The sequence below is a fragment of the Cryptomeria japonica genome, chromosome 3 (genome assembly GCF_030272615.1).
Source record: "Cryptomeria japonica chromosome 3, Sugi_1.0, whole genome shotgun sequence".
Lineage (NCBI taxonomy): Eukaryota > Viridiplantae > Streptophyta > Pinopsida > Cupressales > Cupressaceae > Cryptomeria > Cryptomeria japonica.
Window position 1 is genome coordinate 906,380,476 of NC_081407.1, and position 72,089 is coordinate 906,452,564.

Below are 72,089 nucleotides of genomic sequence, written 5' to 3' on the forward strand. Positions count from 1 at the left end.
GTGTGTGTGTGTGTGTGTGTGTGTGTGTGTGTGTGTGCATATATGTACATATACATGCATATATACATACATATACATATACATATACATATATACATATATATGTACATATGTATATATATACATACATATATATGTGTGTGTACCTATATGTATATATGTACATACATATATATGTATGTACATATATATATATGTACATACATATATATGTATGTACATATATGTGTGTGTGTGTGTGTGTGTGTGTGTGTGTGTGTGTGTGTGTGTGTGTACATATAGATATATACACATATTTTATATATGTGTGTGTGTGTGTACATATACATATATACATATATGTATGTATATGTACATATATATGTGTGTGTATACATATATGTGTGTGTATATGTATGTATATGTACATACACATATATATATGTATGTACATACATGCATGCATATATACATACACATATATATGTATATATGTATACATACATATGTACATGTATATGTATATCTGTATATGTATATATGTATGTATATGTATATGTACATATGCATATGTGTATGTATGTATAATTATATCTCTTTTTCATAAATTAATTTGGAAACTACACTGATTTCTCTTTATATTCGTAAAATTTTGTAATTTTACCTTTATATTTCAAATACATAAAGGTAAAATTATATTATATTAATACATAAAGTAACGAAACAAACAAAATAAAAATATAATATGTTTAACAGAACACAACATCTTGATAAGGCATGACTTGCCACACATAGTTAGTGGCCTCCTATAGAGACACAACATCTTTATTTAAGCCATAAAGACATTTATTTTGCTTATAGATGTTAGATAACAATTTATAAATTTCACATGGTTTTAACATAACATGAACAAAAATGCAAATAAATAATCTTCATTTATTTTATAAATTTCAATAATCATACATATTATTATTAAAGGGTGCCTTTTATTTAACTAGTAGAATGCACAATCAAATTGGTATAATTGGGAAATCTAGTTAGATATATATCTATTGAACGAACCATAATGTTGTGATAAATGTATTTTTTTTAATGTTTAGTTATGGGGGTGCTCATAAAATCTTCACGGTGGAATACTAATTTAATTATGAAATTATTAAAATATAATAAATAAGAAAAAGTCATTAAATGATAGAAATATATGAATAAAGGAATAAGATTAATATGTATTAACTGATAATGAGAAACATATTCAAAAAGGAGGAAAACTCGAGCAATCTATTCCACTAGCCAAGAAAGTGAATAAAAATTTGGTCAAATTTCGTATCGAGAAGATTGACAATGATGAAGATGCAACCCAAGCTAGGAGAGAGGAGTCGAATAAGGATAGGGGAGGCTCCAATCCTTAGAGATTTAACAAGGTTACAGGCAAGTTTACAGACAAAGGGAAAGAGAAGGTGGACGTGGACAAAAATAAAGAGGATTATGCAATGGAGGAGTGTGAGGATTTTGTGGATGAGGTTAGCTCAGAGAAGATGATTAGTGGACAGTCCAAGAACTCCCACCACTTGGTCAACACCAAGATAGTGCCTTTGGACCTAATTGAAGAGGTGCACATGAAGGTGAAGGTTTTAGACCTTGAAAAGAAGATGGTGAATCTTTTGAGGTTCAACTCGAAGGTGATGCATAGGTCTACTACCACGCTCTTCCTGATGTAGAAGAAGGTTCTCGAGAAGGATGGTGATGATGATGAAAACTACAAGGATATGTTTAAATTCCTCATTGAGGATTGGGGTGGCCTATTTGCTTAGCTACTTGTTAGATGTTTTTTGGTTTTTTGGTTGTATAGTTTCTAAAACTCTAAGAATTTATTACTATTGGTTTTATTACTCTAGACTATTTTCTGATATTGAGGACTAGACTACTATTATTGTGTTGTTAATAGATTGTTGAAGTTGCCTACATGTTGTTTTGTCTAAAGGGTCAACACCTTAGCTTTGTTGTTTTTTAATATAAAAAACATATGAAAAACCAAGGAATGGTAATTAGTATTATAAAACACACACACACACACATAATTAGAGAGTTTTGTAACAAAATATTATAGATATATAAATTGGTATGCACTTAAAGTTTATTTTCAATTGATTTTTTTATAAAATTTGATTGTTGTAGTAATAGCAAAAAATAAGATTGTTCAATTATTTTTATTTATTTATAAGTTATAAAAAAATTGACATTAATTTGTTCATCTTAGTGATATCATTCCATGTCAAATATTTTTTTCTTTAAGTTTTAATATTGTTTTAATTCAAGTTTTTAAACAATGTTGTAGCATTAATATTTTTCTAAAAAACTAGAAACTACATCAAATAAAATGTTAAGCATTTTATTGAACATTCATTATTGTTTCATTTCAAGGTTTTTTACATTTTAAACAATTCATGAAACCAAAACCACATGTAATATTTGGTATTAATAATATCCGGTGTGCATTTACTAGTCAACCTATCATGATTGAACTATTGTACATATATAACCTAAGATAGCTACAAAAGAAACATGTGTGGCTTCATCTATTTAAGTTATTAGGGAATAATAAGGCCATCTTATTATTTAACTTAAATTCAAGTGACTAGGAAATCTTCCTTAGATAAATAAACTAACAATAGTTTGTACTAAGTAGATCATTTCCATAGGATGTCAAAAAAAAGTTATACTCACTTAAGAAGATAAAGTAGCTAACAAGTTTGTGTCCAAATGTTAAAGCATTTAATAAATTAATGTTTCCTTTAGTGGGTGGCATTTGAAGAGGAACGACTTGGGAAAAAAGGGTCCTAGAAAAGGTTATGTGCCCAATCTTCATAGTTCACATCAAAACTTAATCTAAAATAGAATTACATATGTTACACCTCGATCCCTTGAATATAGGAATATAGGGATGTGAATAGTCTAGGTAAATGGAGGTTCTGGAAGTATACGGATTTTATAGATTGGGCTTGGTATTTTCTCAAAAATTGGATAGACCAATTTAAGCTAGTTTATTTAAAGGAATTTAAAATTTTAAGATAAAGTTAAGATTCAATGTATATTCAAAAGAGTTTTAGATAAAAGATTTGCATCTTCAAGGCTTTGAGCTAAATTTGCATGCAAATTGAATTTTATAAATAAATAAATAACAATTTTAATGTCTTTCTAATAAGGAAAAGTGGTCTATCAAAAAGACTTAAGATATAGATTGTTTCAATGAGTCAAAATCTCTAGCCAAAGCAAGAATACATGTTACAAATAGATAGATGAATTTATTTCCCAGATGTATTAAAGAATACTTGTCCTATATAGATAAATGAATACCTAACTCATATATATAAAAGAATGCATGTCTTTTATAGATAGAACAATTATTTGGGAAACATTGTTTGAGTATATAGATGAAAAAACATGTAAAATTTTTGGTATGAAAAGATTTGGTATAACCTATGAGGGTGTTACTTGTACTTGATCTAATCTAAAAGTTAGTTATGTGTTTAGGCATGTTAATGCAAAATTCCTTATACAATGCACCAAAAATTTCCCTCTTATACTACTTTTAATCTTTGTACTTGCAGGTATCTTTTGACTCAAAAACTCCTCTACTAAATACTAATAGCCAATTGTGGTTCTCATCCAATGTCAAATTCCAAGGAATTTTTAAATTATTGTGCACAAATCATGAGAGGATCTAGGCAATAGAACACAAAATTATTTGTTTAACTGATATGTGCATTACAGTGCGACTAAACACTTATTTTTCCCACCATTGAAACATACTTGAGTCTACACACTCTCTACTTGACTTGTGTGTCATTAGCCTCAAGCTTAGAATAATAAATAGACATGCATAATTCTAGAAAAGTTTGCACTATTTCCTTCATTCGTTCCTATCAATTCCTTGCATCAATGGAGACATGTGAGTATTTATCCTTAACACAATTGACTCTACAATATTCATGCACTCACTTATTGTCATGCAACCTATAGTTATATGCACATATTAAACATTTATTGCAACCTAAAGAAAACTATGCTCAAATAACAAAACATAGAACTTCATTGTATCAACATTGATTCATGCCATGACATTATAGATAATGGTGCAAATTTATAGTATTTGTTATTTGATACTTCATGGCACCAATACAGATGGATCAATTGATCTGTTAAAGGTAACCCCTAATGATGTCCATGATCTTGTGAGCTTAACCCCATGGACATTTTACAACTAAGAATTTGTTTGTGCTTGTTGGAGTGACCCTCAAAGGATGGCATGCTTCTATTCCCATCAACATGGGTAGAAGGATGAGTTGTTTGAACAATCTCCATGAAGAGGGAAGAAGTTGTAGACAACTCGAGGAACCATATTAAAACCCTAGGGACCAAACATGAAGATTACTAAAAAAAATGTGGTAGATATTAAGGTAAGAAGAAAGGATCAAAGTTTTTAGTATGAAATCTTAGAGGGAGGATCTATGATCATAGAGGATCAAGATGAGAAAAATGATACAATAAGGAAGGCATGAGATGTTTTGAATTTCAAATATTTATAGTAGGGTGATAATACAATAAAAGTATGGACTTGAACCATCGATACTCCTTTTCTCCTATTATTATCAATTCCTCCTATTTTCTTTTAAATAGTTACCTATCTAATTTATCATTAAAAAATTATATCAATATACATAAATATAATCATTATTAACTCCGCCATATTGTTGAATTGTACAGTAAACTTCAAAGACTCTCAACCAAATTATCTTATTCTCTTTCCAATACTTTGATTTGAATTGGTTGTAACAAGATGGTCCTTGTGCACATTGAAGTTTCTCATTAAAAAGCTTGACAAGTCTCTAGATAAGATTGTAGAGTAAAATAGTTACATATCCAATATGATTAAAAAGTATGTGAAAACAAAACAAGGTTTTGACTTCGTACACAATTAACAAAAGAAAAGGAAAAGTTGTAAAATTATTGAGATCATGCCCGTAACAAACGCTAACATGGACAAATCACTCTATTTTGAATATTGTTCAAGATAGACAAATCACAGAATTTTGAATAGAAGTTGAGTAATTCAACAGTTTACTTGGATCGTTTTGTATAAGTTTTCTAGTCCACCGAACCCCGGCATTTTCTCTGATAACCATTTACACGCAAGTTTGACTTATTATTTTATCAAATTGGTATTTTCATGATTTTGACTAGGGTTGAAGACTTGGCACAACATAGAACTTTTTCTCAGATAGATATCTTGTCATTTGCATTTCTTCAAATTGCCCTGCAGAGGATTCAAATTTGCAATTCACCAATTTCTTCCTTTCATGGAGATTGATAATATTGTTGATCTGCTTTGTTGAGTGTGAGTTTTCTAGTTTGCAGAGATCTTTTTGTTTGAATTCTGTTGCAGTGAAGAGTGAAGACCATGGATGCAAAATCCCGAGTCATGAATTCAGAAACCCATGTGGGGAGACCTGCAAATTCTGAAGAGACAAGATTGCTCAAGGAGACTATAATTTTAGTATCAACCACCTTTGTAGAAACAGATAGCTATAGCTTCAAGGAGCTTGTGCATAAACTCACAGGAGTTTCAGATGATTCAGAGGAGGAAAAACTCCCTGTCACCAGCCCTTCAAGCAATTCAAAGAAAGCCTCTGCATCTGCAGGCTGGAAGTCAAGTGGAGGCAGCCATGGATTTATGAAGAGTGGGATCAAAGTGGGTTCTCAGAAATTCAAGCACCAGAGAAGAAAAGGCCATAAAAGAGCAGAGAATCATTTGGATCTTACTGATCCTCATAATACAACAATATCATCAGCAGGTAAAGGCCATAACATAGCAGAGGTTCATTTGGGTCTTTCTGATCCTCATAGTACAACAATATCATCAGCCATGGATATATCAAATGCTCTGCCTCCTAGCCCAATCATTGCTCCTGGGCCTGCTGATCCACACACTTGTTCATCAACAAGTTATTGTTGTAATCACAGCTCCTGTAGTCATTCTACTCCTCCATCTGTAAGTCAGTCCTCATATTTGGAGGAGGAAGAACAAGAGTTTTGCTTTCAGCCTTCCCCTGTCAGTGAGAAGAGAGAACCAAAGTTGCTTGCTTTGTTTCCCCTGTATTCTATGAATGTCTAACTGGATCCATCAACACCTAACTGCTGTGTATATGGTAGTTCTATCTTAGTTTTCTTCTCCTTCCCTCCATTGTTCTAACACACAGGCCTCCAAAGTCATTTTACAGAGATGGGCATTTCTCTTTTTATCTTTAGACTGCAGGAATCAGTTAGTCTCCTCCATAAACTGCAGTGTGTTCGGTAAATTTTTTAACGTGACTGGTGAAGCTAGCTTTACACATCATCCAGTACAGAGATGGGCATTTCTCTGTTTTTTTAAGACTGCAGAAATCGGATAACCTCCTATGAACTGCAGTACATCTGATAAACATTTTAACATGACATGTGATGCTAGTGTGACACATCCTCTAGTACAGGGATGGGCATTTCTCTTTTGCCAATGTGGATACAGAGGGATTATCAGTTGGATTGTACAAGTTTTTAGATTGGACATAAATGAATAATTGGGTTTTCTGAATCAAGATTTCAAAGTCCAGAATTCAACCAGTATTGTGTTTTTTTTTCTGTTCCAGTCTGCAATGTTTTTTAACAAGATACTAAGATTTGTTTTGTTCTTGTTGAATTTTTCACAGACAATATTAAATTCTACTGTTAAAACGTGGGAAGCTTTCCAACATTTATTTAGAGATGAACAAACCCTGGTCAGTGATGGAGATGCTGGTTTTGATATTAGCAAAACATGCGTCTACAACATTGACTTTGTGTTTATGTTTTAAAATGAGTGTATTTTATCTTTGCTTTTATTTTAATTAGCAGAACAAGCTGGTCAATTCCTCCTGGTTAGTTATTCCATGATGGAATCCTGCACAAAGGATATGCCTCTCTTTTAGCTTCTAGAACAAACTATTGAAAAAAGATTTTGACAATTCATGTTCTAGATGAGTAAAGTTGTAATGAAATGTGTTGTTGACTATACCAAGTTTATAAATATATTAAAGTAATAAAATATAATTTGGTTTTTAATAAATTAGTTAGGAATTTTATTTGAATATGTTGTGTGTAAACATCACAATAAAATATAGCACATTAGAAAATAAAATAAAATAGAGTTGCTAAATATAAGGGTACACAAATTATTTAAAATAAACTAACTTTCAAATAATTAGATTATATGAAATCTATTAAGAGTATTTAAATTGACAGTATTTTTTTCTTTTCTGTTTACTAACATATACTATCTTTTATATTATGGTATTTCAATGTGTGCCTTCCATAGTGATGTTAAATCTTAGTATGACATCTTCGACCATACTTTGTAGAAGTGGATTAAACTAAAGAGAGACCCCCTACCACAAAAAGTAAAGGTTTTAGATAAAAGAAGCTTCTATCTAGAGAGGACTTGGATGAATGATTAAATCCATACCTAACTTAGATTTAAATCAATAATTAAACTTCTATTTTTTTGGCTTTTTTCTTTGAAGAGGCTGTTGCACCTATAGTGGTAGGCTTGACAAACCTTTATGAATCCTCGACAAGATATGTTTGGTAGGCTCGACAAACATTTGAAAAAACTCGGATGACAATCTATAAAAAACTTTAAAACTAAATAACTTGTACCTCAAACCAAATGAACAAATATTAAGGCATATATCTAGTTTTAGATGAATCTCTCTATTTTATCACAAACGCTTTAAAACAGAATTTATTTCTACATAAGAAACATTAGCTCTTTGCAAACATACAATCATAAAAAGACATAACATAAGAAAATGTCTAAAAGATCACCATATAGGGTCAAGATAAAGAGCATATCAGAGAATAATTTCACACTTCCACCTAAATACAAGTGCTCCGATTAATATAAAACAGAAGCAGTTAATTGATAGTGAGGAAAATGGGATCTTAGTTTGAACGCTTAATATGATCAATATCCATTTTAGTTTCCATATCAACCTCTAGTATGCCTTTATTGATAGACATCTCTTAATGTATAGATATCTCTTCATTGATAAGTTTCTAATGATTAGTTTCACCAAATAACTCTTTCTTAAGAGAAATATTAGAAATTCAGGATTCACTTATTTGCTCTTCCTATCTCATTAATTTCTTACACAATTTTTTTACTCCTTTATTAGGTTTAGCTAACTCGTGTGGAAACTCCAAGTTAATTTTTCATATTATTGAAGAAATAATTGAAGTAATGTCTTCATTTACCTCTTCATCAACGTGTCCATGCGAGTGAGTAACTTGCTATAGTTTCTCTAGTTCTTGTTGTGTTTCCAATAAGCTACCCTCATCAACATTGTGTTCAATGTCTTCCCCTGGTTGCTTTTGAGTATGTTTTCAGTTGGTTGTTCTCTTAATATGTTGGATGCTTCTCTTTAGCCAACTCTATATTTTCCATTTCCTCAATAATTCTTACTATATTTGACAAGAAAGGAGGGGATATGAAGATGATTTTGATAGGAGAGATAGAAGGTGTTACTACTTCAACTTACTTGCCTTTAAATTTTGGCTCATGTCCTTCTACTTAGATGGTGGCCTTTTGAACTGCATAGGTTATATTTTTTTTATTTTTCTTGTCCTAGAGGAGGAATAGTGGACTAAATACCTTGTGCTTCTTGTATAGCCATAGGTATGTCACTCGCTACTTCATTGGCTATTATTGGTGCTTCACGTGTTACTACAATGATTAATTCAAGCATTAATGGGACTTCTATTAGGGTCAAGTAGACTAGAGCAATAAGCAATATAAATTATAATGTAGAATAAAAGACAATAATAATTCACAACACATGTATTTAACATGGCTCACTCAATGTGGGCTACATCCATAGAGAAACGGTCTTTAACTTTTGTCTATTATCTAGCAAAGAAGCAAATTTCAATCTCATGATTTTTTCTATTTCACAACCACTTATCAAACCTATGTTGTGGTTTACAAAGGTCGGTTTATAGTCATTTCCCCCCTACACTCCCATGTTATTTAATTTTGGTGGGAAAACGTGGCTGTCAAAGTCACAAAAAATTAATCCTAGTAGCATGATTAGTCACCACGTACCAACAACTTCAACTAAACTAGTTCATTCTCTTGGTTGAGCTACCTTGGCCTCATGGATTTTCCTCTTTTTCATGAGGAAATTATAGAAATCCAAGTCATTTATTTCTTTTGTTTTCTTGGCCTTGTCTACGGGGTATGTAAAATCAACCCCTTTTCCTTTAAGGGCTTGTATGTATGCTTAAAAAACTAGTTAATGCATCAAGCATATGTTGTGTCATCTCTTTTAGTGAAGATACGTCCTTTTATGACAAGTTAAGGTCTTGTATGGGTTAATAAATATCTTTTCAATCTCATAACTAGTATGTAGGACATTCCCATCTTCTTTCACTTATAGATGCGCATTTAGGGTTCTAATAGTCCTCATCTATGACACTATCAATCTATAGTAGGATCTCTTTCTAATTTTAGTTTTTTCAAGGAAATCAACCTACAAGACCTCAATGTGAGGTTAATGATTCGTATTGGAAGCAACATGCTTTTTCAACCTACAATTAGGATCATAATTCTTCCTTTCTTCATCTAATAATTAAAAAATTAAATTGTAATCATTTGTCTTATATTCTAGTGTATCTCAAGCTATTAAAAACATACCATCCAATGCGTATGGGAAATTTGACCCGTCTATGTACTTTTCCTATTGTAATGTATGTGACACAATTGTTTATCTTGACAATTCAAGAAAGATCATTTTTTTTGTGAGATATCTTTGGAGTTTGAAGAGTTTGCTAGATGATCCTTCCATTGTAATATATGAGAAATTGGGGAATTATATGAACAAGCTTCCTCTCCTATTACTTGAAGCTTGTGCTTCTATAGATAGTCTTTTTTCTTTACCACCTTCCATGGTTCTCACAAGTCACATCGAGAATGTTATATTGTGCATTCTGATTCTGGCTAATCCCAACATGGCATCAAAGTAGTGATTGCACGTTGCTTCTTGCATCTAAGTGATTCCACACATAACTCTACCATCAAAGTGTTATGGAGTCAAATAGTTATCGCCATTGAATCTAAAAGATTTGAGAAATGAAGAAATACTCTTTGTTTGGCAGAAAAGGGTAACTTCATTTTTTTCCTAATTTCAAGTGATGCTCATCCCATTTTGCAGAGTTCATTTTTTGTTTTGGGTTAAATCTATGGTGGTATTTTTGTAGGCTCTAGAGATATCCCACTAGCATCATCGTTGTTACAGCAGCTGATAGAAGAAGGCTCTTGACCCCCTTCATTGGATCGTTTCCTATTCAGGCCCTTTCAAGGTTATCGACCAAGCCTCTCCATTGCGTTGAACCAGCATTTCCAATAACCTATACAATCCTTTCAGATCTCCTCAGATGTGACTATGAGTATGCATAGAATTTCATTTGTAAAGGTGACAAAGACCTGTGAAGATCATGTGAAGAAAATGGTATCCTCCTAAGATCATGTGAAGAAAATGGTATCCTCCGAAGTATCGATCAAGCCTCTCCATCACCTTGGACCAGCATTTCCAACAACCTACACAACCCTTGGAGATTACTCAGATGTGACGTATGAAGATTATATGCAGGTGATGATATCCAAATCAATGAGATCATCACACTCCTTTGATATTGCTTGATCTACACCAAGAGTCTCATCTTCCAGGCGTCAGCACCTCCATCAGCAAGCCACCTAGCATTGACAATAGATCGAGGGTTTCATTCATATCCTCACGCCTCATCATATCGATTGCACACATTTTTCTTGTGTAGGAAGGCAGAATATGAGTGTTTTAAGGACTGCTAATACACACATTTAACCTAGGGAAATCTAGTCTAGCATATATATGAGCCATTGCAGACCCATTATATTTGGTGCTAACATCCCTTTTGCATGTGGCAGGGTTTCATTCTAATGAGACTCGGCCTCCTTTATTGCACTTACCAGCACTGTGATTAAGGGCACACTCAATGGCAAAGAAGAAGTGGTCATTTAACATAAGCATGTTGCAATATTCTTAGGGTAAGGTCTTATGGGGTTTCGGGATCTATTTTTATGGAGTGGGAGGTCTCATGAAACAAAAAAAAAATTATGTTACTGGATTATTTGGAATCTTTTTCTCGAAAATAGCAGCCCTTACTTTGTAGGACCACATATTTAAGCGGGTGAAATTAGGGTGGGGCTGGAAATTGCCCCACCAGTTAGCTAATATTTTAGATTCTACCAGAAAAGAAATAGAAGGAAAATGATACTTTTAAGCTGAACTGCACTACTAATTTCATGGAACCACTAGCTTTCAAGTATTTCTAAAAAATCTGAGCAGTACCCACTGAACCTTTTTAGGAAGCCCCCCTCCATGGGACCTTACCCTAAGACTCCTTTATATTGAATGTTTTTTTGTTGTTGAGGGGAACGTGTTGTAGGTGGTTCCACTACATTTATGTCGTTGAATCCACATCCTCCAAAAGATGCTACAAACTTGGTCAAATTTGCCACACACTACCCATGAAGTAGCAATAGTGGTCAATATCCCTTGGATTCTTCTAATAATCAACAAGGAAAACAAACACATGGTTTTTTTCAGTATAATACCATTGGACTTGATCACTCCAATTAATTGAAGTTGTAAAATTTAAATTAGTGTTATGCTTGTAAAGAGGGGGGATTTTTCCTTATTTGCATAACTTGCAAATGAGGAGTCGGTTTTTTAATTGTAAATAGTTGTTGGATAGCTCATTCCATCCTAATTCCAATAAGTGGTTAGAAGGCTAGATCTGATCTCTCCCTAGAATTTTTTTTGCGTGCAAATATATTAAATTAGGCTATTTTATGAAAAGTTGTTTATGTAATAATTTTTCATCAGTAGCTTGAAATTGATCAACATTTTTTTGCAATTATTTTTTTTTGACATGTCCTATGTATTGGACCTTGTGACATTATAAAACATACTAAGTTATTAAGTACCAAAATCGGGTGGTCACCTAATATTAAATTAGGTTGGGTGGATATATTCGTGCCTATGAGCACTTATGTGAGTTGTTTCATGAACAATTCCATGTTTCTATTACTAGCACTCATTTTAGGAAGGTTGTCTTGAGTCATTCCTTTGAGCACATTTGCGAGTTGTATCTTTGAACACTTCAACACCTTCTTGAGCATAACATCATTTGGAGATTATCATTGTAGCTGAAAGATGCAATGAGGTCTCCTCAAACATCACAATCATTTAGAGATGACAAATATAGTCTAATGACATGCATTAAGATCTCCTCGTTTATTTCTTACTCTAAATCCAGGGTTAGTTCCTTGAGAGCATCCAAATATTTGATTCAACAAGATGTCACTTTTTTTGTGCTATTTGACATCACTTGTTGCATTATAATTCAAAGGCGCTTCATACAGTGCATCCAAAGTCTCTTTCTAAGGCATCATATGGAGCATTTGAGCATCATCTTATAGGGGGTTGCATGGTATCTTCTTTCTCTCTTATGGGAGGACAACATTCATTGTACTTTGTGATTATACATAGTCCTTGGGGGTCATCACATGTCCTTCCTTCTATGACCTATCTTCTTTACTTGTACATTCATTTTGTATCATTTCTCTTTTGGATAGAAGTTTTGTTTCTATTGGATTTTTTCTTTTACTCTACATTATAAGAATTTTGTACATGGGTATCTAATGTGGCTAGTAGTTGGGACCTACCACCACCACCACCACCACCACCACCACCACCACCACCACCACCACCACCACCACCACCACCACCACCACCACCACTAGCATCATCATCATCATCATCATCATCATCATCATCATCATCATCATCATCATCATCATCATCATCATCATCCTCATCATCGTCATCATCGTCATCATCATCATCATCATCATCATCATCATCATCATCATCATCATCATCATCATTGTATACATTACTTCATAAGTTGCACTTAAGGTGGGGTATCAAACTAGTTAGCTATTAGCTTACCTAGAGAGGGTCCTATTCACATTATTTAAGTATCCACTTAGGGACTTATTATTTTTTCTCACATCATATGGTTGTGACATGCATTCTTACTTTGAGAGACACCTATTGTATACACACTTTCCACTTTCTCAAACATGTGCCAAGTGATTTAACAAGTGTTCCATATTTGGAGGGGTAGTTAGTCATTCACTCCTACCTTCCTACCTCATCTACCTTTCCTATATGTGCAAGGAATATTTTTTAAACTCTCATTGTATATGACAAATATTTCTATTTATGCTAATTTGGTTTTACTTGTAGAAGATTGTATTATGCATTCTAATTATGGCTAATCCCAACATATGGATTCTTAGAGTGCGTTGGAGTTTCAAGAATTTTCTATAATGAAAATAAGGACTTTATTCACTTTTTAAATTTTATAAATACTTAGGAAACTACAACTTCATTCAATGTGTAAGAGGGGTAACTACACCATTAATGTTCCTCGGTGGGAAGGGTTCATGCAAATATTTAAATTAGAACTATTTTTTTATTTAGACTTCAACAATTGTCATGTCCAATCAGGTAGAGATTTCCCACATGGTCTTACTTTTACCTTTTGATGCTTATATATGAGAATTATGAAATGAACTAGTCATTTTATTCCTATTTGAATTTGGGTTTAGATGAACACTAGTTTTTGGCAAATGCTAAAATATTACTTATAATAGTCATGCAAAAAAACTTTAAGTGAATCAAGGTTCTTTTATAGCCTAAGTTCTAGTTTAAATGAATAATTATATTGTTGACATCATCAAGAGAAATGATGATGTCATCATAATTCAATTGCATTTTGGGTTGAAAGTAGAATGGATGGAACCGTGATGACTTGATGAAGATATCATCATGGTATGCATTGTAGAACTTTTGAAGTGATTTGATAGTTTAAATTTCTTGATACCAGTCTAGTTTAGATGGGAAAGGATTCCCTACAAGGGATGAATGATATCATGATGATATGATTAATGTGTGAAATGTGAACTAGTCAAAAGTATAAAGTTGATCAATCATGTTGAAATGGGGTACAAAATTTAATACAATTTTTTTTTTATTCATAAAAGATTGGTTATGAACAATCCTTACTAATCTAAAACCTAAACACTTGAAGGTCTCATTTGAATAGAGTTTGGATTTTTGCTAAGAATTAAAATTTATTACATAATTTCTCAAATGTAGATAAATTAAAGTGAACCATTTTTTTTACTGATAATAGGTTCAATCCACTTGCAAATAGGTTTTCCATTAAAAATCTATATGTCATAAATTCTAATTGAATCAGTCATGTGGAAAAATCTCATGATGTTGGTTTTGAGCTAGTTGAGAGGCAAAAATTACAAGAGAATGTTTTTTTTAACAATTTTGTACAAAACTTTAAAATATCAAGGGACTTATTATTTATTCTCTTTCATTTTATTATGGAATTTTAACTATTAGAATGACCCATACATGAGATTTTGAAATCTTTTTAAGTACTTCACTTAGAATAGAGGAAACTAAGAAAAAGAGGGGGTCCTCATCTTCATAATAGAAAAATGGGGTGTGTTGTGAGGAAAAACAACATCTAGCAACTAAAGAAAACCAACAAAAATTTAGAGAACCCTAAAAATAAAGGATAATTTGAACACAGGATTTCCAATTTTCACAAATTCAATTTTTTTTTATCATCAAGCCAACCATAGAACAATATATCCAATGAGAAACATGACTTAAGAAATAGAGTAGGGAAATGATTCATTTCTTTCCTTATAAAAGATTTAAAAAAATAGTAATTGCATGTATTAAGCTACATGAATTGGTTATCTTTTAAGTTTACCTAGATATTACCTTGCTACCAATGAAGCATTCATAGATTGATGAGGTTATCTATATAATTCCCTCAAACATAGCTCTATTGTCAACTAGACATTAGATAGATGTATTTAAATCAACTGATGAATTGATTTTATATAATTTTCAATATTTTATTTTCAACATACTTTTCCTTTTCAACTTGCAAGAAATAAAGCTTGCTATTAGATTGGGAATTATAGTTGTAGTCACATAAATCTGTCCACTTAATTAAATGAATATTTACTATTTATTTGATTATTTAACCATCAATAAACAATTAACTAAATTAATATTTAATTAATTCATCCTAACCCTATTCTCCTATTAATTAAATAAATTATTCAATATATTTGATTTAATTCACTTAACTAAATTCAGACCATTAATTAAATAAATAAATCATATTTGTTTAATTAAGTCTTCTTTCACATTTAAATCCCCCAAAATCTCATCTCTCACATTTAAATAAATTAACATTTATTTAAATCACCTTTATCCTCCACCCACTTGCATTTTCCTACAAATGCAAGTTGCACAACTATTTTAAATAAATAAATTATTTATTTAAAATCTTATTTATTCTCACCCACTTGAAACCTTTAATGGTTTCCCTTAAAGTCTTCCAACTTAATGGCTTCCTTCTAGAGTCTTCTCAAGCCTTTAATGGTTTCCCTTAAAGTCTTCAAACTCAATGGCTTCCTTCTAGAGTCTTCTTAAGCCTTTAATGGTTTCCTTCAAAGTCTTCAAGCATTTAATGCTTTATCTTCAATTCACATTTAAATAAATTAATATTTATTTAAATATCTATCCAAATACAAATTACACCATTTAATTGAAATAAATGATTTTATTTTAATTGAAAATCCTAAAATTCCTCCCACTTGCATTCTCCTACAAAATCCACTTGCATGCCTAAATCCCTTCTAGATTCTTCTAACTCCTTCTAATTAGCCTAATCCTATCTTAATCATTGTCACATTCCTAAATAAAAAGAAGTCACTTCTCAAAAACCTCCAAAGTCTTCAATAACCATTAAAGATGTTATGTCTTCAAATGGTTAACCTCTAAAGTCTTCCAAACCATTAAAGGCTCTTACATAACCATTTATGGTTAACTCACCTTTTACCTTTGGTTAGAGACTTTCCTCTAACTTAACCATCCTTTTGACTCATGGTTCTCTTCAAAACATTTATTTCTTTGACTAAGGTAACCATTTAACCCTTGCACATTCATTTATCCCTTGGATAAAAGGAATATCCATTAACCTAACCCTAACCCAACCCACTAGGGTAACCATCATGTCCCCTCAAGAATTTAATGCTCCTTATCTCTCCTCTCAAGCTTCCTCGTGGTGACACTTGTCAACATGGGATTGGATTGAAAGTCTCACATGGATTGAATATCTTTCAATCCTAACCCTTGTTGAGATTGCTCAATCTTAACCTTTCATTTCCCCATTTCTTCTATAAATAGAACCCTTATCCTCAAGCAAAGGAGGAAGCATTAGAGTACTATTACTATACTGGTATTAGCATAGAGCTTTCTCATAGCATCACTATCTACACTTACATAGCATTTGTTTATCATATCCAACCATCTTGAATCTCCATATGACATCCATGGCTAGTGCTAAAAGTTGAGAGCTACACTCATTTGGGACTTGGAGAGGGGAGAAACAAGGAAGAAGCATCAAAAGGGATCATGGAAGCATCTTAGGGAGGCTCTTCTCCTTTCTTTTGTTTTGTTAAACTTCTTTCATGCTTTTTGAAATCTCTTTTGATATGTTTGGAATGGCTTTTAGTTCTTTGTTTTGGTTTTATGGTTGAAACTAACTTATTAACATTGAACTTTGTTGTTGCCTTGTCCCCATTTCCACAAAATCAATAGTGATATCAAAGTAACCCTTTAAATTTTTCACTTAATGTAAATACCAACAACCCCCAACAAATTCAAATCATTTTAAGAATTCTAATAAACATGCTTCTTGGAAACCTTTCATGTTATTTCTTATTAGATCATACTTTCATGGGGCATATCAAACTAACTTGACTTATAGAAAATCACAATCCTATATAGCTTTTATTTTTAGAAACTTGGGAATTTTGTTGTTTTTCCTACTTAGACATTTCAAGAAAATAAGAATTTTAGGATAAAATAGAGGGTTGAGACTCTATTGAGGATTTTATAGGTGGATGACCTAGGATGTGACTAATGATTAGGATAATTAATCACATTTAATTTGTACAAATGATTAATCAAGATAATAAATTAGGAATAAGAAAGTATACAAAATAATAATTTAAATAATTGTGATTATTTACTTAATTTTTTAGATGAATGTGTAAAGCCGACTCAAATAAATATATTATTTATTTATTTATTATGTTGGTAATTTATTTTTGAATATTTTTTATATTTCTAATTGTTTACAAATATTATGCTCATACTAGCATCGCCAGGAGATCAATACAAACTCTTACAAGCACAATCATGACACTAACATCAATTCCTTTTGAGAAAAGGCACTAGAAACTACCTATGGAAGATCGAGAGTCATGATGCAAACAAATCTGAAATGTATCTTGATTGAAACTTTCACTTGTACATTCACATAAAAAAAACCTTCAAGAAAAATTACACACATTGAAAATCTCAATAAGAAATAAAATTCAATATTTTTACAATGTTTCTCGGCACTTCATGCCTACAAGTCTTCAAATCCTCATCTCTTCACACCTTAATGGATTCACTCATCTTTTGTAATTTGATTTTTTAATTTATGTTAAAGCTCTCACAACTACCTTGAACACTTGCAACACACTTGAAAACACTTTTTCTCTTCTTCTTTTCCTCTCATCTTCGCAAGTTGATTTCCTACACTCTTCCTTATGAAATTCTCTCAAGCAACCTAAAAGTTATTTCACCAATAGTGCTGCTATTTATTACTACCTCTTAATATTATTTAAAGCTTAATTTTTTAGAGATTAGAACCCTTGTGAGGCATAAAAAATAGGCACCTATATATGCTCTTTAAATTTCCTCCAATCGTCTTTTGAAATTCCTTTGTATATGCTTGAAATTCCTCATTAAATGCTTCCAAAAGGTTGCTCTGCCATATACAACACAATTTTGTTGTATATTACTTTGAAAATGAATTAAAAAAATAACCAAGTCGTGCTCCTTTGGAATTTAAAGAGTCGTTAATTATTTTCAAAAATCTCTAGCTTTTACCTCCATTTTAAGAAGCCAAATGCAAAGAATAAGACAAGAATGGAACGCCAAAGATAATTTTCCTTATAAAAAATTATCTTGGCATCAAAATTGAGAAACTAATTAATTTTAAATTCCTCAATATCACAATGGATCCCTTCAACCCTTGACACTTTGAATTTATGCAATGTAATACTCTTAAAACCATATTAATTACCTTGTTTGTCTTTGATTTTTTAAATGGAAACCAAGTCTTGATGAAAAAAATATTTTGTCTTTAAAAACTCCAAAATATGTCCTTGAAGCTCCAATGTACACCAAAAATGAAAAAATTAACCAATAGAAAGAAAATATGTTTTTGTGATGCAAGATTGCTCAGGAGCATGGATGCTCCTACATCAAACACACTAGGTAAGAAGTTTGTGAGCATATCTCACAAATGGTGTTGGATAGTAGAACTATCCTTTCAAGTTGTGAACAACCTACTGTATGCACATAAAATTGGCTATGAGCAATTAAATAAATATTTTATATTTATTTAATAATTATTCTTCTATTAAATAGTTAATTTGAAAAGATTAATTTATTTAATTCATTTCATATTCTTCTATTAATTAATTTAATTGAAACATTTTATTAATTAATTCATTATATCCTTTTCTTCTAACCCAATTAATTAAATATCTAATATTTAATTAACTTCTATTCACTATCCTATAGTCTCATCAATTAAATAATTTCTTAATTATTTAATCTTCCTTTTCCAACTCACCCTCATCTCCACATCACTTCTTTTTCTTTGCCAACTCATCAATTATCTCCAACTTCCAAATCATAAATCAAATAATGTGTACGTACACACATTTCTCAACTTCCATATATTCTCTCCAACCTTCCTACATCTTTGGAGGGAGTTGAGCCCACTTGTCTTCTTATCCCTAAATCTTCTCCAACTATCCTATATTCTCTCAAGTCTTCTCCTCAGTCAAGGTGAGCTTTTTGACACTTGGCTTTTCCTTCCACCTTTTCCTCCATCCTATAGGTGTAGGAGGAACATCTTCCATCTTTATCTCTCACATCTGAACCTCTTGCTCATAGCCATCCAAATTGCAAGATTTATTCATGACCATCGATCTCTGCCGCCTAAGCTTATGCACTCAAAAATATATAAATAGAGGTTTCCTAAGCCATTTTTGAAACTAATAGCTAATCTTATAATCAATCAGGAGTCTTTATCTTTGAATCCGTGAGTTCATTTGTTTAGCATTTTTAGAGTTTTTGAGGAATTTAGCATAAATCATAATCATAGCATTAGTTTTTGCATATCATATTATCTATCAGTCCATTCCACACTTGCCATCTTGGAAGCTATCAGTGCTTGTCTGAGAGCAAAATCATCTGCAAACAAGAACAATGGGGTTAGGACACAATGAGACATAAATCATGAAGGTATAATCTTTTATTTGTTTTTTATTTAATGTTGTTTCATTAGTTGAAGCTTGAGTTGTATAATGCATGATGGACTAATGAGTTTGCAGGTAATTTCTTTGAGGTGAAACTTAAATTGATACATTTTTGGCTCTTACCGTGGGGCTCAGGCCTTGCACATCATTTTTTTCTAAAATCCTGACTAATTCTCGCTAGAACAGAATGAATTAATGATTTTGTAAACCTGTTTCATGCCTGTGTGAAATGAGGTAGCACTTTTATTGCCTAGATTAGCGCTTCTACAACACAGTTTAGTGCTTTTGCTTTATATGTTAGTGTTTTTATCATTTAGGTTAGCGTTTTTGCTGCACAAGTTAGAGTTTTTACTTCTCAGGTTAGCGCTTTTGTTTGAGAAATCACGCATGCATTACACAGTTTAGCGCTTTTATTGCACAAGTCAACACTTTTGTTTTGCAAGTTAGCGCTTTTGCTTTCTAAGATAACGCTTTTGTCATTTTCGCGTTTTCAAACCTTCTGTCTGCAAAAAAATTGAAATTTTACAATCTGACATCTAATATATCTTTGCAGGTTCGACCGTCCAAGAATGATTTTTGTAAACTACTGACTTGTGTGTGCATGCAGGTTTTATTTTCAGCAAATTTAATGCATTTTCTCACTTAGTTTAACTAGGAGTCTTTTTGGAAAGTAAAAACTCATACATGTTTCACCTAGTTTAACTAAGGGGCTAATGAACAACATACAACTTGCATCATGTGTTTTCAATAAGGTAGTTGCACATAGATAATCTAAAGGGTAAAAGAACCATTGTCTATCGTGCTTGTTTGAAAGTAGTAGGTGAGTATGCTCTCACCCTGATATGGTGATCAGAAAGTTAGACCTACTTTTATTTCATTTTTTACCTATAGAGGGCATACCTTCCTGGGTTGCCTTGAGGGCGCTAGTGAGAGGGGAATGACCCAAGTTGAAACAAGCTAATACCAAGTCCTTTCGATCCACTCCAAATAAATGGTGTCTATGACGAAAGTCATGGACACCATGTGTTGATTAGTTCATACCAACACTTGTTGGCATTGCATGAAGATTGCATTGATGAAGTATAGTGTTGGCATTGATGTCAATATCAACCGGTAATGAAGATGTATTGTAACCGGTAGTGATGTAGTAAACCAACTGGTAGAGAAGTAGTGTTGGAAACTGGTATTACTTTTGAAGTAGAGAGATCAACTGGTAACCCTAACCTATTGATAAGAAGAACCCTAACCGATGGAGCTTGGAGAATCAGTAGTAATGTTCTTTGATCAAATGATGAGCAGAGATGATTATGTCATGTATGCATGATGCACCTGATGAGTTTCAAAGTGGGTTTGGCATGTAGAGATGACTGTTTTATCTTGGGAATGAATAAATGCATGTTGGCCATTTGGTAGAATTGATTATGTATTGCATTGATGTTTTGTCATTGATGTCAACACTAGTTGTTTGGATGCTTTACCGACACCCTTCTAATCTTGGTAGGTTGAGTAGTTTTTGGTTAACTTGGCTCCGGCATGATCTGGTTGACCCCGATATAATTTGATGATGGAATTGACTTGTTCATGATGCTTATACTCATATTTGGTCAATTGGTTTTGGTTTGGTGATTGGATGCTATTCTGCTTACTCGGAAGATTGGTTTCTGGTTCTAGCAAGGGTTTCACCAACATAGCTTTTGGTGGAGATCTTTGATGCATTGCATAATTGGTGTTGGTGCATCTTCTAATGGAGTTTTAGGATGTTGTTGGTGATCATGTTTGAGACTTGGCATTTGGAGATCATTGTTATAGCGTGTGGACCTATACTTGGTCTCGGTTGATCTAGGTTATGGACCAACATTGATGTAATGTGTGGATATGACCTATTGTTGTATTTATGGGATGTCTTATGTGTTGGATATTATTTGTTTTGGTATAAGGCCGACATGGTTTGTAATTATGTAATTTGTTTATTGCTTGGTGGCCGAACTGATTGTTTATGGTCGAGGGTTTGTATAAATAAGATGTAAGATTTCATTGTAGATCATTATGGTTATTGGAAGAGGTCATGGTCAAGGAATATAATGTGTGAATAATGTAATATCATTCAGGTAGAGGAGTTGGTCGATCATTGGAGATCAACTTGGATCTGTAAGAGGATTTAGTCCTATGGTATTGAGCTTAACCAGAACTGTACTCAGGCATAGAAGATTATATCTTTTGGAGTTCAACACTTCTCCGGATTGTAGTCTGGATTTGTATGTAGTCAATGAGGCTCCTTTTGTGATGAGCAATGTGCTCTAGGCTATTGGCCTTCCTGCAAGTGCAAGCCCCTTCATTGTAAATTCACATACTTACTGCAGAAGTATTATCTGACTGTGGGTAGGCTTCCCACCGTGGTTTTTTCCTTTACCGGGTTTTCCACGTACAAATATTGGTGTTGTGTGGATGGCTTTTATTCTGTGATTATTATTTATGCTTAACTGGATTAACTGTTATTATGGTATTATTACTTTGGGTTCAGGTAATGTTGTTTTAAATTGCTAAAGCTTCTGGTAATTTGTGACAATTGATTCACCCCCCCCCCCTCTCAATTATCTTCTAGTTATCAAAACTATCTAACAATTGGTATTAGAGCTTTGGTCCTCTCTGCAGAAAGATTAACCGCTTGAGGAAGATCCTATGGTGACTAACAGTTCAAGTTCATCTAGTTCTTCTGGATCTATCTTTCGAAGGGATATACTGAGGCTTGAAGGAACAAATTATACAGTATAGAAGATTCAGATGGAGACTCATCTGATATGTCTTGGCAAGGAGATTTGGGAGATCACACAGAATGGTGTCAGACCCTTTAATCCTGGATTTGGCAATCCTTCTCCGACAAACCTGGACAAGGAGCTTGAGAATGATTGTAGAGAAAGAGAATCCCTCTTGTGTGCACTTTCTGATCAGAAAATTATGGTATTAATAGACAAATCATCTGGAAAGGCTATATGGGATAAATTGCAGACTCTTATGAAGGTGACCCTACAGTAAATATTGCTAAACTTGATGGTTACTAGGTGAGATATGAAAACTTGAAGATGGAAGAAGATGAAAGGATTACTGCATTCATGAAAAGGGTAAATGAGATTGTTATGGGAATTCAATGTTGTGGTGGAACTCTGAGCGGAGATGAAATTGTTTCTAAAGTCTTGGGAGCCCTACCACTGGCTTACAAAATGAAGGCTACTACTATTAATGAGTTGAGAACAATGGCTAATACATTTGTCAACATATATACTTTGGTTGGGAAACTATCTGCTTTTGAGCTTGAGGAATTTGGACCTTCTGGAGCTGTGAAGACTGAACCTTCTTTTCATGCATCTACATCTACAACCGGTAAACAAGACTGGAGAGCTTTATATGCAAAAGAATTAGAAGATATGAAGAGAGAAGATGATGAGTTTGAGCAACTTGAAGCACTATTTTCTAGAAGAGTACCAAAAGGACTGATATGAATTAAGTATGAAGGAAAAGCACCTTTTAAATGTTTTTCATGTAATAAGATTGGTCATTTTGCATCTAGATGTCTTGAAAGGAATTCAAGATTTGAAGAAAGAGTTAAAAGATCATTTAAACCTAACCCCGGATATCAGAACAAGTAAAGATTCAAGAAAAACAAAGACAAATCATGCTACATAGCGGATGAGGAAGACATTACTGATTCAGATGATGAACCAACAAAAGATTCTGCTAGTGGATTCGGCAATGGGAAAGAATGGGTATTCTTGGCTATCAAGGAAGATGATCCAACGCTGGAAGAGAATGTACCTGAGGAGAAGGCATTTGCTACTAACATTGAGGATAAGGATGCATGGGTAATTGACAGTGGTTGTTCACATCATATGACTGGAGATAAAGGGAAGTTTCTATCTTTAAAAGAATTTGATGGTGGACTAGTTAGATTTGATGATGACAAGGCATGCATGATCAAAGGAAAAGGAACTATATCATTAGATGGTAAGAGCAATACTGACAATGTTTATTATGTTGAAGGTTTGAAACATAATATTTTGAGTGTAGGATAATTGGTAGATAAGGGATTCGAATTATAGTTCAAGGATGGAAAATGCAAAATCATTAACACATCTGGCTTGGAGATTGCAACCGGTACATAGACAAAAGGTAACATATTTCATTTGAACTCCAGTGAGAAGACATGTTTAATTACACAAATTCATGAGAGTTGGCTATGGTATAAAAGGCTGTGTCATGTGAATTTTGATTGCATTGTGAAGATAAGCTCAACTAAGGTTGTTAGAGATATACCTAAGATTATGAAGCCCTATAATCTGGTATGTAAAGAATGTCAAAGGGTAAACAGGTCAGAACCTCTTTTAGAAGTATACAAGATAAATCAAATGATATTCTTGATCTTATTTATACCGATTTTTGTGGCCCTACTAGAGTTAAAAGTTTTCATGGTGATAGATATTTCATGCTAATCATTGATGATTATTCTAGAATGATGTGGGTTACTTTTTTTGAGAGAAAAATCTGAAGCATTTGAAAAGTTTAAAATCTTTAAGGCTAAAGTGGAAACTGAGACATGATTGAAAATTAAATGTTTGAGATCAGATCATGGTGGAGAATTTACATCTGGTGAGTTTAATAAGTTTTATGACAAGCATGGTATAAGAAGACAATTTTTTGCTCCCCGGACACCTCAGTAGAATGGAGTTGTGGAAAGGAAAAACATAACTATTTTGGATGCTACTAGAACAATGATGATGGAAGTTAATCTGCCTCATATCTACTGGAGAGAAGTAGTTAGTACAATGGTTTATACATTCAACAAAGTCCATATGAAAGGAGAAACCGGTAAGACACCTTATGAATTATGGTTTGGCAATACACCTACAGTTAAGTATTTCAGAATTTTCAGTAGTAAATGTTATATCAGGAGAGATGATACTATTGGGAAATTTGATCCTAGAAGTGATGAAGGCATATTTCTTGGTTATTCTAATGAAATCAAAGCATATAGATGTTATAACAAGAGATTGCAGAGAATTGTGGAGAGTGCTAATGTCAAAGTAGATGAGCTGAGAAAAAGTCAAATAAGAATTTATGAGAAGGAACTGACAGTGCAAATGATTATATCTGAACTGGTAGCACCTTTACCAGAATAGAGAGTTGAACCAAGAATTTATGAGAAGGAACTGACAGTGCAAATGATTATATCTGAACTGGTAGCACCTTTACCAGAATAGAGAGTTGAACCAATTACTCCGGTAACATAAAAAAATTCTACAATAATTGAAGAACAAGGAAGAGGAACAAGGAGTCAGAAGACTCCTAGGTATGTGAGATTCAATCATTCTGAAGATCAAATCAGTGGGGATAAAAACAATGGAGTGATTGCAAGAAGAAGACTGACAACTAATGAGGTATGTTTAATTTAACAAGTTGAACCGATATCAGTAATTGAGGCATGTAAAGATAAATTTTGGTTAAAAGCTATGAAACAAAAATTAGATTAGATTGAGAAAAATAACACATGGACTTTGGTTCCCCGACCTAAAAATAAATTTTTTATTGGAACTAAATGAGTTTTTAGGAATAAATTAAATGAGGATGGTAGATTTACAAGGAATAAGGCTAGATTGGTTTGTAAAGGATATTCTCAGAAGGAAGGAATTGATTATGGAGAAACTTTTGCACCGGTAGCTAGGATTGAAGCTGTACGATTATTTCTTGCCTATGTTGCTTATAACAACTACAAGGTTTATCAGATGGATGTTAAATGTGCATTCTTGAATGGGGATCTTGATGAGGAAGTTTATATTGAGAAACCTGATGGTTTTTCACTATCAGATGATACTGATATGGTTTGTAGGTTAAGGAAAGCTTTATATGGATTGAAACAAGCGCTTAGAGCTTGGCATGCAAGGTTGGTTTTACTAAGGGCAGTGTTGACAGTAATTTAAATTATGAAATCATTGATGATGATATACTAATTGTTGAAGTATTTTTTGATGACATTATTTTTGGAGGTGAAGATAAATTATGCATAGAAATTTTTAAGAACATGGAGAAAGAATTTGAGATGTCTATGATTGGTGAGATGAAATTTTTCTTAGGTTTGTAGATTTCTCAGACTGACAAAGGTATTTTTATCTATCAAACTAAATATGCTAAGGAATTGTTGAAGAAATTTGGTATGGGAGATTCTAAACCGGTAAGTACACCTATGGTTACAAGTGAGAAATTGACAAGGAAAGATGTTTCTGCACCGATAAATCCTACAAGATACAAATCTATGATTGGAGGTCTACTTTATTTGACTCAGACTAGGCCTGACATTATGAATGTTGTTGTATTGTTTCAAGATTTTAGAGTGATCCTAGAGAAAATCATGAGATGGTAGTGAAAATTATTTTTAGATACTTGCAAGGTACATCAGAATATGGTTTATGGTATCCTAAGGATGATAACTTTACTTTATGTGCATATATAGATGCTGATTGGCCTGGAGATGTTGATGACCTGAAAAGTACTTCCGGTGGAGCCTTCTTTCTTGGAAAGAAGTTGGTTTCATGGATTAGCAAGAAACAGTCATGTACTTCTTTATCTACTGTTGAAGCTGAGTATGTTGTTGCTGCTACTAATTATACACAAGTTTTATGGATGAAGTAAATGTTGAAGGATATAAAGGTGGATTGTGATGCACCGGTAGTTATTCATTGTGATAACTCTGTTGCTATTGATATATCAAAGAATATGATATTTCATTCTAAGACAAAGCACATATCTATCAAGTATAAATTTTTGAAGGAGAAGGTGGAAGCAAATGAAGTTAAACTGGTTTATGTGAACACTAAATAACAGATTGCAGATATTTTCACTAAGCCTCTATCCAAGGAATTATTTGAGTACCTAAGAGACAGATTGGGGGTTTCTTCCCCTTTGACAAAGACTTGATTGATGCAGTTTGACATCAATCCAGCATGCATTATCAGAGATACTATTCTTTCCAGCACTGATGTGGGATGCTACTGCTCAAGGGGAGTAGTCAGCTTTGAGATTCAGAGGCTTATGTTTTTGCTTTGACATTTCTGTCAGATTTCTGGCATTGATGTCAAAGGGGGAGAGATAATGATGTGAAAAAGAAATTCAGAACTTTACAAAGATATTATTTAGAGGGGGAGAGACATTGATATTCATAGCTATATGCAAGAGATTGTTGGCTGTCTTCCATAGGGGGAGACTTGTTTGGCATTTCTTGGTACTTAGATGTTTTTCACATCTAGTTTTGCCATCAATGCCAAAGGGGAAGATTGTTGGCCATTTGGTGGAATTGATTATGGGTTGCATTGATGTTTTGTCATTGATGGCAACACTAGCTATTTGGATGTTTTACCGACACCCTTCTAGTCCCGGTAGGTTGAGTAGTTTTTGGTTAACTTGGATCTGGCATGATCCGGTTGACTCCGATATAATCTGGTGATGGAATTGACTTGTTCATAATGCTTATACTCATATTTGGTCAGTTAGTTTTGTTCTGGTGATTGGATGCTATTCTTCTTACTCAGAAGATTGGTTTCTGGTTCTGGCGAGGGTTTCACCAGTAGAGATTTTGGTGGAGATCTTTGATGCATTGCATAATTGGTGTTCATGCAGCTTATGATGGAGTTTCAGGATGTTGTTCATGATCATGTTCGAGACTTGGCATTTGGAGATCATTGTTGTAGCGTGTGGACCTATACTTGGTATCGGTTGATCTAGGTTATGGACTGACATTGATGTAACATGTGGATAAGACCTATTTTTGTATTTCCGGGATGTCTTATGTGTTGGATATTATTTGTTTTGGTCCAAGATTGACATGGTTTGTAATTATGTAATTGGTTTATTATTTGGTGGCTGACCCGATTGTTTATGATTGAGGGTTTGTATAAATAAAATGTAAGATCTCATTGTAGATCATCATGGTTATTCGAAGAGGTCATTGTCAAGGAATGTAATGTGCGAATAATGTAATATCATCCAGATAGAGGAGTTGGTTGATCATTGGAGATCGAATTGGGTCTATAAGAGGATTTAGTCCTTCGGTATTGAGCTTAACTGGAATTGTACCTAGGCATAGGAGATGCTATCTTTTTCAGTTCAACACTTCTTCAAATTGTAGTCTGGATTTGTATGTAGTCAGTGAGGCTCCTTTTGTGATGAGCAGTGCTCTCTAGGTTGTTGGCCTTCGTGCAAGTGAATGCCCCTTCATTTTAAATGCACATACTTACTGCAAAAGTATTAATTGATTATGGGTAGGCTTCCCACCGTGGTTTTTCCCTTTACCGGGTTTTCCACGTACAAATCTTGTTGTTGTGTGGATGGATTTTATTCTATGATTATTGTTTATGCTTAATTGGATTAACTGCTATTCCGGTATTATTGCTTTGGGTTGTGACAACTGATTCACCCCCCCCTCTCAGTTGTCTTCCGGTTATCTGAACTAACTAACAATGCATAGCATGAAGTGAATAATGCATGATGAGTTACAGGATACAATATGTGGTGATCAACTGAGAGGGGGGGGGGTGATTCAGTTATTAACAGATTATATCAATTAATCCACTTAATAACCTTTAACCAGATCACATAAACATTAAGTACCGGAATAGCAGAAACAGATACCGGTAAGCAATACAACTTAAGAATGAAATAGACAATCAACACAATATAACCATACCACATAACACCATGATTTGTACGTGGAAAACCTAGAAAGGGAAAAACCACGGTGGGAATCCTACCCATAGTCAGATGATACTTCTACAAAAAGTATGTAATACAATGAGGGGCCTACACATGCAGGAAGGCACACTTCCTAGAGTGTACTGTTCATTACAAAAGAGTCTCATTGACTACATAGAGGTTATAACCACCTCAAAATAAATGGACAACAATCCAGAATAATGAACTGCTATAGATAGCATGTACCATGCTTGATTACAGTCTCAGTTAAGCTCAATACCGGAGGCCTTTGACCTCTTCCTTAATCCCAATTCGATCACCTATGATCGACCAAATCTCCTTCGCATATGATATTACATTCCACGACCACGAATATATGATCTACAATGAGATCTTACATCAATTTATACCAACTCTAAGGCCTAAACCAATTAGGTCGGCCACCTAAAAGATATTACAATAAGATCATTACATATATCCATATTACAATGATATGCCATGTCAGCTTAAGATCAAAACAATAATAACCAATCCATAAAACATCTTGGTAACGTGTAGAGAACATGTTAACATGATACCGGTCCATAACCTAGATAGGTACCGGACCTAATCTGGGTCCACCATGCCAAAGCAATGTCCTCAATCAGTTGAGGTACGATCAAAGAACATCTTCAACATCCTAAAATCCATCTAGAAGCCATACCAACACCACTTATGCATTCTGCCAAGATTTCTCAATAAAAGCTTTGTCGGTTAAACCTTAAACCCATGTCGGTAAGGGTTTACAAGAGTGTGTGATAGCATCCGATTACCAAGTCAATACTAAGTGACCAAAACATGCTCCAAAAGCATGCAACACATAAAATCAAACATACTTTGTAGATCCAAGCATGTCAGAAGTGTCCAATAGATAGTCTCTTCTGTCGGTAACACTAGATCTTCTACCGATAACCAAAACCTGTCTACCGGTAACCAAAACCTGTCTGCCGGTAACCAAAACCTGTCTGTTGGTAACCAACCATAACAGCTAGTGTTGACATCAATGACAAAACATCAATGCAACACATAATCAATTCTTCCATAATGCTAACAATCTCCCCCTTTGGCATTGATGGCAACACTAGATGTGAAAAACATCTAAGTACCAAGAAATGCCAAACAAGTCTCCTCCTGTGGAAGACAACCAACAATCTCCTAAATATCAACAACTCTCCCCTGTGAATGATATCTATGTAAGGTTTTGAATTTTTTTTTCACATCACTATCTCTCCCACTTTGACATCAATGCCATTAATCTAACAAAAATATCAAAGCAAGAATGTAAACCTCTGAACCTCAAAGCTGACTACTCCTCCTGAGTAGTAGCACCACTCATTAGTTCCTGAATGAATAGTATCTCTGATAATGCATGCCAGATTGATGACAAACTGCATCAATCAAGTCTCTGTCGGAGGGGCAGAAACCCCTAACCTATCTCTCAAATACTCAAATTATTCCTTAGACAATGGTTTAGTGAATATATCTACAATCTGCTCTTTAGTGTTCACATAAACCAATTTGACTTCCTTTCCTTCTACCTTGTCCTTCAAAAAGTTATACTCTATTGATATATGCTTAGTCTTAGAGTGAAATACCGAATTCTTAGATATGTCAATAGTTGCAGGGTTATGACAGTAGATAACTACCGGTTCACTACAATTTACCTTGATATCCTTCAACATTTGCTTCATCCACAAGACTTGAGTGCAATTAGTTGCTATTGCAACATACTTAGCTTTTGCAGTAGATAAATAAATGCATGACTTTTTTTTGTTGATCCATGAAACCAATTTCTTTCCAAGAAAGAAAGCTCCACCAAAAGTGCTCTTCCTGTCATCAGTATCTCCTACCCAATCTAAATCAGTATATACACATAAAGTGAAATCATCATCTCTAGAATACCATAAGTCATATTCTGTTGTTCCTTGCAAATACCGGAATATCCTTTTTAATGCACATTCATGATTTTCTTTAGGATTACTTTGATATCTTAAAACAATACTTATTGCATTCAGAATATCTGGTCTAGTATGAGTTAGATATAACAAGCCACCAATCATAGACTTATACCTTGTCAGATTTACTGGTGTAGATGTATTTTTGATAGATAATTTCTCACTTGTCACCATAGGAGTACTTACCAGTTTGGAATTATCCATACCAAACTTCTTCAACAATTCCCTCAGATACTTAGTTTGACAAATAAAAATGCCTTTGTCAGTTTGAGTAATCTACAAACCTAAGAAAAATATCATCTCAACAATCATGGACATTTCAAATTCATTTTTCATATTATTAGAAAATTCCATCCACAATTTATCTTCTCCTCCAAAAGTGATATCATCAACAAATACTTCAATAATCAGAATATCATCATCAGTGATCTTATAATATAAATTACTATCAGCACTGTCTTTAGTAAAATCAAGCTTCAAAAGATATTTATCCAATCTTGCATACTAAGCTCTAGGAGCTTGTTTCAATCCATATAAAGTTTTCCTCAATCTGCAAACCATATCTTTATCATCTGTCAGTGAAAATCCATCAAGTTGTTCAATGTATACTTCTTTCTCAAGTTCACCATTCAAAAATGCACATTTAACATCCATTTGATAAACCTTATAGTTCTTATAAGCTTCATAGGCAAGAAATAGTCTAACAGCTTCAATTCTAGCTACAGGTGCAAATGTCTCACCATAATCAATTCCTTCCATTTGAGAATATCCTTTACAAACCAGTCTAGCCTTGTTTCTTACAACTTGACCATCCTCATTTAGTTTATATTTACAAGCTTCAATAACAGATGCCACTTCAATTTGAGAAATAAGACATACCTCTTCATTTGCTATTCTTCTTCTTGTCATGACTCCCTTGTTCCTATCTCCAATGATTTGATCTTCGGAATGATTTAATCTTACATACCTTGGTGTCTTTTGAACTTCAATTTCACTACACTGATCATCAGTCACAGTTGAATTTTCTGATTGTACTGGTGTAACTGTCTCAGTTTCCTGTACCGGTTGAAGCATTGTTGGTTCAATTATGATCATTTCCATTGTCGGTTCCCTATCATATGATATAGATTGATTTCTGTATTGCTCATCCACTTTCACATTAGCACTCTCCACAATTTTCTGCAATCTTTTGTTATAACATCTATATGCTTTGCTTTGAATTGAATAACCAAGAAATATCCCTTCATCACATCTAGGATCAAACTTCCCAATTGAATCATCCCTTTTGATATAGTATTTACTTCCAAAAATTCTAAAATATTTAATAGTAGGTGTATTTCCAAACCATAATTCATAAGGGGTCTTATCGGTTTCACCTTTGATGTGAACTTTGTTGAATGTGTAGACTGTTGTACTCACTACTTCTCTCTAGTAGATGTGAGGAAATTTGGCTTCCATCATCATAGATCTTTCTACATCCAAAATGGTTCTATTCTTCCTTTCCACTACTCCATTTTGCTGAGGAGTCCTAGGTGCAGACAACTGTCTCCTAATTCCATTTGTCTCATAATAACTTTTAAATTCATGAGAAGTGAACTCACCACCTTGATCTGATCTTAGACATTTGATTTTCAATCTAGTTTCTATTTCAACCTTTGCTTTAAATATCTTGAATTTCTCAAAGGCTTTAGACTTCTCCCTAAGAAAAGTCACCGACATCATCCTAGAATAATCATCAATTATCAGCATACCTATCACCTTGAAATCTTCTAGTCCTTGCTGGACTACATAAATCAGTGTGAATCAAATCAAGTACATCATAAGATTTATCATGTATGCTCTTAAAAGAAGTTCTAACTTTCTTCCCCTAATGACATTCCTTACATACCGGATTATGAGGCTTCATAATCTTAGGTATATCTCTAACTACCTTAGTTTAACTAATCTTAACAATACAATCAAAATTAACATGACACAACCTCTTATGCCATAACCAAATCTCATCAATATGAGCAATCAAACATGTCTTATTACCAGTGTTCAAGTGAAAGATATTACCTCTAGTCTGAATATCGGTTGCAATCTCCAAACCAACCTTGTTAATGATTTTTCATTTTCTATCTTTAAACTAAAGTTGGAAACCCTTGTCCACCAATTGACCAACACACAAAAGATTATGCTTTAAACCTTCTACATAATAGACATTATCAGTATTATGCTTGCCATCTAGAGAAATAACACCTCTACCTTTGATCATACATGCCTTGTCATCTCCAAATTTGACTTGACCGCCATTGTATTCTTGCAGGGACATAAATTTTCTTTTATCTCCAGTCATATGATGCAAGCGTCCACTACCAATTACCCATTCATCCTCATCTTCAACTTTTGCTTCCATGGCCTTTTATTCATTCATGATAACCGGTTCCGGTTCATCTTCCTTTAAAGCATAGAACACCCATTCTTTTCCATTGCCAGATCCACTAGTAGAGTCTGCTGCCGGTTCATCCTCAGAATCATCACTTACTCCTTCCTCATCCGCTATGTAGCATTGTTTACTTTTCTTGAATCTATATCTATTCTAATTAGGCTTAAATGTTTTCTTAACTCTTTCTTCAAATCTTGCATTCCTTTCAGGACATCTAGATGCAAAATGACCAATCTTATTACATGCAAAACATTTAAAAGGTGCTTTTCCTTCATACTTACTTCCTATCAGTCCTTTAGGTACTCTTCTAGAAAATAAGGCTTCAAGTTGCTCAAATTATTCATCTTCTTTCCTCATATCTTCCAATTCTTTTGCATATAAGGCTTTCCAATCAATTTTGTTTGTAGATGATGATGCATGAAAAGAAGATTCAGACTTTACAGCTCCAGAAGATCCAAATTCTTTAAGCTCAAAAGAAGATAATTTCCCAATCAGAATATCTCTGTTAACTGAAGTGTTTGCCATTGTTCTCAGCTCATTAATTGCAGTTGCCTTCATCTTGTAACCCAGTGGAAGGGCTCTCAAGAATTTGGAAACTATTTCATCTTCACTCAGAGATCGTCCACAACATGGAATTCCCATAACAATCTCATTTACTCTTTCCATAAACACAACAATTCTTTCATTATCTTCCATCTTCAAGTTTTCATATCTTACCTGGTAACCATCAAGTTTAGCAATTTTGCTAGTAGGATCACCTTCATTTAGAGTTTGCAATTTATCCCATATAACCTTTGTCGATAATTTATCAGTCAATCCCATTATTTACTGATTAGTAAGTGCACACAAGAGGGCTTCTCTAGCTCTGCAATCATTTTCAATATTCTTGTCCAGGTCTATAGGAGCAAGATTGTTAGATGTCAGATCATAAGGTGTGTATCCTTTCTCAGTGATCTCCCAAATATCCTTGCCAAGAAATCTAAAATGAGTCTCCATTCGGATTTTCCATATCCCATAATTTTTTCCATCAAGCTTAAGGATTTCTCTTCTGAAAATAGTTGTTGGTGGATTTTAAGTGTTAGCTACCATAGGATCTACCTCAAGTAGTTAAGCTTCTGCAAAAGAGGAACAAAGCTCTGATACCAATTGTTAAGATAACTGGTGAACAACTGAGAGGGGAGGGGGATGAATCAGTTGTTAACAGATTATACCAATTAATCCACTTAAAAACCTTTAACCGGATCACATAAACATTAAGTACCGGAATAGCATAAACAGATACCGAAAAGCAATACAACTTAAAAATGAAACAGATAATCAACACAATGTAACCATACCACATAACACCATGATTTGTATGTGGAAAACCCAGAAAGGGAAAAACCATGATGGGAAGCCTACCCACAGTCAGATGATACTTCTACAGAAAGTATGTGATACAATAAGGGGCCTGCACATGCAAGAAGGCACACTGCCTAGAGCATACTGCTCATTACAAAAGAGTCTCACTGACTACAGAGAGACTATAAACACCTCAAAATAAATGGACAACAATCCAAAATAATAAACTATCAGAGATAGCATCTACCATGCCTGATTACAGTCTCGGTTAAGCTCAATACCGAAGGCCATTGACCTCTTCCTTAATCCCAATTTGATCACCTATGATCGATCAAATCTCCTTTGCATATGATATTACATTCCACAACCATGAATATATGATCTACAATGAGATCTTACATCAATTTATACCAACCCTAAGGCCTAAACCAATTAGGTCGGCCACCTAAAAGATATTACAATAAGATCATTACATACATCCATATTACAATGATATCATGTCATCTTAAGATCAAAACAATAATAACTAGTCCATAAAAGATCTCGGTAATGTGTAGAGAACACGTTAACATGATACCGGTTCATAACCTAGATAGGTACCAGACCTAATCTGGGTCCACCACACCAAAGAATTATCTTCAATCAGTTGAGGCATGATCAAAGAACATCTTCAGCATCTTGAAATCCATCTAGAAGCCGCACCAACACCACTTATGCATTCTGCCAAGATTTCTCAGTAAGAGCTTTGAGGGTTAAACCTTAAACCCATGTCGAGAAGGGTTTACAAGAGTGTGTGATAGCATCCGATTACCAAGTCAATACCAAGTGACCAAAACATACTCCATATATCCAAACATGGTGGAAGTGTCCAATAGATAGTCTCTTCTGCCGGTAACACTAGATCTTCTATTGATAACCAAAACATGTCTGCCAAAAACTAACCATAACAGCTAGTGTTTACATCAATGACAAAACATCAATGTAACACATAATCAATTCATTCATAATGCCAACAGTTTTTCATGTACAAATCTTGGTGTTGTGTGGATGGCTTTTATTTAGTGATTATTGTTTATGCTTAATTGGATTAACTACTATTCTAGTATTATTTCTTTGGGTTGTGACAATTGATTCACCCCCCCTCTCAGTTGTCTTCCGATTATCTAAACTATCTAACAATGTATAGCATGAAGTGAATAACGTGTGATGAGTTACAGGATCCAATGTGCGGTGATCCAAGAGCGGTCGAAGTTATCTTGAACAATGTGCAACTGATTGCTATGCAATCCAATGGTCATGTTTGAACCGATATGTTTGTAATCTCTATGAGATCTTAGGTTTTATGTTGTGTTACCGACCTATTGTATTTCTTTTTAAGGTCGACGAGTTGTTTGTAAATTGTGTTGGCAAATTTGGCTTAGTGTGAGTTATTGTTGTCGAACCAAAAGGAGTATCTGCAGAATGTTGTGAAGGCAGATATGAGCATAAAAGGATCTGATTAATCAGAGCACTGCTACTACCAGATCAGCAAGACCCTGTTGTTCTCTAACCATTACAATAGTAAAATCCCCTAACTGGGTAAGCTTTAACAGGATCTTTATTCAAATCCTCTAACCAGGTGATCCATTAGCTTGGATTTCAAATGCTCCATTGAGGTTACCTTTTATAGGATATTGCCTTTAATAGGGTATTGTAGTTGTTGGTGTAATTAATTATTCATGTTGGATATTATTACACCTTACTTAAGTTTACTTAGGTACATGCATATCATATTAGTTTGGGTATGAGACACTTGGGTGTTTGTGCCACATTCAGATAGTGTGTGTAGGAGAATTTCCACCTTTTGTGATCTTATCTTGTTGTTACATTCCACATTTGGTGGGTGATCCACCTCATGTGGAATATTATATTGTTTCTCCTACCTACCACACCTATTTCCTACCTACCCTTGTTTCTTATTGAGCCACATGTCATGTTTGTATGCTCACATATCCATATGGCCTTGCCTATATAAGTAGACTCATATTCATTATATGTAACGATTGATGATCCAGTTGATCAGTATTTTCATCTTGATAGAATACAATTTATTCCTATTATATATTTTGTTCTCTCTTATTTGTGCTTTCTATTACCTCTAGATCTTAGCAAAATCTCACATGGTATCAGAGTCATTAGAGTGTCATTGGTTTGCCAATTGAGAGAAATTTGATGCTATTTGGGGTTGTGTATTTTGGAGCTTTCTATTGCAGGTTATTATTGAAGCTTGATGGGTCAAATCTGAGGTCACCATTGGATTGAGGAGGTCCAATAAAGTCTGTTTTGCTTTTTGTTTCATCCAAATCGGACTTCGAAGACCAAATCTAGAGGCATTTGAAGTTTGAAGCTATGGCGAAAATGTTCCAGAAATTATAATTTTGCAGGCAATTTTCAAATAGTGATAACTCACTCATCTAGACTCTTTTTTTTGAGAATTTTTTTTTGTTTTGGGGTAGAATTTTTTGATCTGTACAGTGGTTTAGGAGTTTTTGGATTTTCAGATACAGGTTTTTCTGAAATCATGAAATCCCAATTTTTACAACTTCGGAGGCTTCGTTCAGGCTCATATGGACTCCTTTTCAGGTGTCCTTTTTTTTAAAGTGCATAATTTTTCGTCTACTTTCACAATGTGCCATTAGTTTGTAGTGATTTTGAGTAGAAATTTTACTTTCAGTATTTGGTCTTTTTTGGCCTATTTGGTACTTGTATTTCTCTTGGATCTCAGTTTAGATCACTAGCAATATTTGTTGAAGTCTTTTATATCTCATTTTGAGAAGTTGTAAATTTAAATCTGAAGTCCACTTTTCCTTGTTTTGCAAATGGCCCATTTTATACGCACTAAGTATAAAGTACCAAATCATCATTTTGGGGGGGAGGGGGGGGGTTTCTTGATTGAGGAAATTGGGGAGGTATCTTGTGTGATTGTGCCTCTCTCTATCTTGTGTTTTTTTCATTTTAGTGCTATGGGTTCTCCTAAATTTCCACTTTTAACTCCTCATAATTATGCTTCATGGAAGATTAAGTCTTGGAGTAAACTAATGGAAAAAGGACTCATTCATTATGTAAATGAAACTATAACAACACCATCCAATCCTAAGGCTGATCCTCATGATCATATCAAATGGCTCACTAAGAATGCTATGGCACTTGGAACTCTTAAAAAGTATGTATCAGATGATCTCATTTTTCACATTGATAAGTGTACTAAAAATAAAGAGGCTTGGGATATTTATGAGAAATTGTATGGTCAAGTTGATTAGATTAAGGGCTACAAGCTTGATAGCGAACTCACAACTTTGGATCCCAATGATTTTGATACAATCTAGGATTATGTCACAAAAGCAATTGAGCTAAGAGAAAAGCTAAAGGATTGTGGAATTGACAAAAAAAATTCTCAATTGGTTTATAACTTGTTGGACAAGCTTCCTTCAGAGTATGTAGCCTTTGTATCTAGCTTTCACACCCATAGGTTAGCTCAAGGTTCCTCATACACTTCTCTCTCATTTGATTCATTCACGGAGATGTTGATACTTGAGCAATCTAAGTTGACCAAGATGGGGATTCTCAAATCTTCAAAGTCACAAGCTTTGGTGGCTAACAAAGGGAATCAAAGCAATCAAGGAAAAGGAAAGAATCAAAAGCAACCTAAGTCAAAACCACAAAAAGATGAAGCACAATCATCCTCTCCACAACAAGGTGATTCACCATTCTCACCTAAGAGGAAATCATATAAGGACAATCTTTTTCTGCATATTGCAAGAAGTCGGGACATGATGAACAACATTGTTACAAGAAGGATATTGATGAGTTGAAGAATCTTCTTGAGAAGAAAAAAATCAACCTACCTTCTAGAATATCTACATCGGCTTCTTCTTCCAAGGATAAAGGAAAGGATCACTCTTTTGGGACAGATAAAGGAAAGGGATAAGCTCTTTGTGCTACTACAAGTCATGATTCAGGGAGATGGCTTCTAGATTCAGGGGCTTCTCATCATATAAAATCTTCGCAATCTATGTTCTCTTCATTTGAGCCTTGCCACATGCCACAGATTTTGATGGGAAATCATACATACATGGATGTGATTGGGAAAGGATCTATTGCCATTGGGGATAACTCCTTCAGTGATGTGTTGTGTGTACCCCATTTGACAAACAATCTTCTTTCTATCTATCAAATCACACATGGGGAAACTAGGAAAACCATAGAGTTCACACTTGATTCAGTTATCATTAGAGACTTTGAGACTAGAACTATCATTGCAATAGGGGTGGTTGATCATGCATCTCAGTTGTACTCCTTTTCACATTTTGGTTCTATTGATGAGGTTGATTCTTCCTATGTTGATGATTCAAATTTTGAGAACTTTGGGTACTTGAACTTGGGGATTCTTACATGTGAACCCATTCTTGAGCCTTGCATTTCATCTCCTCCTATTGATATCACATCACCTATTGCACCTGATGATGCAGCTAGTGTGATAGTTTTGCCTTCTTGTGATTCAGTGCAGCGGGATATTTCATGTCTTCCAGCTTCAGTTGATTGGGATGCCTACTTGATAGACATTACAGGTTTGTTTGTGGAGTCCTACATTGCAAATTTTTGAGATATCATTGATGAAATTCATCTTCTCTTTGAAGAAGATGATCCTTCTTTGATTTTTGCAAGGGAGCGCTCTGACCCTATTGTTCATTCTCTACATGATCATTCTTTCGAGGTTGACATGATTGTGGATACTTTTTTACATCAGTTGGAGGAGGTATCTTTATTCTTTGAGGAGACATGTGAGTCTTTGGATATTGTTCTACATTCATCTCCACTAGATCTTAGAGTGCCTTTTTCAGCAGTGTGGAGTAGTTTATCACCTTTGGAGGGGGTACCTTTCAACATCGACATGGGGACACTTGAGCAGTTTTCAGAAATTCCATTCATCATGAGTTTTTTTTCTACATCTTCCCTTCATGATTGGGGAGATTTCATGGACACACCTTTGGTTTTGTTTCTTCCTGAGGGGAGGAATGTTGTTCGACATTCGTGGAGCATTTTCTTCATACATCTTTGAGCTTCTACCATTGGTGCAGATTCTACATTGAGGGGGGGCTACATAGATTCTCTTCTTCTCTCATATGGGGGAGATTTTTCCCTCACATGGGGTTTTGTCCTTCACATGCTTCTATGTGAGTTCTTTGTATCTAGTTTTCATCTCTCTTTTGGGGGAGGGTATTTTCCCATTGGGTTTTTCTCTCTTTCCCTGCTTTGTGAGAGATATCATTGCATTGGTTTGCATGCATTTGTACATGGGTACCTAACATGGCCTTGTAGCCGGGACCCATCTTGCATTGCTTAGTTGCACTGTAGACTTAAGTGCATTCTCCTAAGTTGCACTTAAGGGGGGTGTTGGTGTAATTAATTATTCATGTTGGATATTATTACACCTTACTTAATTTTATTTAGGTACATGCATATCATAGTAGTTTGGGTACGAGACACTTGGGTGTTTGTGCCACATTGGGATAGTTTGTGTAGGAGAATTTCCACCTTTTGTGGTCTTATCTTGTTGTTACATTCCACATTTGGTGGGTGATCCACCTCATGTGGAATATTTTATTGTTTCTCCTACCTACCACACCTATTTCCTACCTATCCTTATTTCTTATTGAGTCACATGTCATGTTTGTATGCTCACATATCCATATGGCCTTGCCTATATAAGTAGACTCATATTCATTATATGTAACGATTGATGATCCAGTTGATCAGTATTTTCATCTTGATAGAATACAATTTATTCCTATCATATATTTTGTTCTCTCTTATTTGTGTTTTCCATTGCCTCTATATCTTGGCAAAATCTCACAATAGTCAATCCCTTAACCGTGTGGTCCTTAACTAGATCTGTTCCTAACAGGACATTTTTGTAAATCTTCTAACAAGGCTTGGCTCCTAATAGGGCTAACTTCAAAATATTTCAGATTATTTGTGGGTATTCATCCCCTCCGTGGTTTTTCCCATTTGGGTTTCCACATGAAAAATCATTGTGTCAAGTGGTAAATGATTTTCTGTGTGTTTTTGATATGGTTAATATGTTTAATTGGTAAAACCACTAAGACATGTTTAGATGATCGAAAGTGATTTGAAATGAGCTATTACTAATGCTAGTAAAGTGGTTTGATGTTTTGGTTAAAAGGTATCTAAGTTTCAGATCTATTACATAGTTATATTGATATTTTAGTCAACTGGTAAGCTTGACAGTGCATTTGCAGTTTTCAGATACAGAGTCTAAACCAGCTAAGCTAAGTTAAGTTTTGTAAGATGTTTCTCAGTTTGGTGAAGATTAGTATATTTTCTATCTACTAATTCACCCCCCTCTCTCAGTAGTTGACCAGATCATTATTGATTCATCATATTATCAACACTATGTTTCCCCATAAACCCTATAGAGCGCAACCTTTATAAGTTGGGAACATTCTATATTTACAGAGTGTAGAGTGTCGCATGTATGGCCACATGAGAAAAATCCCTTACTAAATTTTTTTTTGTATATTTGCCAAAATCCTTCTAATTGTTGGTGTAGGAGGTTGGACCTCTAAAGCGGCTCACACACATATGGTTCTTAGTAGAGATATGCAGTTTGCTATGGGGATTTTTCATGGAAACTAGTGCATGGCTGCCCTGAAGAAGTGAGTGTCGAGGGTGGAGCCAGTGGGGTCAAGCACCTAAATATCAACTTTGAATAGCGTAGCCTCAAGGGAAACCCCATGTGAGATTCAATAATTATTGTCTCGACCTACCATAAGACTTGTGCTTGCTTGTGCACTTTGATTTTCCAAATCATTGTGTCTGCAAAACATTCTCAAAATGGTCAAAAACTTAAAAAATCATCCTGAAATGAGTCAAAAATATGACAACTTGCTGGAAAACTAAGAAATCCATTCAACAGTGTAAATCACACTTTTGTAATGCGGAACAATGCTTTCGCAACGTAGAACAACGCTTTTGCATCTTAAAACAATTCTTTTTATCAACAATACAATGCTTTTGACCTTTAGGATCATGCATTTGCTCAACAAGACATCGCTTTTACAATTGAAATAACGCTTTTGCACTTTAGGTTCATGCTTTTATGACACAAAACATCACTTTCATTCAACAGAGCAGCGCATTTATTGCACAGGTTAGTGGTTTTGATTAATAGGTTAGTGCATTTGTTTTTTCGCATCTATAACAGTGAGTATTTCCACATATAAGACCAAAAATTCAACATCACTTTCAGATACCCTTTTTCGAGGAGGTCTGTCTTCAATTATCATAGATCTTCAAACTAGTCAAACAATCAGGTTATCAACCAAATATGCTTCTTCCAAAGGTTTTCATAAGCATAAGCATCCAGCAAGTTATTGATTCAACCATGTCAAATGCAAAATCAACATTTCTATTAGTTTCTTATCAGGATACATCAAATTCTTTATCATGAAACTTAATCATATTAGCCTTTGTTCATTATCTTGGATATATCGTTCCTACTTGGACCTAGGTTATATCGAAACCAAGATTGCACTCACTTTGGAATCAAATAGTTTGTAAAATCATTACATGCTTATATGACTTTTAGATATCCCCTCAAGAAAATAAAACCAAGTTGGAAGGCTATCTTAAAGAAGAGGAAATTCTTATATATCAATCACAAAATCTTGTTGAAACATAGAACATTCCTACACCATTTTCGTCACTATGTACGTGGTTACAAAACATAGTTTGATGAAGAAACTTTACAAGCACGTGCTTTTCAACAACAAGATGCCTTATCACAATGCATTAATAGGGCTGGTAAAATCAACTTAGCTTATCTTCCTAAACTAGTGATTACCTATTGAGTTGCATTTAGAAAATCAAAAACTTGGGAAGTTTTCAAATTAATCACATGCCAGTTTGGACTAGAGCTCAACACGAGCAGTTGAGAAGAAAAAAAAATGGAAGATGATGATTCAATATTTCAAACATTTGGGTACATAGATTTTGATGAAGAAGCAGTCAATAACACCATTAGAAGCCTTGAACAAGATTCTAGATTTGACAAACTAATGAAAAAACTATTAGAAAAACAAAAGCAAAAGTACATCCTAATGTTGGCAAATTTAGGAGCTAAATTGCCACAAGAATTTAATGTGGAAAGTTTGAAACAAGATGTGGGAATAAGTAATAATCAAAACACTGATGATCCCAATGACGATGATGTCAATCGAGAAAATCATGAGGAAACAAGAGGAGATAGAACAAGAAGAGACCATGATGATGCAAGGAACCAAGATGAAACAAGAAGAGAGCGTAGTGACAAAAGAACTTATGGAGATGTAAGGAGAACCCATGTTGATAATCCTTTGTTAACTCTTACTCAACAAACACAAACCTTGCAACAACAAATATAAGATATGCAGAATGGAACAAGTTGCAAAAAATATTCATTGGAGGATATCTATCCATATCCTTTTGACAAAAGTTTGAACATGATACCATTCCCACAACATTGTGAAATTCCTAAATATGATAAATATGATGGGAAATTTGTTCCTCAAGATCAAATTAGGGAATTTTGCACCATGAGTATGGAGTTTTCACATGATGAAACTTACTTCATGCATCTATTTTGTAAAAGCTTAAGCAGACAATCAATGGATTGGTTTTCAATATTACCATCTGGAATTAAATCTTTTGAAGAACTTGTGAACAGATTTATCTCACAATACTCCTACAACATAAGGAATGAGATAACAATGCTAGATCTATGCAATATCAAGAAAAATAATGGTGAACCTTTCATGGTCTTTTTACAACGATGGAGATGACTGTTCAATAGATATCCAAGAGATGTACCCGATCAAGAGAAAATGGACATATTCATTGACAAGCTTACTAGTGAAATGAGTTATCGTCTCAAATTGCAATGTCCTCCTTCTTTTGCTAAAATGGTTGAGAATGGTCTAAAGATACAGGATGTGATAGTAAAGAAAGGAGAGTTAAAGCTCTACAACAACTCCTACAACAACAATAACAACAATCACAACAATTACAACAACAACAATAATGGTAACAATAACAATGACAAACCTAAATTCTAGTCAAAGAATAGGAACATTACCAATGGAGGAAATGATGATAACAATGCTACCAAACAATGACCTATCTTCAACTTATCAAGCCAAGTGCCAAACAACAACAATAAAGAGAACAATAAACCTAAGTCTTTCTTCTCCAATCCCCGCAGGAAATTCACAAACATTGTGGAACCAATGGAATAGGCTTTGAAGACTCTTCTTGCGAATAAATTGATTACCTTACCAGAAGCAAGAAATTATGAGCCTCAAGTCAAACCGAGTTGGTGGAATGACAATCATTTTTGCAACTATCATCGAAACAAAGGAGACCAAACCAATGATTGTCAAAGATTAAAGTACTTTATTCAAAACTTAATTGATAATGAAACTATCACAGTGGATGGTCTTAAAACAAATGAATCGCATCTAGCATTCAAAATTCCACTCCCAAATTATAAAAAATGTGAGCAATCCACCTCAAAAGATGACAAGGGAAAAGCCAAGGTAAATTATACTTACACCTATGATGATGTGGTCAATTTCGTCATTGTCAAAGACAAAACACCTTCAGAAAAAATCAACGTCATTACAAGAAGCAAAGTGAAGGTTAAATTTATGGGTATAACAAATGAATCAACATCCACTTCATGACAATACAACTTAGTGGAACAATTACAAAAGATACCCACTCAAATATCAATTTTGGAGCTCCTAAAAGTTTCACCTATGCATAAGGAAATATTGGAGAGAGATCTAGTGGAAACAACAGTCTCAAAAGACTTGGATGTGGATCAATTCCAAAACATGGTGGGACACCTCATATCCCCTCATTGGTTATCATTTTTTGAAAATGATATCCTTACAACTGTTGGAAATTGACACTCATTGGATTCATATGTTTTCATTGATGGCAACAAGATTCTATTGAAGGCATACACCAATAGATATCGATAGATACCGACATTGGAGTATTCAGGGTCATCACCGACACTGGCATCCAACACTTCAGTGAAGCCGACATCAGTTTGGGATCTGAAAGGTTTTATTTGTAAAATCATTTTGTAATTATTGTATAGGGCTGACATTGAATATCTTTTGTAATGTATTGTAAGCAGACATAAGGCATATTGTTTGTAAAGGGTATATAAGTCAGTTTAATAGGTCATTTTGATATATGAAAAGGAAGCAAAATAAGGTGATGTAAAGGATATGTATGTAGGTCATTTGTATGCAAAAGTTATATCATGTAATGATCAGTAGATGGTTTGTAAAGAATTCTTGGAGGAAAGGAGATACTGGTAAAAGGGTTTAGGGTTTATGAACTGGTATAGAATAAAGCTATAACTGGAACTCTTTTTGGCATTGTAGATGCATTTTTATGAGTTCACCTTTACTATTTTATTTCAGCTGAAGCTTTTAGTCAGTGAGACTCTTTTGTGTTGAGCAGCATGCTCTAGGCAGTGTGCCTTCCTGCATGTGCAGGCCCCCATACTATGTAATATCTTTCATATGGCCAATGAATTGATATTTTGGGTCACAAATCCCACCGTGGTTTTTCCTCTTTGAGGTTTTCCACGTATAAAATTTAGTGTGTTATGGTGCTGATTCATGTGACTCATTTATTTACTTCATGTTATATGTTTCTTCATTTACCGGTTTATATGTGTATGTTATAATAAGGTAAAATCTTATCTTACCGGTAGAACATTGATTCACCCACCCTCTCAGTGTTCTTGGATTCCTTCAATTCCAACAATAACATCCTCATAATGCTCCCCTACATATTGAAGTCACTATTCATAAAACCTATGTCAAACACATACTCATAGATGGTGGAGCTAGCTTAAAAATTTGTGCATTAAGTTTAATAAAGGCTTTGGGATATTCAGAGAATGCAGTAGATCCAAAGAAGAAAATAACTATCAAGGCCTATGATGAGGAAGAGCATTCTTCTAAAGGGACCGTGGTGTTGCCAATAAAAATAGGGCCAGTAGCAAAAGATACATTGTGCCAGGTTCTAGATTTGAATCTATCTTATAACATTCTTTTGGGAAGACCATGGATTCATGACATGCAAGCAATTCCTTCTACATACCATCAGTGTGTTAAGTTTCCTCATAATGGACAAGAAATCACTATAGCAATAGACTCCTACCAATATTGCAATAATCTAAAACTAGAACAAGATGAAAGAATTCCACATAACAAAAAAATTATGGGAAAACTTTGAAAAAAAAATCAAATTAAATGATGAAGGAATGGGGAAGTATTCTTTGCATAACTTACCACTTTCACCTAAATCATATGGAAACCTACAAATGCTCAACCATGGATCCCACAAAAATCAGTTGAAATGTTTGATGGAGCATTTGTTAGAGTTGGAACACTTTCAGAGGAAACTAAAGATAAAGACATTCTTAGTTGGTTGTACAAAGATGAAAATGAAACTATAGTAACATTTGCATAAGTCAGTATTACCATAGAGCAATATGGAAATGGTCACAAAATCATGCAAAGGATGGGATATGAAGGAAAAGGAGCAATTGGAAAGCATCAAGAAGGTATTTTAGAACCCATTTGTCTTCACACACAATCTAAGGAAGATAAATCAAGACTTGGGTATCCTAAACCAAAATAAAAGCCCCAGAATTATCAACATCCAAAGTGGAGAAAGAAAGCAATCCCTAAAGAAGAACCATGGCAAGAAAGGCTACATCAAGCAGTAGAAACAAGAAGAATATGAGAGACAATAGGAAGAGCTTGCTATCAAAAGAGAAGAAGAATCTTACAAACAAGTCCAAAGAGTACAAGAAAGCACGAAACTTGATCAAGATATTCCAGAAATAGTGAAAGAACATATGTCAAAAATCAGAGAACTATTTTCACCATATAACATTCCTGTCAGATATAGTGGTGTGATTCTAGACAATTACTCAGAAAAAATTTCAAACAAATATGAATGGGGTCTAGATCCATCATCCAATGCATCAAATGAAGAAAATGATGAGGAACAAGCTACTGTTACAAGTGAAGATACATATTTCACAAAAAAAAGAATAGAGCTAGAAAGAAGGCAAGAAGAAACTGGGATTCAGAAAAAAGAGGCATATGCAAGACAACAAAGAAAAGAGAATGAGAAGGATCAAGAAGTGACACCACATGAAACACAAACAGTCACTAATCAATCGTTAGATGATCAAAAAAATATTAGATCTATATCAAACATTGAGCAAGAGATACCAAGGTATGGAAGAAATATAGAAGAACTAATAGAAAGTCAAGAAGGAATGATTATTAGTCCAGAAGAAGTTGAGTTCGAGAGAAGGCAGAAGCTAGCAAAGAAAACAGTGATAGAATCATCGATGCCATGTGCACAAGTACGTCAACTTCAAGCCACAAACGCAAATTTTGAAATTGATCCAGAAGAAACCTACAGTGTCAAAGATGTATGTGTTGACATAATTCATTTGTTTGAGGGACAAACGTTAGATGATGAGTCACTTCAGAGTGAATCACAAAATAACCATCCCAATTTCATTAGAACTAATTGGAGAGCGCTTGGGAGAGATTATCCTCAAGAGAGTTCTATCTATAACATTACCTACTCTACACCAAACTATGACTATTATGTCATGAACCTTCAAATACCCAATGATGATGATGACTATGACCTACCCCTGCTTCATCCAGAATTGATTGATTGGGATAACCTAGAAAACCTTAAATTGGATGTCTTTTCTAATGATCATGACTTAGTCGTATATCTTAATTCCATTGTACCAATCACACCTAAGATATAATCTACTTGTGAATCAAGTAATGCTTCTTGCAGTCAAGAGAGTGCCAAACTATCTAGTCGCAAAATTGAAATAAAACAAGGAAAAAGACCTAGTGTTGAAAACCATTTCATGGCAACACTAGTGTTGGTTCTCAAAAATGGGTTTACAGTGCTACAAGGTAGAGACCAAGCCGATTCCTCATAATACCTATGGAAAGACACTTCCAACTATCAATATCCTTCAGGCTTGGACCAACTGCGACAAGGATCTGCAAATCCTTCGACACTTTGGGCTCTGCAAAACCCGGGAGGGTAATCCCTTCAGTGAGATTCATGATCTCTGCACCACGCTTAGAAATTCACTGAAACAAAGTAGATTATCTCATAGAAAGGGCTCGATAGAAAGGGAGAATGCTCAAGGATGGAAAATCCTTCAGTGATCCTCGACCTTAACTGGAGCGTGAGATGGGTGGGAGAACTCGAACATACATGAAAAACTTAGCAATGATGTTCTGATATTTAAAAGATTTATGACATGTCACAAATAAAATAGACAAAAAATTGAAAACCTAATGACATCTGCTAGCATATACCAATGCCTTATCCATCGGGCTATAGAGTCTCTGCAATATTACTGAAATATGATAGAAAATTGTCTAACAACTAATTTAATCTTAAACAATAATGCCTTACAATATCGTTCTATCTGCAATTTCTTACTCGAACTACTTATCAAATCATGGTACAAGCATTATCTCTCTATAATTTCATTCAAGCATTTTAATTAACCCCTTGGATTAAAGCATAGAATGGAAAACTACATACATCATAACAATGCAATAAGTGAATGAAACCCTTGATTCCATTAACTCAAAATAAAATAAAGTCACACATAGGAGAGTAAGGATTTGAAAATGTATCTGTATTAATCTCGTGAACTATCTTCTATCAAATAACAAAAAAAAAATCATTTACAGAATAACCCACTTGAAAAATGAAACTAGTAAATATTTCGTACTTTAGCTCTGCAAAATGACATTACAATTCCTCCTATTTTCCCATGACTTCCCAAAAACCATTGGAACCTAATCTGGCAAACTGGACCTACCTAAAGAGACCCTCTTCAGAGATTTTGGAACCCCTATCTTATGGCCTTGATTTCCTTTTTATAGAAAACAAGGGAGCAACAAGCTTTAGGCCTAAGGACACATGTCACCAGAAGATTAAGCCACGAAGGTTGTATGCAATTATGTTACAAAATATTCCTTATCCATACGTTGGTACCCAAGATGAGGTGGAACCAAAATTTTCAACTAATTATCGGTAGAAACAAAAATGCTTGAGCCATGTCGATATCACCCTAACACCTTCGGATGGACCCTGAGATGCTTAGTTTGTTCTACATAGTGCTTCCCTTCTTGGAAAAGAAACCAGATCCTAACAAGAAGTGAAATCGCCCCCAAACTAGAGGCAGATCTCCAACCTTTATGCCCCAGATTAGAGGAAGTGGAAAGAGGAGCTTGAGGGAAATTATAATATGTTGAGAAAGCATTGCAGCTTCCATGTTGTTGCAGAGATGACTGGCTACCACTCCTTACTCGAACAAATCCTTCTTTCAGTTCCCTGCAGGCTCCTTCCTCAAACACTCTGCCAACAATTGGCAGAGTAAGAACAAAGAATATGTCATGGGTGGCTTTTTATGATAAGAAAAGGATTTCACGCCCCCTCTGACAATCCTCCAAACTTTCACAACCCCTCTGACAATGAGAAATCTCATACCAAAGAAAATACATCCATCCAGTGTCAAAAAATATGCAACCACTCTGTGCATTATCTTGTTCAAACATCATCTTATTTACTGATGAAAGAACTGCTCTTAGAAAATGAAATGTTAGGAATAAGGTGTCTCAACCTTGGATAATTCCTATTCTTATTATTTGTTTTGTAAAATGTATTTCTTGCAAATAATGTAATTAAGTGTGAGTGTACATGTCTAGTTGGCATGTTGATGTGTCACTCCACTTGATGTGTCGGCATCTTGAATTGTGTGTAAGGAGATCATGGCTGAAACAGTTATGACAGATTCCTATGACACATAAGAGCTATTTCTAGGAGATTTCAATGATGGGTGAAGACATGCAAGACATGTGGCAATTGATAAAGTTGAGTACTGTACACTCTTCCTCAATCGTGGGGTTCGAGGCATCGCCCCGAAAAAAAATTTAGGGTTCCTATTTTCTTAGAGAATGGTAAAACCCTAATACGGTTGTCTTTGGAAGTTGCCCTAAAAAGGAAAGTGCATAAGCAATTTTTAGGGTTACAAACTGTGATACGAAAAGAGTGTATTGTTGGTATGATATCATGCTACTAGATTTGTCTTGAAGTGTCGATTGTCTCCTGAAAGAACTTGCATTGCAAGTGTGTTGTAACCGTTGTGTTGAAGATAATACATTGTGCAGGTTTTGGAGTGCTACGGTTTTTTACTGAAAGTTTTTCCCCAGGGTAAATCATTGTGTCATTCTCTATTTTCTGTATGCATGGTATATGGCTGCAATATCTTTGTTAAAGTAGTTAACGAATCTGAAATTGTAAGGATTTAAAAGAATTTGCACAATACTTTCCTCTAGAGATTAGTGTAGGAAGCTATTTCCACACCTGAATTTCCTTACATGAAAAAGGCTTATTTTCTCTCCTACCAATTAAGTCACCACCCTATTGTATTTATAATAAAAAAAATTCATTTGGTGATGCTCTTTCACATGAAAAATCCTCATTCTAGTGCTTTCAACTCAATCTGCCAGCTATGGACTCTAGAAATCATGCTGGTGTAGGAGAACCAACTTTAAAAACTTTATTATCCTACCCTTTTATGACTCCTAAGGGGTCTTGGAATGTTTATTTCATGCTAGGAGTCATTAGTCTTGTTTTTTATCCTTTTCTGAGGCCTAGTCCCAGGTTTGGCAATTTATGAGCCACTTGATCAACTATGGTCAAAGGGTCATAAAACTTTATTTTTGAGTTATTTTATTGTTTTTGGAAATAAATTGGTCCTTCATGACCATTGGTAGGATTTAGAAAGTTAGTTTGCACTTTTAAGTGCTTTTGAGCAAAAATTGTCAAAAAGTGTCAATGTTGTCATCACAACACTTGACAACTTTTTGTTTGTAAGAAAATATCCTTCCCCATTGGAAAATTAGTTCTAAAATTGGTTTTAAACGATGGGGGAGGCCTTCATAAGCCCTTTCAGGTGAGTGATGAAGGAGTTGATGTAAATTTTCATTTGGCTATCAATAAAAAACCTTGTTTTCCTGCAAACAGTCACATTTTTGCTCTTGTACAGATTATTTTCGGACTATTGAGAGGTACTAACTTATGGATTGAGATTGAGGGTCCTCTTATATTTCTTTCTATTTTTATTTTAGGTCTCTAAGTGTTCTGGTTCGAAAGTTATTGCATTTTTACTAAAAATGGTTTTGAAACCCTCCTAAACCTAGGGTTTTGACCTATTTTTGCATTTCCTCTCATGGCCACCATACAAAAATTCTAAAACTTGGTGGAATGAGAGGTTTTTATATGTAATAAATTATTATAGAATAAATTTTCAGGTTGGTAGGTGTCTTTGGCCTTTTCTTTGATTTTTAGCTTGGCATCCTCATGTGACAACCTAGTTTCAAAATGCAAAATTGGTGATAAAACAAAATAGGGGTTGAACCAATGCACAAACTCCTGGATTTGGTCAATTGGGGTGTGGAAAACACTTTTTTAATTGGTGAAACTTTCTTATCAATCATATTTCATACACTTCCTTCACAAACCCACCTACTTAAGCCTAATTAGGCCTACTTGCATTTGTGAAGGGCAGCAAGTCTCCTTTGTTTTCTAGACCACCTCCTTTTGGATTTATACCTTTTTCAATAAAGGGTATTTGGATATCCATTTTTTTTTGTTGGTCATTTGCAAGTTTGAAAAGTTGTTTTGATAAGTCCCCTTGAGTATACAAGGATTTTGGGGTTTTACAAAGGAACCTTGTTGAATTGATCAATTTGTTGTGTCACCACACCTTGAGCATGTTTGTATGGGAATTTTCATCCACCTTGACCATTTGGTTTGATCCCTACTCACTATTTTGTCAAAATTCCAACTTGAAGCCAAGTTTGGTGTCTAGCCGGTTTGAGTAGGCTTGAGAAAATTTTCAAGTTTTGATCCTAAGATCTTGTCAATGTTATTCTTGGGGTCCAGAATGTTGTTTATGATCAATTGAAGAGTGTCTTGAAGGTGTAAGTTTGGTTGGTAGGGTGTTTTGGGTTTCCTTGGTGGCCTATTGTGATAGTTTATCCTGAATTGCACTCACCTAGCCTAGCACTCACATCAAGTGGTATCAGAGCTTAGGTTTTGAACCTAAGGAGTGAAAGATGTCAAAGAATAATGAAGATGGAGATAATAACAATGAAAGGCTCCCATACCACATGACAAATGTGGAATTGGCAAAGAGGGTGCAATCCCTAATGAATCAAGTAAATAGTCTTAACCAGAAGCTTAATGAGAGGAGACAAGGAGAGAGGGGTGAAGAAGAGGAAGAACCCTTGTGGCAGGATGATGCTGATGATGTACCTGCAGACCAAAGGTACCTTGTTAATGCCCTCAAGCTAGTGGCAAGGAGAACCACTGATAGTAAGCTTGAATTGCCTACCTTCAATGGCAAGATGGACCCTGATGTGGTCACTAAATGGGCTGATGCCCTAGATTATTTCTTTGATTGTGAAGAGATCCCTGAAAGTCAGAGGGTCAAGATAGCAAAGTCTAAGATGAAAGGTGGAGCTTTGACATGGTGGAACTTTCTTCAAGGAGAAAGGGTGAAAGAGGAAAAGAGTTTGATTACCTCTTGGAAAACCATGAAGGCCAAGATACATGAGGTCTATATCCCTATAGATTATGAAGTTCAACTTCATAGAAGAAGGAAAAATCTCAGGCAAAAGGACATGAACATCAGCACATACACCGAAGAGTTCCAAAAGTTGTGTTTGAAGTCCAAGACCGTGGAAAGGGAAAGTGAAATGTTAGCCAGGTACTTGAATGGCTTGAAAATGAATATCCAAGATGAGTTGAATTTGTGTACCCCCACCATAGTACAACAGTGCTACCAATTGGCATTTAAAGTGGAAGATAAGTTGAAGAGGAGGAAAGACCAAGGCAACAAGGGTAAAGGCAGCAATTTCAACAAGAACTCCAAAGGCAAGAGCAATTTTTGGAGTAAAGGGTAGTCAAGTAAGGACAACAAATCTTGGGAGCAGCCCCAAGGAAACAAAGATCAAGGTGACTACAATGGTAGAGGAAACTCTAGAGGGAGAAGACCTTTTGGTAGAGGAAGAGGGAGATCAAATGAACCCCTCAAATGCTTCAATTGTAATTAGTTAGGACACCATGCTAGATGGTGCCTTGAAAGAGGAAACAACAACAACAACCAAGGTGAAAGAAGAACTCAAGTGGTCCAAGAGGAGAGACATGAACTTGATGTTGAAGAAGGTATGGTCCTAATGATGAGGCAAGCCTTCCTACAAGTTCCCCACATCCAAGAATCCCCCCAAAGGAAGAATCTCTTTAGGACAAGGATAAGGTGCCAAGGTAAAGTGTGTAACCTACTCATAGATTCCGGTTCAACTAAAAATTTGGTTTCTAGAGAAATGGTAGATAAACTTGGACTAACTAAATCTACTCATCCTTTTCCTTATCATGTTTCTTGGCTTACTAAGGGGCAGCAAACCCTTGTGACTGATCAAACCATGATTGAGTTCTCTTTAGGTGATTTTAAAGACAAAGTTTTATGTGATATTGTAGAGATGGATGCTTGCCATCTTCTACTAGGGAGGGCATGGCAATATGACATGGATGCCACCTATAGTTGTAGCAAGAACACCTACACCATTGAAAAGATGGATTCACCTATACCATGAAACCATTTCCTGACACTAAGGCAGAGAAAGAGCCCACAGTCATAGTAATTGGTGAGAAAGAGATGGTAAAAGCATTGAAAGAGTCTCAAGAAGAGAATTTTGTTTTGGTTGTGAAACCCAAGGACACAGAGGAATCTAATCCTATAGCACCTATTCCTGATGTTGTGAAAGGTTTGCTTGGCAAGTATAAGGAAGTCAACACAAGTGAGTTGCCCCCTACCCTCCCACCCTTGAGAGATGTTTTCCATCAAATTGATTTGATTCCTGGTGCATCATTGCCCAACAAGGCACCATACAAGATGACACCCAATCAGAATGTTGAGATCTCAAGACAAGTTCACGAGATGTTGAACAAGGGACTCATTCAAAAGAGTCTTAGCCCTTGCGTCGTACCAGCAGTATTAGCACCCAAGAAAGATGGGAAATGGAGGTTATGCACTGATAGCAGGGCTATAAACAAGATCACTATAGATATAGGTTCCCAATTCCAAGGATGGAGGATCTAATGGATCAACTTGGCAATTCTTGCTACTTCTCTAAAATTGATCTCAAATCTGGTTATCACCAAATAAGGATCAGACTGGGAGATGAATGGAAGACTGCATTCAAGACAACAGATGGTTTGTATGAATGACTTGTCATGCCTTTTGGTTTGAGCAATGCTCCAAGCACATTCATGAGGTTGATGAATGAAATCTTCAAAGATTTCAATGGTAAGTTTGTGGTTATATATCTTGATGATATTCTGATTTTTAGCAGCACTTTAGAAGAGCATATTAACCATTTGGAGCAGGTTATAAGGAAGCTTGATGAGCACAAACCAATCATCAATCTAGAGAAGTGTATCTTCATGCAGAAGGAGCTCACATTTTTGGGCTTTGTCATCTCTCAAGGCACACTAAAGATGGATCCAAGCAAGGTAGAAGCCATTATAAGTTGGCCTCAACCAAAGAATCTAGGTGATGTGAGAAGTTTACATGGATTAGCCACCTTTTATAGGAAGTTTATTAAAAATTTCAGTCATATATGTGCTCCAGTGTTGGATACAATTAAAGGTGGTAGAAAAACTAAGTTTGTATGGAATAATGCATCCAATGAGGCTTTTCAATATTGGAAGAATAGGGTGGCACAATATCCTATTCTAACCTTGCTTGATTTTGGAAAAGTGTTTACAGTTGAAACAGATGCTAGCAACTTGGCTATAGGGGTTGTCCTAAGCCAAGAAAACAGACCTATTGCTTTCTTTTTAGAAAAACTCAATGAGGCCAAGAAGAAGTATTCTACTTATGACCTTGAACTCTATGCAATGGTTCAAGCATTGAAAAAATGGAGACACTACCTTCTACCAAAGGAGTTTGTGGTTTTCACAGACAATCATGCTCTTAGCTACTTGAACTCACAAGAGAAACTAAGTGTTAAACACATCAAATGGATGGAGCAACTTCAAGCCTATACTTTCACTATCAAACACAAAAAGGGTCAAGCCAACAAAGTGGCTGATGCATTAAGTAGAAGAGTGGGTTTGGTTCAAGAAATCCAAAAGCATTGGTATTGATGCCTTGAAGACTCTCTATGCAGGTGATTTAGATTTTGGTGAAGCTTTTGAGGTTTGCTCTAAACTTGTGGGTAAATATCACACTAATTTTTCAGATTTCCTCATTCAAGATGGTTTATTGTTTAAAGGATCTCATCTTTGTATTCCTAAATGCTCAATGAGGTCTAATATTATCAAGGAAAAACATTATGGTGGCATAAGTGGTCACTTTGGTATTGATAAAACTCTAGATCTAGTCAAAAGGAGTTATTTTTGGCCTAAAATGGCAAATGATGTCAAAAAGTTTATTCAAACTTGTACAATATGTCAGAAAGAAAAAGGTGTGTCAACCAATCAAGGATTGTATCAACCCTTACCAATACCTTCTAGACTTTGGGAATCAATCTCAATGGATTTTGTAATGGGATTGCCTAGGAGTAAGCAAGGGTATGATAGTGTTTTTGTCATTGTGGACAGGTTCAACAAGATGGCACATTTTGTACCTTGTAAAAGCACAAATGATGCTTCACATATTGACCATCTATTCTTCAAAGAAGTGGTCAGAATTTATGGGTTACCAAAAATAATTGTCTCGGATAGAGATGTGAAGTTTCAAGGCCATTTTTGGAGAACTTTGTTCAAGAAATTGGGCACAAATCTGACCTATAGGTTTGCATATCACCCACAAACTGATGGCCAATCAGAAGTGGTGAATAGGTCAATAGCTAATCTACTTAGATGCCTAACAAAGCAATACAATCAGAATTGGGAGATGGTACTCCCTCAAGCAGAGTTTGCATTCAATGACTCTCTAAACCGGTCAACAGGGAAGACTCCTTTTCAAATAGTGTTTGGCATGCATCCTCGAGGTCCCTTAGACTTGGTAGAACTACCATCTGATTTCAAAATCAGTGCACAAGGAGAAGAACTTGCAGATTTGATAGCAAAAGTGCAAGAAGAGGTGAAACAAACCCTTCAAAATACTACTCAAAGGTACAAAGCCCATGCTGATAAAAAGCGAAAGGAAGTACATTTCAGAATTGGAGACAAAGTTTGGGCATATCCCAGGAAGGAAAGATTGCCTAAGGGTAGATATTCCAAGTTGCATATGAAGAAAGTGGGGCCATGCACCATTTTAAACAAAATGGGTGACAACGCCTATGAGATTTCTCTTCGTCCTACTTTGCAAATTTCTCCTATTTTCAATATTTGTGATCTGACCTCTTATAAAGGTGATGCAAGTATTGACATTGTTGAAGGGCCTTCTGAAGGTGTAGGTACTTCTAATGATCAAATCTCCCATGACCAAGAAGACTATGTCACCAACCTTCCTCAAAGCAAGTCGGTTGAGTTGGAAAAGATCTGGGATTCTAAGATTCTGAAACAAACCAGGAAGAAGACATATTTGCAGTACCTAGTAAAGTGGAAAGGACTCCCCACCATTGATGCCACATGGATGACTGAAGAGCAGATCCAAAATCATGGATCTTCACTTGATAAACTTGACTCAAGTGGGAACTTGAGTTCAAAAACTCATGGGGAGTATGGTGCCGGAGAACCAACTTTAAAAACTTGATTATCCTACCTTTTTATGACTCCTAAGGGGTCTTGGAATGTTTATTTCATGCTAGGAGTCATTAGTCTTGTTTTTTATCCTTTTCTGAGGCCTAGTCCCAGTTTTGGCAATTTATGAGCCACTTGGTCAACTATGGTCAAAGAGTCATAAAACTTTAGTTTTGAGTTTTTTTTTTTTTTGGAAATAAATTGGTCCTTCATGACCATTGGTAGGATTTAGAAAGTTAGTTTGCACTTTTAAGTGCTTTTGAGCAAAAATTGTCAAAAAGTGTCAATGTTGTCATCACAACACTTGACAACTTTTTGTTTGTAAGAAAATATCCTTCCCCATTGGATAATTAGTTCAAAAATACTTTGTAACCGATGAGGGAGGCCTTCATAAGCCCTTTCAGGTGGGTGATGAAGGAGTTGATGTAAATTTTCATTTGGCAATCAATAAAAAAACCTTGTTTTCCTGCAAACAGTCAAGTTTTTGCTCTTGTATGGATTCTTTTCGGACTACTGGGAGGTAATAACTTATGGATTCAGATTGAGGGGAATCTTACCTTTCTTTTTATTTTAATTTGTGGTCTCTAAGTGCTCCGGTTCGAAAGTTATAGCATTTTTACTAAAAACAGTTTTGAAACCCTTCTAAACCTAGGGTTTTGACCTATTTTTGCATTTTCTCTCATGGCCACCATACAAAAATTCTAAAACTTGGTGGAATGAGAGATTTGTATATGTAATCAATGATTCTGGAAGAAATTTTCAGGTTGGCAGATGTCTTTGGCCTTTTCTTTGATTTTTAGGTTGGCATCCTCATGTGACAACCTAGTTTCAAAATGCAAAATTGGTGATAAAACAAAATAGGGGTTGAATCAATGCACAAACTCCTGGATTTGTTCAATTGGGGTGTGGGAAACACTTTTTTAATTGGTGAAACTTTCTTATCAATCATATTTCATACACTTCCTTCACAAACCCACCTACTTAAGCCTAATTAGGCCTACTTGCATTTGTGAAGGGCAGCAAGTCTCCTTTGTTTTCTAGACCACCTCCTTTTGGATTTATACCTTTTTCAATAAAGGGTATTTGGATATCCATTTTTTTTTGTTGGTCATTTGCAAGTTTGCAAAGTTGTTTTGGTAAGTCCCCTTGAGTATACAAGGATTTTGGGGTTTTACAAAGGAATCTTGTTGAATTGATTAGTCTGTTGTGTCACCACAACTTGAGAATGTTTTTATGGGCATTTTAATCCACCTTGACCATTTGTTTTGATCCCTACTCACTGTTTTGTCAAAATTCCAACTTGAAGCCAAGTTTGGTGTCTAGCCGGTTTGAGTAGGCTTGAGCAATTTTTCAAGTTTTGATCCTAAGATCTTGTCAATGTTATTCTTGGGGTCCAAAATGTTGTTTATGATCAATTGAAGAGTGTCTTGAAGGTTTAATTCTGGTTGGTATGGTGTTTTGGGTTTCCTTGGTGGCCTATTGTGAGAGTTTGTCCTGAATTGCACTCACCTAGCCTAACACTTACATCACATGCCTATCACATCCACTGTATTTCCTACCAAGGCTCATCTTGTGTGAATGATTTTGTTCTGATTTTATTCTTCCTTGAGTGTACATTTTCTGCTTCAGAATCCTTGTCATCAATTGATCTCTGAATTTCATCAGGGAACTTGTGATCCTTTATGTCTGACTCAGAAGCCATCCGAATCCTTTCATGCCTTTGAGATATCATCCTTTCTTGTCTAATCAGTTTTGACTCAGTAGAAAATGTCAAATTATTCCTTCTGGAATGATTCAACATCTAACTGTCCCAACTTGTCGCTATCTGCTCCATGTTGACAAGCCTGCATTATGCTCATATTATCTTTCCCGTGCGGGCAACAACCAATACCTTTAATGACCCTTTTTTTAAAAATCAATTTGAAACTCAAGCGTAGATCTTGCCCAACCTGGCAAATCAAATGACCATTAATGGTCAATGTGGCAATTGACATTCCATTGGGGCTTGTGGACCCATTAAACATATGATGTAGCAATGCCATATCATCCTCTAGCCTAGCACTGTTAGCGGGCCCACTGTCGGTCTTCTTGGTTAGCCCGGGACACATGGCATCATCTTGTGATGTCATGGTCCATAAAATTCTTGCAATTAGATAGTTCAAATAACCAGAAGATAATTGAGAGGGGGGGGGGGGGGGGTGAATCAGCTACCACAGATTACCAGAATCGTTATCAATTAAAACTTTAATATCGAAACACAAAACATTAATACTAGAATAGTAGTTAAACCAATTAAGCATAAACAATAATCATAGAATAAATACCATCCACATGACACCAATATTTATACGTGGAAAACCCGATAAAGGGAAAAACCATGGTGGGAAGCCTACCCATAGTCAGATAATACTTCTGTAGTAAGTATGTGAATTACAATTGAGGGGCCTGCACTTGCCAAAAGGCCAACAACCTAGAGTGCACTGCTCATCACAAAAGGAGCCTCACTGACTACATAAAAATCCAGACTACGATCTGGAGAAGTGTTTTAACTACAAAGATAACATCTCCTATGCCTGAGTACAGTTCTAGTTAAGCTCAATATTAGAGGAATAAATCCTCTTACATAAACCCAATTCAATCTCCAATGATCGACCAAATCTTCTACCTGAGTGATATTACATTATTCTCACATTACATATCCATTTCCCATTCCTATGGCCATTAACATGATGATCTACAATGAGATCTTACATTATATATACAAACCCTCGACCATAAACAATCAGGTCGTCCACCAGACAATAAACCAATTAAATAATTACAAACCATGTCGACCTTAAACCAAACAAATAATATCCAACACATCGAGAGGTCCAATCCACACATTTCATTAAAGTGGGTCCATAACCTAGATCAACTAGGACCCAATATAGATCCATACGCTAAAGCAATGATCTCCATCCACCAAGTCTTGAACATGATCACTGTCAGCATCCTGAAACTCCACCAGAAGCTGCACCAAAACCACTTATCCAATTCATCAAACATCCTCATCAAAAGGTCTACCGCTGAAACCCTCATTGGAACTAGAAGCCAAGCTTCTAAGCAAACAAGATATCATCTGATCACTAGACCAAAAACAACTTACTGAATATGAATATGAGTATCATGAACAAGACAATTCCATAAACAAATCATACGGAGCCTACTAGATCATGCCGGATCCAAACCAACTAGAAACCACTCAACCTATCAGGACCAGAAGGGTGTCAGTAAAGCATCCAAACAGCTAGTGTTGGCATCAATGACAAAACATAAATGCAACACGTAATCAATTCCTCCAAATGGCCAACAATATCCCCCTTTGGCATTGATGGAAACACTAGATGTGAAAGACATCTAAGTACCAAGAAATGCCAAACAAGTCTCCCCCAATGGAAGACAACCAACAATCTCCCACATACAGTTCTGAAATAAAGACCAAACTCCCCCTGTGAATAATATCTCTGTAAAGCTCTGAATTATACATATATATCTCCCCTTTCTTTTTATTTTTCACATCAATATCTCTCCCCCTTTGACATCAATGCCAGAAATATGACAAAAATATCAAAGCAAAACCTACTGAGTTACAAAGTTGACTACTCCCCTTGAGCAGTAGCATCCCCACATTAGTGCCAGAATGAAAACTATCTCTAATAATGCATACCAGACTGATGCCAAACCACATTAGTCAAGTCTCTACCGGAGGGGCAGAAACTCCCAGTCTGTCTCTCAGGTACTCAAATGATTCTTTAGGAAAAGGTTTAGTGAAAATATCTGCAATCTGCTCTTTAGTGTTCACATAAATTAGTTTAATTTCATTTGCTTCCACCTTTTTCTTCAAAAAGTTGTACTTGATAGATATGTGCTTTGTCTTAGAAGGAAATACTGGATTCTTTGATATATCAATAGCATCAGAGTTATAACAGTGAATAACTACCGGTCCATTACAATCCACCTTTATATCCTTCAACATTTGCTTCATCCATAAAACCTGTGTACAATTAGTAGCAGCAGAAACATACTCAACTTCAATAGTAGATAAAGAAGTACATGACTTTTTCTTGTTGATCCATGAAACCAACTTCTTTCCAAGAAAGAAAGCTCCACTGAAAGTACTTTTTCGGTCATCAACATCTCTAGCCCAATCAACATCTGTATATGCACATAAAGTAAAGTTGTCATCCTTAGGGTACCACAAACCATATTTTTATGTACCTTGCAAGTATCTAAAAATCCTTTTCACTGCACTCTCATGATTTTCTATAGGATCACTCTAAAATCTTGATACTGATAACTAAATTATGAATGGATAGTACCAAACCGGTACTAAGAGGGGGGGTGAATCAGTACAGACAAAAACACAATCCTAAACCGGTTTGTCAGTAGACAGTATGCTTTGACAGACAAATAGTAACACCGGTCTTAAACAGAGTACAACCGACAAAACCCAGAATAACTGAGAAAAGCATAAATCGGTTGACACTTATCTTTTCATACAATCTATAAATTCATTTCCATTTCACCCTAGTGCATGAACTGGTAATCTATCATCAAAGATATATAAACAACTAGATTAACATGATTTACCTTCAGACACAAATCACTTAAACAATCACATGAATAACACCACACATGACACACAGATTTTTCTCGTGGAAACCAAACTGGGAAAAACCATGTTGGGGATGAATACCCACAAGTTGTTTTTTGAACTCTTTAGAAGTCCGCTTTGTTAGGAGCCTTGTCCAGTTAAAGACTGATACAATAGGTTTTGTTAGGAACTGATCCTATTAGGGATCACTCAGTTAAGGGATGGATAGAATACCCAGTTAATGGTTAAACCTTGTTAAAGGTTACCTTGTTAGAGGATTTCAAGAACTCAATGGTTTTGAGTCACCCTGTTAAAGGATTTATAGTAAGCCAGTTAAAGCTACCCTGTTAAGGGATTTCCCAACTATTGAAGTGGTTAGAGATCAACAGGTATTACAATGATCTGGTAACAACACTCAATACCAATGCAGATCCGCTTTATCTCCTCTTCACCTTCTGCACTTACACTCTGTAGGTATCACTTCTCTCTTTTGGTCTGGCAAGAATCACGTATCTCTTCACTTGGATACTCACACACAACTTTTGCCAACAACCTCAGAAAGAAACACAACATCGACCTTATAGGAAACAGATAGGTCGGTAGCATAAACCCTAAACCCTAAACCTGTTAGGTTGAGCAATTCAAATGGTTCAATCTTGACCGTTGAGCATATTGCATTAAATGCAACAGTCTTGAACCAATCTCAAGACATTCTCCATCATTTGTTTTCCACCGTTTTCATAGCGGCTGGTAACTCCTCACACATTATCATCGTTTACAGACTTCGCACATTCCCGAGGTAGATAGGGACAATCTCCTTCATGCAAGATCCTTCACACGCACAAGGCTATCGTGGCAACACGATCTATTCTTTGTTACAATGTTAACTCATCACACAAAGTCACCGATTCAGTCACACAGGATTGAGGCACTTCAACTGGAAACCCTGAAGTTGAGACTACCAACTAATAGTCATACAAAGCTTCCATGTACCGATTCCCATTACCACATGTCGGTTCACCTTGAACAAACACACCGCTTCACTTTGACACATATACTGGTTCACAATGTTATATCGGCTCTCACATATACCGGTTCTTGGTAACATACCGGTTCTCTCTTCTTCAGCATATTGACATCAATGACAACATACAATGTCATCATGTCCTCATACTGGTTCACATAATGCCAACAGATACAACACAAACAACATTCATAATGTCAGGCCCAGTCTAAGTCAAATAAAGGAGACCTCTAATCATAGATTTGTATCTTGTAGGATTTACCGGTGCAGAAACATCTTTCCTTGTCAATTTGTCACTTGTAACTATAGGAGTACTTACTAGTTTAGAATCTCCCATACCAGATTTATTCAACAATTCCTTAGCATACTTAGTTTGACAGATAAAAATACCTTTATCAGTCTGAGTAATCAGTAAACCTAAGAAATTTTTCATTTCTCCAATCATAGACATCTCAAATTCTTTCTCCATATTCTTAGAAAATTCTATGCAAAACTTATCTTCACCTCCAAAAATAATATCATCAATAAATACTTCAATAATTAGTATATCATCATCAGTGATCTTATAATATAAATTACCTATCAACATTACCCTTAGTAAAACCAAGGTTCAAAAGATGTTTATCCAACCTTGCATACCAAGCTCTAGGTGCTTGTTTCAACCCATATAAATCTTTCCTTAACCTACAAACCATGTTTGTATCATCTGATAGTGAAAAACCATTAGGTTGCTCAATATAAACTTCCTCATCAAGATCCCTATTAAAAAATGCACACTTAACATCCATCTGATAAACCTTGTAGTTCTTATAAGCGACATAGGCAAGAAACAATCTTACATCTTCAATCCTAGCTAGAGGTGCAAAAGTCTCTTCATAATCAATTCCTTCCTTCTAAGAATATCCTTTACAAACCAATCTAGCCTTATTTCTTATAACTTGACCATCCTCATTCAATTTATTCCTAAAAACCCATTTAGTTCCAATAACATTCTTATTTTTAGGCCAGGGAACCAAAATCCATGTATTATTTTTCTCAATCTGATCTAATTCTTCTTCCATATCTTTCAACCATTATTCATCTTTACATGCCTCAATTACTGATGCCGGTTCAACTTATGAAATTAAACATACCTCATTAGTTACCAGTCTTCTTCTTGTCATCACTCCATTGGTCTTATCCCCAATGATCTGATCTTTTGAATTATTCAATCTCACATACCTAGGAGTCCTCTGACTCTCTGTTCCTTTTCTTTGATCTTTAGTTATTGTAGAATTCTCCGATACTACCAAAGTAACTGGTTCAACACTCTATTTTGGTAAGGGTGCTACCAGTTCAGATATAATCATTTCCATTGTCGGTTCCTTCTCATAAACTCTGATTTGACGTCTATTTAGCTCATCCACTTTGACATTAGCGCTTTCCAAAAATTCTCTACAATCTCTTGTTATAACATCTATATGCCTTGATTTAATTAGAATAACCAAGAAATATCCCTTCATCACATCTAGGATCAAATTTGCCAATGATATCATCTCTCCTGATATAGTATTTACTACCAAATATTTTGAAATAATGAAATGTATGTGTATTTTCAAACCATAATTCATAAGGTGTCTTACCGGTTTCTCCTTTGATATGTACTCTATTGAATGTATAAACTATTGTGCTCACTGCTTCTCTCCAGTAGATATGAGGTAGACTAGCTTCCATCATCATTGTTCTAGCAGCATCCAAGATAGTTTTGTTCTTCCTTTCCACAACTCCATTCTGCTGAGTTGTTAGGGGAGCAACAAATTGTCTTCTTATACCATGCTTCTCACAAAAGTTATTAAACTCACTGGATGTGAATTCTCCACCATGATTTGACCTCAAACATTTAATCTTCAATCCTATCTCAGTTTCCACTTTAGCCTTAAAAATTTTAAAATTTTCAAATGCCTCAAATTTTTCTTTTAGAAAAGTAACCCACATAGTTCTAGAATAATCATCAATGATTAGCATGAAATATCTATCACCTTGAAAATTTTTAACTCTAGCAGGGCCACACAAATCAATATGAATAAGATCAAGAACATCATTATATTTATCTTATATACTCCTAAAAGAGGTTCATACCTTTTTACCCATTTGTCATTCTTTACATACCAGATTATATGGCTTCATAATCTTAGGTATATCCCTGACTTCCTTAGTTGAACTAATATTCACAATGCAATCAAAATTCACATGACACAACCTTTTATCCCATAGCCAACTCTCATCAATCTGTTTATTCAAAAATGTTTTCTCACCGGAGTTCAAATGAAATAGATTACCTTTTGTCTGTGTATCGGTTGCAATCTCCAATCCAGATCTATTAATGATTTTGCATTTTCCATCCTTGAACTGTAATTGAAATCCCTCATCCACCAATTGTCCTACACTCAAAAGATTATGCCTTAAACCTTAACCATAATAAACATTGTCACTATTGTTTTTACCATCCAGTGATATAGTTCATTTTCCTTTGATCATACATGCTTTGTCATCTCCAAATATAACTAGACCACCATCAAATTCTTGCAAAGATAGAAACTTCCCTTTATCTCCAGTCATATGATGTGAAAAATCACTATCAATTACCGACTCATCCTTGTCTTCAATTTTAGTAGCAAGTGCCTTCTCTTTAGGTACATTCTCTGCCAATGTTGGAACATCTTCCTTGATAGCCAGGAACACCCATTCCTTCCCATTGCCAAAACCACTAGAAGAGTCTTCTGCCAGTTCATCATTAGGATTAGTAATGCCTTCCTCATCCACTATGTAGCATGATTTTTGTTTGTTTTTCCTGTACTTATACTTGTTGTGATATCCAGGGTTAGGCTTAAAAGATCTTCTAACTCTTTCTTCAAATTCTAAATTCCTTTTAGGACATCTAGATGCAAAATGACCAATCTTATTACATGCAAAACAATTAAAAGGTGCTTTTTCTTCATACTTACTTCCTACCGGTCCTTTAGGTACTCTTCTAGAAAATAGTTCTTTAAGTTGCTCAAACTCATCATCTTCTCTCTTCATATCTTCCAATTCCTTTGCATATAAAGCTTTCCAATCTTGCTTACCAGTTGCAGATGTAGATGCATGAAAAGCAGGTTCAGTCTTCACAGCTCCAGAAGGTCCAAATTCTTCAAGCTCAAAAGTAGATAGTTTTTCAACCAAGGTATCTCTATTGATAGATGTATTAGACATTGTTCTCAACTCATTAATAGAAGTAGCCTTTATTTTGTAAATTGATGGTAGGGCTCTTAGGACTTTAGAAACAATTTCATCTTCGCTCAGAGTTCCATCACAACATTGAATTCCCATAATAATCTCATTTACCCTTTCCATGAATGCAATAATCCTTTCATCTTCTTCCATCTTCAGGTTTTCATATCTCACCCAGTAACCATCAAGTTTAGGAATCTTCACTATAGGGTCACCTTCGTTAAGAGTCTCCAACTTATCCCATATAGCCTTTCCAGATGATTTGTCAGTTAATCCCATTATTTGTTGATTAGAAAGTGCATATAAGAGGGCTTCTCTTTCTCTACAATCATTCTCAAGCTCCTTATCCAATTTTTCCAGAGGAGGATTGCCAGATGCCAGATTATAAGGTGTGACACCATTCTATGTGAGCTCCCAAATTTCCTTGCCAAGATATCTCAGACGAGTCTCCATCTGAATCTTCCACACTGTGTAATTTATTCCATCAAGCTTAGGAATATCTCCTTGAAAGATAGCTCTAGATGAACTGGATGATCTTGAATTGTTAATCGCTATAGGATCTTCATCAAGTGGTTAAGCTTTCTGTAGAGAGGACCAAAGCTCTGATACCAATTGTTAGACAGTTCAAATAACCGGAAGACGATTGAGAGGGGGGGGTGAATTAGGTGTCATAGATTAATGGAACCATTATCAATTAAAACTTTAATACTAGAATAGCAGTTAAACCAATTAAGCATAAACAATAATCACAGAATAAATACCATCCACATGACACCAAGATTTATATGTGGAAAACCCGGTAAAGGGAAAAACCATGGTGGGAAGCCTACCCACAATCAGATAATACTTCTGTAGCAAGTATGTGAATTACAATTGAGAGGCCTACACTTGTAGGAAGGCCAATATCCTAGAGCGCACTGCTCATCACAAAAGGAGCCTCATTGACTACATAGAAATCCAGACTACAATCTGGAGAAGTGTTTGAACTACAAAGATAGCATCTCCTATGTCTGAGTACAGCTTCGGTTAAGCTCAATACCAGAGGACTAAATCCTCTTACATAAACCCAATTCGATCTCCAATGATCGACCAAATATTCTACCTAAATGATATTACATTATTCGCACATTACATATACATTTCCCATTCCTATGACCATTAACATGATGATCTATAATGAGATCTTACATTATATATACAAACCCACAACCATAAACAATCAGGTCGACCAATAGACAATAAACCAATTACATAATTACAAACCATGTCGGACTTAGACCAAACAAATACTATCCAACATATAAGACATCCCGAAAACACATTGAGAGGTCCAATCCACATGTTTCATTAAAGCCGGTCCATAACCTAGATCAACCGAGACCCAATATAGGTCCATACGCTAAATCAATGATCTCCATCCACCAAGTCTTGAACATGATCACCATCAGCATCTTGAAAAATCCACCAGAAGCTACACCAACACCACTTATGCAATTCATCAAAGATCTTCATCAAAAGCTCTACTGGTGAAAACCTTGCCGAAACCAGAAGCCAGGCTTCTAAGCAAATAGGATAGCATCCGATCACCAGACCAAAACCAACTTACTAAATATGACCATGAGTATCATGAACAAGCCAATTCAATAACCAAATCATATTGGAGCCTACCAGATCATGTCAGATCCAAACCAACCAGAAACCACTCAACCTACCAGGACCAGAAGGGTGTAGGTAAAGCATCCAAACAACTAGTGTTGGCATTAATGACAAAACATCAATGCAACACATAATCAATTCCTCCAAATGGCCAACACTTGCAACTTCTATACCGAGGATACGAGGGCCATCAGATATGTTTGCACTTTACCGTTCAAACACAGTGCCCGCTAACCTTTTGAGATTTAAAAGTCGGGCACCTTTTTGCCCAGATCATAACATCACCATCTATTTGAAACATCTGCTAATTGATAAGGCCGTTAGTAAACTGATCTTTATCTCCTGAGAACCAGTAACATGAGGTTTTGAAAATTCAAACCTCCAACTTGCCCTTCTCCACCAAGAACACGTGGCATCATCTTGTGATGTTGTGTTCCTTATCTTCCTTGCACTTTCATCCATAGGGAAGCACGAACCCTCAGATTTAAACTACCTTTATCCACCGGCCGAAATACTCAAAATTTTTAGAATTAGGAAAATGTAAGGGGCCCGCTGAAAATAACTTAATGCTTAGGAAGTCTAATGGCCCTACCAATGGTAACCGACCCTTGGCTTAAGTGGGAAAAGGTAATGATAAAATTTAACAAGGTTAGGGTTTTTTCTTCACAAGACTTAGTCTGATATTCACAAACCCTAAACCCTAGACCTTGAACTTTGACAGAGGACAAAATAAAACTAGAATGATTAATATTTAGGCTCAAAAATGAAAATTCTTGTGCAATTATTTTTAGGACTATCAACTAGATCAATCAAGAGGAAAAATAAAGGACGTATCTAATGGTGAAAACCTCTTTGAGGTGTTGGAAGATGGAAAGTTTGACACCCTCCCTGCATATTTTTAGGAGAGATATGCTATATTGATATAGTGAATAGAAGCAATAAACATTGGTATAACAAAGGATCCCAAAGTGCTTCATCCTGTTGCATCATTATCAGATGAAGAAAAAAAAGACTACATTGAGTTCTTCAAACAAAGGCAGATAAATTTTTCTTGGTCCTATGTAGACATGCCAGGACTTCATCCAGATCTTATCATGCACCATCTCAATGTAGATCCAAAAGCAAAACCAGTAAAGCAAAAAATAATGAAGATGCATCCACATATCGCTCTCCTTGTCAAAATAGAGTTAAAGAAACTATTAGATGTGGGTTTCATAAGACCCGTCGCTTATCCAGAGTGGGTCTCAAGCATTATGCCAATGTCAAAGCCGGATAAAAGCATAAGAGTCTGCACCAACTTTAGAGATTTGAATAAAGAATATCCCAAAGATGATTTCCCACTACCCAACATTGATATAATTGTAGACTTATCAGCAATACATGAGATTTTTTCCTTAATGGATGGATTCTCGAGATACAATCAAATAAGAATCGCCCTTGAAGATCAAGAAAAGACAACATTCACTTGTGCATGGGGTACTTACTGCTGGAATGTCATGCCATTTGGGCTTAAAAATGCACAAGAAACTTATCAAAGAGCCATGACAACAATTTTCCATCACATGATGCATACATTTATGGAAGATTATGTAGATGACATACTTGCAAAATCTCATACAAGTGATGGGATGGGGTATGGGATAGACTAGCCTAGTCTATGCTCTTGGATCCTTTCCTTGGATCACCTGGTGTTCTCTACACACCCTAGGGTCTTTAGGACTTCCTTTTGCTTGAGGAATCCCCTGACCATGCCCAATCCACCCACCAATGAGTTGCAATGCTGCTCCTAAGGTCTCACCTACTCATGAGACTCAAATCCCCTTACTATGGCTAATAAGGGCTAAGCCTGTTCCACATTTCCCAAGGTCTTAGCAAGGTTGTTTCAAGTCTTTTTCAAGGTTTTTCCACCCATTCATGAGCCCCCAAGAGGTTTCAAGCCTTTAACCCCTTACCGATTTCACAACTTAGTGTTTTTGCCTTCAGAAAGGGCTACAAGGATTAGGACCAATTAGGCCTCCTAACCGGTCTTCTAGGGCTCCCTCTCAAAAATGATGCACAAACAACCCAATATCCCAAAAAGGACTACCATTCATTTGGCAAGGACTCAAGGATTTTCTAGGTTTTAGGCCTCCAGGTGTCCATACTCTATCCTTGGTGGATTTTAAGGTTTTTGTGAGGGTTTTTTAGAGTCTGTCTGGGTCACAGTGAAGGTTTTGTATTCTAGCCACCTTGTTTGGATTGGTGGAGGCTCATCCTTCACACCAATGATGTTTCACTCACTCCTCTTTACTTCCTTCAAAGGATGCACTCTCCTCTAATCAACCTTGCTCTCCAAGATCTCTGCACCAACAACCATTCCTAACCGAGCACTATCCAGTCTCGCCTAGGAATGGGTATATGCTTGGCCTCCTTGCATTTCCAAGGGACCTGCTTGCTTGGGACTATAGTACAGAGTCTCCACATCCATTGCCCATGGTTTCATGGTGTTCCACAATGGGGAATGGAGTCAAGACTACATTTTCTCAAACCGGTCCAAAACTGGACAGTAAGACTGTAATTCACAAACTATTTACAAACACACTCAACCGGTAATCAAAAAGCTAAAATAATCACTCAAAATGAAGATATATACATCAAAGAAAATGTTCCACACAGGTTTGATCACAAATCAATCCATTTTCTTGCTCGGTAACTTCATTCAAATAGACTGGTAACTCAAAAACAGTCACAGTCAATATAGTTTGCTTGAGACGTACAATCTCCAACAACCAACCCTTTAACTTAGGGTTTAAAAAATATTATACTACCCATACCTCAATCAATGTGCCATATTTAGGGTTGTCTACACCAACCTAACGATTTTGACAACATGGTGGAAAAGTTGCTTGACAACTTTTAAAAGTTGTCATGCAACTTTTGCAACTTTTGAGCAAATTTCCCAATGTTGCTCTTCATGACTCCTAGACCCACAATGGGCCAACCTAAGGTCACCACCATGATATGAATGACCCCTAAACACCTCTAGGACACACACAACCTCCATTTTCAAAGCAATCACAATTTTGACTCATGACCTCGAAGATCTCCTCTAGGACCCTACTTAGGACCCATGAGCACTTGGTTCATTATTTTATATACAATGGCTTCATAAGAAGCATAATACCAACAAAAAAAGAAGGAGGGAGAGCTTGAAAAGGTTCTCCTACACCATACTCCCCCTCTACACACAATTAAGAAATAGGAGAAGAGATGAGAGCCGGGTTTATGCCAAGCTTCCTGAACTTGCTCTCCTCCACCCATGTAGCTTCAGATACTAGTTGATCTGCCCATTTCACTAAGTGCTCCATGTAGATCTAGTGTCTGGTAGACTTCTTCACTCTTGATTCCAAGATCTCCACTACTTTAGGCTTCTTTAGTTGAGGTAAGGTGTTTAGATCCAAGTCTTGTAACACCTTGGCTTGGTTCTCAGTCTGCTCTGCTATCTCTCCCTTGTACATTACCAGATCAACAACATTGAAGACTGGTGAAATGGCTAAGTCTGAAGGTAAATCAACCTTATATGAATTCTCACCATATTTTGCTAGAATTTGACAAGGTCCTACCCTCTTCATCTTCAGTTTGGTAGGCTTACCACTTTGCATCCTTGCTTTGCTCAAATGGACCATCACATAGTCACCCACCTTGAACTGAACTTCTCTCCTTTTCTCATCCACTTTGGCTTTTAGTTTGTGAGTGGATTCAAGGATGGCCTTCTTAACTTGCTTTTGTACTTCCTTGATGGTTTGGGTGAAGTCCTTTGCTTGTCCACTCTTCATCTCCAAACTACTCAGATCTCTCAACTCACATACACCCCTTGGATGTCTCCCATACACAACCTCAAATGGGCTTCTACTAGTGGTGTTGAAATGTGGCGACTAATCAGCATAGTACTGTACACTCAGCATGTATCCTCGCGGGGGTCCGGGGCCGAGCAGGGGTTGGGGGCGGCAGCCCCCGAGAAAGCGGGGGTTCGGGGGCGGCAGCCCCCGAGAAAATTTTTTTTGTCGTTTTTTGTTGATGAAAACTGACATTGTAATAAAACCCTAAAAAAGGCTGACTTTGTTTGTTGCCCTAAAAACGCATGTTATAAGCGGCTGGGATGCTTAAGGCATTGGAAGGTTGATGTACTGTTTTTGCTGGATAATAAGAAAGATTGGACGGCTGTGTATGGTGGACGTAACCCATTCTGGGTGAACCACGTTAAATCTCTGTGTTATCTGTGTCCTGTTTTATTTCTTTATCTTTTGTATTTAAAATCTGCATATAATTGTTAGTTCATATTTACTTCGGATCTGCTTGAAACCCTAACAATTGGTATCAGAGCGAGGTTTTCTGTAAATTGGCAAGACTTTCAGATTTGAGTGGGAGCAATGGAGGATTCCAAATTCAAGGTCGAAAAGTTTAACGGCCAGAATTATCAGTTATGGAAAATGCAGATGGAGGATTACCTGTATCAAAAGGATTTGTGGCGGCCATTGGAAGGAAAGGCAAAGAAACCGACCACAATATCAGATGAAGAGTGGGACATTTTAGATAGAAAGGCACTGGGATCCATTCGATTGTGCCTTGCAGCGTCTGTAGCATTCAATATAATAGAAGCAAAAATGACTATAGATTTGATGGCAACATTGGCTAAGCTGTATGAGAAACCCTCGACTTCGAATAAGGTATTTCTTATGAAGCGTTTGTTTAATTTGAAAATGAGTGAGGGAGGATCTGTAGCGGAGCACTTAAATGAATTTAATACAATTACCAGTCAATTGTCTTCGGTAAAAATTACCTTTGCATAAGAGGTTAGGGCTCTCTTGATTTTATGTTCTTTGCCAGAAAGCTCGAATAGCTTGGTTATGGCTGTAAGTAACTCTGTCTCTGGTAAAAATACTTTGGTATTTGATGATATTGTTGGTGTTATCCTAAGCGAGGAAATGCGAAGGAAAAGCACAGGTGAGACTCCAACATCATCGGGTAGTGTTTTGAATGTGGAGAACAGAGGAAGATCAAAGGAAAGAGGAAAAGGCCCTGGGAATGAGAAGTCACGAGGGAAGTCAAAGAAAGGACGCTCTCAATCTAGAGGAAAGAAAGATTGCTGGTACTGTGGAAAGCCTGGTCATCTAAAGAAAGACTGTTGGTCTCGAAAAAACAAAGAAGGAGACAAAAATGAAAATGACAGTAAGGAAGCTAATATTGCAAGTAATACTTTACAAGATGCTTTAATCTTATGTTTGGATAATGTTAATGATTCCTGGGTAATAGATTCTGGGGCTTCATTTCATGCTACACCCCATAGAAAATATTTTCTAGATTATGTTCAAGGTGATTTTGGATAGGTATATTTGGGTGATGATGAGCTCTGTCAAATTGTTGGAAAAGGAAAGATAAAGATCAAGTTGCAG